This window comes from Notolepis coatsorum, assembly GCF_963971535.1.
Source record: "Notolepis coatsorum genome assembly, chromosome: 1".
Taxonomy (NCBI): Eukaryota; Metazoa; Chordata; class Actinopteri; order Aulopiformes; family Paralepididae; genus Notolepis; species Notolepis coatsorum.
The window spans coordinates 66,821,788-66,893,876 of NC_140165.1; positions in this window are offsets into that span (position 1 = coordinate 66,821,788).

Sequence of the window (72,089 nt, forward strand, 5' to 3'; positions counted from 1 at the left end):
TTTTAGGAATATTCTATTATCCTCTGCACAAAACTATGGCACATGTATCCTTGGAGGTGACTATAATTTAACACTGAGCACATCAGATAGATCTAATAGCATCCCCCAGCCATTAAGTGCCGCAGCCAAAGTAGTAAGGGATGGTATGTCTGAAATGGGTTTGGTCGATGTTTGGAGAATACTTAACCCACTGGAGAGGGAATACTCATTTCATTCTGCGGTACATGACACTTATTCCAGATTAGACTTGTTTTTAACAACTAAATCACTACTTCACAATGTAATTGAATGTAAATATCTAGCCTCTACAATATCGGATCACTGTCCTTTGAAATTGAAGGTGAAACAATATTTGGACAAACCTAAAACTAAGCGTTGGAGATTCAAGCCATATCTCCTTAACGACCCAGATTTTGTTAACTTCCTAGAAAATCAAATAGATGACTTTTTAATAATTAATGTAAACTCTGCCTCCCCAAGCATAATCTGGGAGACACTGAAAGCTTACCTAAGAGGTCAGATAACGTCTTTTGGAGCTTCTAAACAAAGAAAAAGTAGACTGTATCTAAACACACTAGACAAAGAAATTCATGAACTAGAGAAAAAACACGCAGAATCCAATAGAGCAGAAACTCTGCACATACTAGTAAAAAAGCGGCTTGAATATAGCAACTTAACTACTAGCCAAGTAGAAGCAGACATGGCCAGAACTAAATACCACTACTATGAAAAGGGGGACAAAACCGGCAAGCTACTCAGCTGGCAAATAAGAAAAGAAGAGATGGCAAAAACAATAGACTCAATCAAATCTAAGGATGGTGATGTATTACATAAACCTGAAGAGATAAACCAGCGTTTTGAAATGTTCTACCACAATCTATATACGTCTGAAAACCAAGACTCAACTGCTACAAAATGCGAGGAATTCTTGGGAAACTTACAGATTACTAAGCTTCCTGTAGAAGTGAGAACTACTCTTGAAACAGAAATATCAAAGGAAGAAATCACCAAAGCTATTAACTCATTGCAAACGGGCAAAGCACCCGGTCCCGACGGCCTACCTGCTGAATTTTACAAACTGTTCATAAATAAATTAATCCGCCCTTATATGGACATGCTCAAAGACAGCCTCAATAATGGTAAATTACCACCAAGTCTAGAATTAGCAACAATCAATGTACTTCCTAAGCCCTCTAAGGATAAACAACTTTGTGACTCCTATAGGCCCCTGTCAATGTTAAATGTGGATTATAAAATATTTTCTAAAGCACTCGCACTAAGAATGGACCCTGTGATGTCTCTCTTAATCCACGAGGATCAGACGGGTTTTATTCAGCAGCGACAGGGATCTGACAATATCAGAAAACTTTTTCATATCATTGAGCTCTCTAAACAAACGAATGACTCAAGACTTGTAATCTCGATGGATGCTCGAAAAGCTTTTGATACAATAGAATTTGAATATCTTTTTTATACTCTGAAACAGATGCATTTTGGTGATGTTTTCATTAATTATATTAAGATGCTTTATTGCTCTCCGAAGGCACAAGTGTTGACAAATGGTATACTTTCCAAACCCTTCCAATTGGGACGTGGAGTACGACAGGGCTGCCCACTCTCCGTATATCTGTTCGCCGCAGCCATTGAACCGTTGGCGGTGGCAATACGGAACAACAACAATATATGTGGCATAAAGACTGGAGCAAACGAATCCAAACTCTCACTATATTGTGATGATTTACTAATTTATATTACCCAACCAGATATATCCTTGCCGCAATTACTCAGCATACTAGAGGCATACAGTGCCATATCTGGTTACACGATAAATTATGACAAGAGTGAAATAATGCCACTAAATAGTGTTACCACCCAGAATACCCACCCAATGATTTCCCATTTTAAATGGGCACCAAAAAGCTTCAAATACCTGGGAATCCAAATATCTAACGACCTGAACCAAACATACCAAAATAACTATCTACCTATTATGGAAAAAATCAAAACAGACCTATACAAATGGAAAGATCTACCAATTTCTTTAATTGGACGTGTTAATGTGGTCAAGATGAATGTTCTGCCTAAATTAATTTATTTGTTCCAGTCAATTCCACTCAGCTGTCCACCAAGCTTGTTTACATCACTGAATAAAATCATTTCAATGTTTTTGTGGTCCCAGAAACGGGCTAGGATCAGATTAAAAGCACTACAGGCTCCCCTGAATAAAGGGGGCTTAAACCTCCCCAACTTCAGACTGTACTACCTAGCCTGTCAATCACGTGTTATTTGGTGTTGGCTCAACAGTGAGAGGCTGCCCACACCAGCATGGGTTAAACTGGAAGAGAACATAATCCATCCTACTCCACTACAGGTAATCCCCTATATAGACACGCAAAAAACCCTTAACTCTATCACTAAAAACCAGATTATACATCATACCTTTGCATGTTGGAAAGAAACTATTAAACTAATGGGAAATCAAAATACCTTGTTAATGAGCATGCCCCTGTGGAACAACCCTTGTGTCCCCAAAATTATTAGTGATGGAATATCTGAAAATTGGAGAACCAAGGGAATCAGCGAAATAAGAGACTTGTATAACCAAAGCATCTTTTCTGATTTTAATTCCCTGAGAGCGAAATATAATTTACCTTCATCCATTTTTTTTTTAAATACCTACAGATACGGAACTGGGTCAAAAATAACAGTTATAGCTATCCCCATATGTCTGAAACACCAATAGAGAAACTGTTTAACACTACAAAAACATCAAAGGGCCTGATATCTAAAATCTACACACTGATGAACACTGAACAGAAAGATGATAGGATGCTACAACAAAAAGATAAATGGGAAAAAGATATTAAACACAAATATACCATGAAAGAATGGCAGTCATTGCTCCAGAACTCCCAAACAACTTTAACAAATACCAACCATAGGTTAACACAATTTAATATACTACACAGAATTTATTATACACCTCACAGATTATATCAATTTAGCCACGAGACATCACCCAATTGTCTTCGATGTCAACATGCTAAAGGGGACCTAATCCACACGTTCTGGAATTGCCGGAAGTTAAATTATTACTGGAAATTTATATTTGAACAACTTTCAAAAATTATTGGAAAGACGATGACTCCTGACGCACGAATAGCTATTTTGGGTGATATCTCTATGCTGAGTAACTTTGACAACTTTGAAAAGAAATGTATCCTGTTAGGAATGTCTGCTGCAAATTTTTTTATTCTTTGTCATTGGAAATCTGAACCCCCTCCCCCGACTAAACAATGGTGGGCAGAACTCCTATCCTATTGCACACCTGAAAAAATCATGTATAATGTGAAAGGAAAAATAATACACTTTCAGAAGATCTGGGGTCGGGCAATGGATTACATACCATTATGGGTATAGAAATGGAGAGAGCCAATTGAAGCATAGAGATTGTGGATATTGTCTTTTTATATTCTATATTTGTCTGCCTGTTTTTTTCTTTTTTCTTTTTGTTGTCTATTATTTTATTCAGGTAGTAGCACAGACAATCATGGTCTTAAAGTAAATCATGCATTCGATAGTTTTTTCTTTTTCTTTTTTTTGTACTAGGAAGGGTCGGGGAAGGGTTAGTAATTGTTTAGTTAGGAAATGTAATTTATATATTTATAACTTGCATTTTACAACTGTATGTAAATGAAATGTTAAAAGCAAATAAAAGATAATAATTGAAAAGAAACAAACATAGTATCAATGAGAGCATCAATAATACACCTGAGTGATGTCTAGTAAAAAAAAAAAAATTTTTTTTTTTTGGGCCCCCCCCCCAGTGCTGGGCCCTTGGAATCATCCTAAGCTACCCCCCCCCAGCTACGCCCCTGGGAGTGGGGGTCACTTGATTGGAGGTGTGTGTAAAATTTTATGGCTCGCTTTTGAATTTGAATGATTAGGGGGTATTGGCCGAGTTCTGCCCTGCATGCATTATTGGCAGTGTGTCTGTGGACCTTAAGTAGGTTTTTGCACAATTCTGCATGCAGTACTTCTAATGGGTGTTTTTCCCATTTTGGGAAATCTTGGTTAGTTAATGGACCCCACACTTCACTGCCATATAATATTATTGGATTTATTACGGAATTTAGAATTTTGAGCCAGGTCAATTGGAATTTTCCTTTTGATGGCATAAAAAGCCCTTCTTCCCTTCTCCTTCAATTCATTCACAGCCATATTGAAGTTTCCATTATGATTTATTTTCAATCCCAAATATGGGTAGCTTTTTGTGTTTTCTAATATGTGTGTGCCTAATTTAAATGTATTATGTGAACTCTGAGACTCGTGTCTCCTTTGAAAGATCATGACTTTAGTCTTCTTCATGTTTACGTTCAGAGACCATGTCTGACAGAACTGGTGGAGGATGTCTAGGTTCTGTTGTAGACCCTCTTTAGTGGCTGACAGCAGAACCAGATCATCTGCGTACATCAGTAATTTTACATTGGTATCGTGCAGAGTCAGACCGGGTGCAGTAGAAAGTTCTAATAACTTTGCTAATTCATTTATATATATATTGAACAATGTTGGGCTTAAATTGCACCCCTGGCGGACTCCGCGACTCTGGGTGAAGAAATTTGTTCTTTTATTTCCAATTCTAACAGCACATCTGTTTTTTGTGTACATGGATTTGATCAAGTCATATGTATTTCCTCCAACACCACTTTCTAGAATTTTGAAGAAAAGACCTTTGTGCCAAATTGAGTCAAAGGCTTTTTCAAAATCGACAAAGCAGGAATATATTTTGTTTTTGTTCTGTTTTACGTGAATGTCAATTAGGGTTTTAAGAGTGTATATATGGTCAGAGGTACGATAATTTGGTAAGAATCCGATTTGGCTTTTACTTAGAACGCTGTGTTCTGTAAGGAATTCTATGAGGCTGGTGTTGATGATACTACATAGAAGTTTGCCCAAATTACTCGTCACACAGATACCCCTATAGTTTTTTGGGTCATGTTTATCTCCACTCTTGAAAATTGGGGTTATGAGTCCTTCATTCCAGACATCAGGAAAATAGCCTAGATTTAGTGTCAAATTGAATAATTTTAAAATAGCCAATTGGAATTTTTCAGAGCTGTGTTTAATCATTTCATTTAATATGCCATCTGTACCACAGGCCTTTCTAGCTTTAAGGCACTGGAGTTTTGATTTCAGCTCTTGTTCTGTGATTGGGAAGTCTAAAGGGTTTTGATTATCCTTTATGATATTTTCCCATTTTTGTAATTTTTCACATATCTGGCTGGTTTCCGTTTTTGTATTTAGGGGTACAGTTGTAAAGAGTGATGTGAAGTGGTTTGTCCAAACATCCCCATCTTGGATAGCCATTTCTTCCGGCTTATCTTTATTCAATGAGTTCCAGTGGTCCCAGAAGGAGTTAGAGCTTAGAGAGTCCTCTATTTTGCACAATTGTTTATTTACGTGATTGTTCCTTTTAATTCTGATGGTCTTTTTGTAGTGTTTCAATGATTCACAGTATTGGAGGCGTAGGGTGTCATTTTGTGGGTTTATGTGTTTCTGGTTTGATATTTTTCTTAGCTGTGTTCTAAGAGCTTTACATTCTTTGTCAAACCATTGGTTCTTTTTAGTTTTTCTCTGTTTGTTACCTGATAGTTTTAATTTGGACTTTGTTGCAGTTCTTTCAAATATATAATTGATGTGTTCTACAGCTAGGTTTACTCCTTCAACACTGTTAGAGTATGGCATGGCTAGGAACGTATCTAACAGTGATTGTGTCTCATCACTGGCGATGGCTCTCTGGTAGTCCTGCATGCTGTTCTGGGACCATCTGTAGTATTTGGGGATGTTGTATAGTTTACTGGGCTGTGTTGGGGGATTTTTGAGAGACTCAGTTCTTTTCATGTATGCAGTGATCTGACTGTGGTCGGAGAGTGGGGTCAGGGGTTTGACTGTGAATGAACTGAAGGATACTGGATCTGCTGTGCTGCTGCCAAGGGGTGAGCAGTAAGTGTACCTTCCTTGTGAGTCCCCTCTCACACGCCCATTGACAAGGTAGAGACTCAGTCCTCTACACAGCTGTAATAAATCCTTTCCATTTTTGTTTATGGAAGTGTCATGGTTATTTCTAGGGGACTGGTTTACATGGTTGCATATGGTGTGGTCAGATATGAAATTTTCTCCATGTGTACTGGTGAAATCAGGGTGGGTTCCCGTTCGGGCGTTGAAGTCACCGCAAACAAGCACATGACCTTGACTTTGATAAAGACATATTTCTGATTCAAGGTTGGAGAATATGTCGTCTGAGTAATATGGAGACCCAGTGGGTGGTACGTAAATTCCACAGATAAATAGGTCTCTCTGAGAGGGGATTACTTCTTTATTTAGTTTTAACCAAATATGATTGTTCCCGGTTTTTAGAATCTGTATTGACTGGTGGAGTTGTGATTTGTACCAAATTATCAATCCCCCTGAGTCTCTGCCCTGACTAATATGTTTCGTTTTATTTGATGGCAAAATGACTTCTCTATAGTGAGGAGGGCAGTGTGTGTCTACATCTTCTCTGCACCATGTCTCAGTTAGGATTAAGAGGTCATTGTTTGTTATAGCCTGTAAAAAATCTGAGTCTCTACTCTTAAGGCCGTATGTTGAAGAGCAAAGACCCTGTATGTTCCAGTAACTAATGGCGAATGATTGCATTTTGTACAAAAATTATATAAAGGTATAAAAGGTTATAAGGTATAAGGGTATTCAGTCAATGAAAAATATATATAAAGGTGTTCAAAGGTATAAAGGTTATAGGGTATAAAGGTATTCAGTCAATGGACGAACATCACAGAATAAATTCAACAACAACAAAGGCGACAGCAGGCAGTTGGCCTGCTTTTCTTTTGGTCGATTGCTAGCTTGTAGTGAGAAGTTTACTGCATAGCGTGTATAACATTTGTTTGATCTCATTCAGCTCTGATGTGGGTGGGGGGGGGGGGCCTGGTCAGGGCGGATGCATAGGTCATCTCCTGCGGCGGACGGTGAGGGGGTCGGCTGGGGGGACGTCTCCTCTCACTGGGTGGGTTGGAAGGGTGGGGTGTGGGCTGGGGGCGGTTGAGGGGTCGGCTGGGGGGATGTCTCCTCTCACTGGGTGGGGTGGAAAGGTGGGGTATAGGTGGGGCATAGGTTTGTGGGGTGACTCCTCGTGGGTATCTCATGGGCCTGTGCTTTCTCGGAGAGGCCGGTGTGTGACTGGGTCTGTTGGGGTTGCGTCCGAGGGCAGCATCCTTTAATGTTTTTGCAAATGTCCTCACTCCCGCATTGTTTAGGTGTAGCCCATCATTATTAAAGTCCCATCTGCCGATGTTTGTGTGGTGGGCCAGGTGGACATTTTTGAGGGCAGCACAGTTTCTTGAGGTCTCCATGTTGATTTCGTGAATGATGTATGGAGGGGTGTCCATCCTGGGGAGGAGGGTGGAGATGATTACTCTGGTGTGTGGGAACTCCCTGGAGGCCCTCTCAGCCACCCTGGTCATTGCTTCAGCAGTTCTATTCTGTAGGTAGTGGAGGTCATTTGTGCCCGTGTGCACCACCATGTACTGGGGGCTCCCTAGAGTGTCCTGTCTGAGCAGCTCCATGGCGTGGCCTGTGTTCCGACAGCGCTTGGCTGTCACCTTGAGGCCCGGGAAGAGGCGTGCTGTGTCCAGGTATTTGCCATTGGAGTCCATGAGGAGGACTACCTGGGCTTCGGGCTGGGCTGGTCTGGTGGACTAGGGCCGTGGCCAAAGGGGTCTGAGTCCAAAGGTATGTCATTGGGTGTCAGGCTGGGAGGGGTAAGTGGGGTCAGGGGGGGGGGGTATATTCTGGTTTGGCAGTAGGGGGGGGTGGGGTGGTGAGTGTTGGAGCAGAGGACCGCTTTTGATCGGGGGGGAATGTATGTATTCTTTCTTCTTGTCGTTGTAGCTTTACTTCCTCTATCTCACTGCGTAGAGACTCCTCCCGGCTGTTTGTATCTTCCTTCATGGCTTTCATCCGGGCCTGTAGGGTGTTGTTGTCCTGCTCTAGCTCCCGCATGGTTTCTGTGAGCTCCATGACCGTCCTCTGGGTCTCCCTCAGCTCTGAAGTGGTCTCCTCCCCGTTCCTCTTCAGATGACGGAGCTCTTCTCCCAGCTGCTGAATGGTGCAGGGCTCAGTCAGCCTGGCCAGAGTCCTCTCTTTAAATTCAGTAAACTCCAGCTCCAGGAGAGATACGCTTTCTCTCAGCTGCTGGACCAGTTTGGAGGGTGTTGAAGGAGTGTGAATGGATGGGCTGACTGGTGCTCTTTGTGCTGGCAGTGGCATCACTGGGTTCACTGTGTGGTTGGAGGGAGTTGGAGTGGCACAGTCAGAAGGGCTAGTTGCTGGTTTTGACTCTGATATTTCTGTGTCTGTGTTCACCTTGTCCTCTTCTGTCTGTGTGTCCGCAGCCTTGTTGGTATTGGGCACAACTCTCTCCACTTCCGTTTTTATTTTTGGGAAAAGCTCTTGAAATATGTTGAGGTTTGCTTCATTTCCCTGTACTAAAACAGTCCCTTTAACATAGTAAGAGATTGTTAGAACTGGGTTATCAGTGTCCAGGGTCTCATCATGGCATATCGTGTGACGTCCTCCTCGACCGATGCCTTCTTTCACAACATGGTCATAGTGGTTACAGATCACCTGTTTCCAGGAGTTAACATGTTCTGTGTGGAAGATGAGGTCATTCATCACCATCTTGTCCTTATAGACAGTATAGTCAGCATACAGCTCCTCTGGGTAGGCCAAAAGTGTCTCCTCCTTGTGTTTTTTCTTGTTTTTATTACTTTTGCAACTAGGAGGGTACTCAACTTCTCTGCTGCACAGCCTGTTTTGGTTATTTTCCATGGCAACACACCAGGTAATACACAAACTTAACTGACTGAGACTGTTGTTATTAGCTTTTTGTACAAGATATTATTTAGGATTTAGCTGGCTGGCTAGCTGTCGTTATCCAACGTTGTCTAGCTACGCAGCTAACTGGCGTTATATGCAGCCAGGCAGGTCGGCAGCTAACGCAGCTAACTATCGTTATATACAACCAAGCGGTCCCGCTAGCTAACGCAGCTAACTATCGTTATATACAGCCAAACTGTCCCGCTAGCTAACGCAGCTAACTATCGTTATTTACAGCCAAACGGTCCCGCTAGCTCTCGTAGTGACGTTATAAGGAGCCAAACGGTCCCGTTAGCTAACGCAGCTAACTATCGTTATAATGAGCCAAACGGTCCCGTTAGCTCTTGTAGCAATGTTATATTGAACCAGTAACGTTATGAGCCAAACGGTCCCGTTAGCTCTTGTAGCAACGTTTTATTGAACCACACGGTCCCGTTAGCTCTTGTAGCAATGTTTTATTGAACCCAACGGTCCCGCTAGCTCTCGTAGCTAACGGTGTCAGTATACCTGACTACGCTGTTAGCCTCCTTAGCTGCTGTAGGCCGTTGTCTCCTTGTCTCCTTGCTACTTGCTCTTCTCTTTGGATTTAAATGTTGGTCTTTGTCCTATTGGATCTATATATATTCATGTTGCCTTTGTGAAGTTATCTCTTCCTTCTGTTTAGTTATTCCATTAACAGTTGAATATTCTTTAGGGGTTCATCTTAGCTGAACCTCTTAGCTGAACCTCTCTCTCTGTCTATCTATCTATCTATCTATCTATCTATCTATCTATCTATCTATCTATCTATCTATCTATCTATCTATCTATCTATCTATCTATCTATCTATCTATCTATCTATCTATCTATCTATCTATCTCTCTCTCTCTCTCTCTCTCTCTCTCTCTCTCTCTCTCTCTCTCTCTCTCTCTCTCTCTCTCTCTCTCTCTCTCTCTCTCTCTCTCTCTCTCTCTCTCTCTCTCTCTCTCTATCTATCTATCTATCTATGTGTTCAGTGTGTGTGGGAGGCTGTTGTTTATCCTTGAATACTAATAGGTTTTACTCGACTGTACAACATGTACCATAGACTGGAACAGAGAGAGCATGCAAGGTGTACAGGGTGTCCAGTGTGTGTGTGTCTTTGTGTGTGTGTGTGTGTGGGTGTTGTTTTGGTGATAATGACTGCATGTAATATATCCCTTATTGCTTGCCTGAACTTAACTCAGAAGTTCAAAATTGCACGCACGTACACACACAGACACAGACACACACACACACACACACAGACACACAGACGCACGCACGCACGCACGCACACACACACACACACAGTTGTGATTGTACAATATGGGCTCAGTACTATTACTTTCTTTGCCAGGCGCAGTGTCCACATCGAACCGACCACAGATGGCGATGTGCTCGTCCGGGAGCGATGTGGTTGGCTGTATGTCTCCTATGTAGTCCATGATGCAGCGTAGTCCACGCCGCACACGTCCAGGGTCAGAGAGCTGTAGTAGTCCGACTCCACTTTGTCCCCATAGTTCATCTTGTCTTCCTTGATGGACTTCCGGAGGTCATCTGGCTGCCTTGTGGGCATCAGGGTCACCTGAGTTGAAGGCGATGGTCTGCAATCTGAGTTTATAACAGATGTCCCGGCTGAGCCATGGTTTCTGGTTGGTGCAGACGGTCGCTGAGCCATGGTTTCTGGTTGGTGCAGACGGTCGCTGAGCCATGGTTTCTGGTTGGTGCAGACGATGGCTGAGCCATGGTTTCTGGTTGGTGCAGACGGTCGCTGAGCCATGGTCTATGGTTGGTGCAGACGGTCGCTGAGCCATGGTCTCTGTTTGGTGCAGACGGTCGCTGAGCCATGGTTTCTGGTTGGTGCAGACAGTGGCTGAGCCATGGTATCTGGTTGGTGCAGACGGTCGCTGAGCCATGGTTTCTGGTTGGTGCAGACGGTCGCTGAGCCATGGTCTCTGGTTGGTGCAGACGGTCGCTGAGCCATTTACATTTACATTTACATTTAGTCATTTAGCTGACGCTTTTATCCAAAGCGACTTACAAGTTCTGTACGACAAGCCATCAGGAAGGGCACAACTCTATCAGCTGAGTAACAATGTTCGTCAAAGTGTTGAGTGCTACAGTGTAGGTTAGTTTATTAGGACAAGTGCATGACAGTATGGTTAGTTAGGGTTAGATAATTTTTTTTTTTTTTTTAGATAATGGTTGAAGAAGTGCGTCTTTAGTCGACGGCGAAAGATTGGACGTGTTTCGGCTGTCCTAACTGGGGTGGGTAGTTCATTCCACCATTGTGGGGCAAGGACTGAGAATAGGCGACTTCTCTTTGATGACCCTCCCGGAGCTTGGATAGGAGTAGGTCTGAGGCGGCCAGAAGAAGCAGAGCGTAGGGGTCTTGAGGGTGTGTAGTTAGAGACCATTGACCGGAGGTAGGCGGGAGCAGTTCCCTTTGCCGCACGGTATGCTAGGTCGAGGGCCTTGAAGCGGATTCGTGCAGCAATGGGGAGCGAGTGCAGGTCCCTAAGAAGTGGGGTGACATGGGCCGACTTCGGTAGGTTTGAGATCAGGCGGGCCGCTGCGTTCTGAATGAGTTGAAGAGGCTTAGTGGCAGTGGCCGGGAGGCCAGCGAGCAGTGCGTTGCAGTAGTCGAGGCGGGAGATGACTGTTGATTGGACGAGGAGTTGGGTGGATTCTTTTGTCAGGAAGGGGCGGATCCTTCTGACGTTGCTCAGGAGGAATCGGCAGGTTCTGGTTGTCGCTGCGATGTGAGCAGAGAAGTTCAACTGGTCGTCGAGGACAACACCAAGGTTCTTGGCGGTAGGGGACGCGGTCACAGCTGCATTCTCGACTGTGATGGAAAGGTCGGTCAGGGGGGAGGATTTGGCCGGCAGGTGGAGCAATTCTGTTTTGCTTAGGTTCAGTTTGAGGTGGTTGGTCGTCATCCAGGCGGAGATGTCGGACAGACAGGCCGAGATCCGCTCAGAGACGTGGATATCTGAGGGAGGGAAGGAGAGGAAGAGTTGAGTATCGTCGGCATAACAGTGGTAGGAGAAGCCATGAGACGTGATAATGTTACCCAGTGATTTAGTGTAGAGGGAGAAGAGAAGGGGTCCTAAAACAGAGCCCTGGGGGACACCCGTCCGCAGGGGGCGGGTGGCCGACAGGGTCCCTCTCCATGACACTTGGTAGGAGCGGTCATTGAGGTATGATGACAACCATGTCAGCGCAGAGCCAGCCACTCCCATTCCTGCGAGGGCCGCGAGGAGGATCTGGTGGTTGACTGTGTCGAAGGCTGCAGATAGATCTAGGAGAATCAGGACAGAGGAGAGGCCTTTCGCTTTTGCTAAGTGAAGTGCCTCTGTGACCGCAATGAGGGCTGTCTCTGTGGAGTGACCAGTTCTGAAGCCTGACTGATTAGGGTCTAGGAGGTCATTCTGTAAGAGATAAGCAGTAAGTTGGTTGGATACAGCACGTTCAAGTGTTTTAGAAAGGAAGGAGAGAAGAGAGACAGGACGGTAGTTGCCTATGACGGTAGGGTTCAGGGATGGTTTTTTTATGAGGGGCGTGACTCTGGCTTGTTTTAGGGAGGTGGGGACCACCCCCGAGTTGAGTGAGGAGTTGATGGTTGCAGTTAGGAATGGGAGGATGTCTGGTGCTATGGTCTGGAGGAGTGGGGAAGGTAGCCAGTCCAGCTGGCATGTAGTTGGACGGTTCTACGTTACCAGTGTTAGGGTCTCGGCTTCTGTAATGGGAGAGAAAGATGACAGAGTGAAGGATGAGGTTCTCGATTCAGCATTTGGAATGGGTGGGGGTTGGGAGAAGGAGCTGCGGATGTTCTCCACTTTTTCCTCAAAGAAGATCGCAAAGTCTTCGGCAGAGAAAGATGATGGAGGGGGGGGTGGGGGGGGAGTGAGGAGGGAGGACATGGTAGCATGCAGTTTACGAAGATTCTTGGCAGAGGCCTCGATCCTATGGTGAAAGAAAGAAGCTTTGGCATTAGTAATGGTTTTGGAGAATGTTAACAAGAGGTTGTGATATGTGTCGATGTCAGCAGTGAGGCGTGACTTTCTATACTTCCTTTCAGCTGCTCTCAGGACCTGTCTTTGTTCTCTCACTGGATCTGTCAGCCATGGACTGGGTGGGGAACGGCGGGCAGGTTTCTCAACGAGGGGACAGAGCTTGTCGAAGGAGGTTGCAAGGGCTGAGAGGAGGGTGGAGGTTGCCATCTCTGTGGAGAGAGCAGAGAAGGTGTCACTCAAAGGTAGAGCGGACAGTATGTCAGAGGAGAGGGTGGAGGGGGATAGGGAGGCCAGGTTGCGTCTGAGTGAGACGGTTTGAGTTGGGGTGAAGACCTTTCGGTTAAGCATGAGAGTTAGTGAGAAGGATATGAAGGAATGGTCAGATACATGTAGGGGAGTTACCGTGGTGTTGTGGGAGGCATGGCAGTGGGAGTCAGGTCAAATGATTGTAGGAGGGAGACTACTATGACTGACTGAGATGAGTCAGGCAGGTTGAAGTCGCCCAATAGAAGGAGAGGGGTACCATCTTCCGGTAAGGAGCTTAGAAGCATGTCCAGCTCATCTGTGAAGTGATCGAGCGGACCTGGAGGGCGGTAGAGTGTAACAATGGTGAGATTGAAAGGATTAGAGACAGATACTGCATGATATTCAAAAGAGGAGAGTGACAGTGCTGGGAGGGGTGTTAAGTTTGTAGTCCATGAAGGAGATGTCATGAGGCCAGTGCCTCCACCCCGTCTGGAAGGTCGAGGTGTGTGAGTGAAGTTATAGTTTGTAGATAATGCTGCAGGTGTTGATGAGTTATTGGGGGTTATCCAGGTCTCAGTTAGAGCCAGGAGCTGCAGATTTTGACTATGGGTGTAGGCAGTAATGAAGTCAGCTTTCTTGACTGCTGATTGACAATTCCATAAGCCTCCCCGTACTGTGACAGGTGTATTAGTGGCTGTAGGAGGGTAGGAGAGATTAGCCGGGTTGCTAGCAAACTGCCGTGGGTGGGTTGAATCTGTTCTGGAAGAGCAGATTGTGGATATGAGACACATTGTGGTGTCAAGAGTGGCAGGGAGGAAGTAGAGGAATAGCAGAGTGGAGTGAAAGATAGGACTAGATTGTACTTAGCGCTAGGTGGATCGGTGGATCCCTCGGCAAATAACTCCAGGAAAACTCCTCTTTGTCCCTCTTCGTTTCTCGACGCTTCGCTGACGCTACGCCTGCAGGCCTTTAAATCCCTATCACTAATTAGTGCTGTCTAACACCTGGCCCTTAATGGGTCACTTAAGAAAACAAAATGGCCGCTTTAAACACACCCCTTAATCAAGTCAGCTGGTCAGGTCAGCAATCAAGTCTCAGTTTAAAGATATTACTAAATTACTTAAAATCTCTTACCCTGATGCAGTGTAAGTCTCTCAGTGAATGAGCTGTCCTTCCACAACAGAATGTAGTACAGAGTGATTCCAGGAGAGGCTGAGGTTCTGCTTTTAAGCAGTGACAGGGCTCTGAGATCACACTCAGTACACAAGTGCTGTCTTTAAGCAGGAAGCAGCTTTTAATGGAGCACTTAAGAAACAAAATGGTCTCTGGTTGGTGCAGACGGTCGCTGAGCCATGGTTTCTGGTTGGTGCAGACGGTCGCTGAGCCATGGTCTCTGGTTGGTGCAGACGGTCGCTGAGCCATGGTTTCTGGTTGGTGCAGATGGTCGCTGAGCCATGGTCTCTGGTTGGTGCAGACGGTCGCTGAGCCATGGTTTCTGGTTGGTGCAGACGGTCGCTGAGCCATGGTCTCTGGTTGGTGCAGACAGTGGCTGAGCCATGGTTTCTGGTTGGTGCAGACAGTGGTTGAGCCATGGTCTCTGGTTGGTGCAGACGGTCGCTGAGCAATGGTTTCTGGTTGGTAATAATCCTTAACGTTTAATTTTATTGCCTTGGTTTTATTTCATTGCTTTCGTTTTATTTTATTGCACTTTTGGGAGCTAAGTCTTTTATTTTGAAATCGGCACCTCCCTTCCGGAGCACGCATATTGTCTGGTTCCTGTTTAATGCGCCAGTCTCTCCGTGGATTGAGACAGGTGAGGACTTGCTTATGTTCAATGATAGACTTCGGTCTAAAAGTTGTTAAATATTGTATATTATATTCCTAAACTGTGAAACGAGTTTGTAATGTAACTCATGTTGATAATATGTATCTGTGCAGTTGTTTTGTGGGAGGTTTGACTGGGTTAGGGAACTTGATAAATGCACTTTAGTAGCTAGCATGAGTAGGGGGTTTGCACACAGCACGTGCGCTGGTAACATGCTAATGGACGTTGCGTCTTTTCTCAATCGTAGCTCGTGCTGCAGATGCCATGACTCTGTGTCCCTAATGCTGCTGCATTTTGTTGCTTTTGTAACAACAGGTATGTGTGTACAGTAGCTCCCATGTTTTTGGTCCGTTTTGTATTGAATTGTTTATTTTTCCAATGTATTTTTCGAATGTGTAATTCTTATGAGTGAGTCCCTCCGTGGATTGAGACAGCTTGTGCTGCAGATGCCATGACTGTGTCCCTAATGCTGCTGCATTTAGTTGCCTTTGTAACAACAGGGTGAAAATAAATACAACCAACAGTCTCCCTGTCTGTCATCTTTAAACACAACGCCGTCTAAGTACACCGGTCACACATACAGACATTCGCTCTTGGCTGAATCTTGTTTTGGATGGTGATGTAAAAACACCTGCATCATAGCAGGCTCAGGATGGGCAAAGTAGTCTATAGCCTGTTCATCCATGTCTCTCTCCCTCACAACCTGGCTTGACTAGACATAAGGAGAGAGAGATGATTACAATTAACTGGTACAGAATTGTTGGAATTCCCTGACAAAGATGTGCAAAAAGCTGTACAATTTAAACAATACCATACTGGTAATGAGCAAATAGTTGTTTATTCAATTAATGCATGGAGCTGTTCCATCTTATTTCATTTGATACTAACTACTCAGTTCATACAGATTTCAAGTATCCAAATATCAATGATGAATATTGCATAAGGTTTACACAGTTTTAGAACAGCCATGGAGAAAATGTCACTGATTCTCGCCGGAACGGGTCAGATGACCCGACAGCTTATATGATAAATATGAGAAAGATAAACAGTGTAAACTATATAATTACCTCTTAATATAAAAATATGAGGTTTACCACCGGTTTGAGTGACAAAAAACGGGTACTTTTAGGAAAAGTCATTGAGTGACAGAGCTGGAGCTCGACCGAGTGACGAGGATACATTTATTGAAAATGCCTAGGGGTCATTTGACCCCTTGTCGGCTGTGCTAGTGTTTTTGTTTTATATTCATGTTCAGAGAGGAGTAATAGTTAGATCTTTGTATGTGTGATTTATATGGCAATTAAATCAATGGTGTGCTTGTTTGTTTGGGGAGTCTGACCCAAAAGAAATTACCGCCGGCCACTAGGGGGCAGCGTCTCGTTAGTAGTGCTGGACCTAGATCACTCAGAGTCACAGTAATGTGGGCTTAGCTTAGCCAACGCGATTCTGACCAAATAACGTTATCATTCATATTATTATCGACATCACCATGGCAGTGATGGCACACACAAACTTCCCCCTGCTGCCTGTGTCTCTGCCTGGCTGGCTACCTGAGGCTGTTGCTGCACAGCCTGAACTATTATTGTGGGTGACGACGTTGAAGCTGCAGCAAACATGTCTGTGATTTTATTATATTTTGCAGCATCCACCTCTAGATTTTAGAATTGTTTTGCCCGCAATTTCTCCGCACCCCCTTTACGCTTCTCCTGTTTGTCAATTTTTTTCCATCCTAAGCCGCATCTGTTCTTCTCACACGAGAAACAGGTGAGAGAGGAGGGGGGGGGGGGTGGGGCTTATTAAGAGATGTGATTGAGCGGCGGGCCAGGATAATGGGCCGCTGTTCCCAGCCTAGTGTCTAAGAGATGTGATTATTGGGCTAGCCCAGTGTCAGTCAGTACCAAATGGGCCAGCTTAGTGAGCCAGTCATTGACCAAACAGCCCACGGCGCAGGCTTGTCAGTCACTGCTGTTCTGTCACAAGTAACGTTAGTTCAAAGCAAAGCCACCTGCATGTCCCCTGCCTGGGCAGAAGCAACCAAGTAGTGTTGTAGCGATGCAGGGGGGAGTACCTTTGCCAAACATCAGACATTACCGGACATGTTCAACTCCTGAGTGTACATTTATATTGTGATATTTCTATTATTTTTTTGTATTTTTTTTTTGTATTATTATTTATAGTTACAAATAGTTACTGAGGTCCAGACCTCGGTGACCTCATAGCTGGCTACGGCCATGCATACAGATGGTGGCTGACCCATGGTTTCTGTTTGGTACATACAGATGGTGGCTGAGCCAGGGCTTCTTGTGTTGTCTGACCAGTCCAGTTTATTGTTCAAGTAACTTGTAGGTACAGTAGGTAACTACCTCCACCTGGTCCCCTCAGGTGGTGGTGGGAGTTGGCGGGGGCTCTTCTTGCTCCACCGATACTCCTTGTTCTTGCTGATGTTGAGCTGGAGGTAACAGTTGTGGCACCACCACCCTATGAAGCTCTCCACCAGGGCTCTGGTCACCAGGCCAACGGTCCCCATGCATCACCAAGAGCTTCTCAAATCAAATGTATTTGTAAGGCCCGACAACACATGTCCCCATGGGGCCGGACACGTCTTCTTTAAACAAGTCGAGAAGAAACATCACAATAAATCAAGAACAAAGACAAAAACAGCAGGAAATCCAAAATAAAATACAATAAAATAAAATAAAATGTAAAATAAATGAATTAAATAAATGCAACCCTCCCAGATATACCCCACGCGTAGGTAAGGAAAAACCCACTAAAAACCTAGCAATAGGAAAACAGGCAATGTGGAGGGGAAAAACATTAGAAGGGCCGTTCAAGGGGGGATCTCCCTTCTTAGATGTCGGTGATAGTAGTGTTGCAATAAAACAAAAAAATACTCCACCACAGTCCACATGCATCACCAAGAGCTTCTCCACCAAGAGCTTCTCCACCAAGAGCTTCTCAACCAAGAGCTTCATCACCAAGAGCTTCTCCACCAAGAGCTTCATCACCAAGAGCTTCTCCACCAAGAGCTTCTCAACCAAGAGCTTCATCACCAAGAGCTTCATCACCAAGAGCTTCATCACCAAGAGCTTCATCACCAAGAGCTTCTCCACCAAGAGCTTCATCACCAAGAGCTTCTCCACCAAGAGCTTCTCAACCAAGAGCTTCATCACCAAGAGCTTCTCCACCAAGAGCTTCTCAACCAAGAGCTTCATCACCAAGAGCTTCTCCACCAAGAGCTTCATCACCAAGAGCTACTCCACCAAGAGCTTCATCACCAATAGCTACTCCACCAAGAGCTTCATCACCAAGAGCTTCTCCACCATGAGCTTCATCACCAAGAGCTTCTCCACCAAGAGCTTCTCAACCAAGAGCTTCTCCACCAAGAGCTTCTCCACCAAGAGCTTCATCACCAAGAGCTTCTCCACCAAGAGCTTCTCAACCAAGAGCTTCTCCACCAAGAGCTTCATCACCAAGAGCTTTTCCACCAAGAGCTTCATCACCAAGAGCTTCATCACCAAGAGCTTCATCACTAAGAGCTTCATCACCAAGAGCTTCATCACCAAGAGCTTCTCCACCAAGAGCTTCTCCACCAAGAGCTTCATCACCAAGAGCTTCATCACTAAGAGCTTCATCACCAAGAGCTTCATCACCAAGAGCTTCTCCACAAAGAGCTTCTCCACCAAGAGCTTCATCACTAAGAGCTTCTCCACCAAGAGCTTCATCACCAAGAGCTTCATCACCAAGAGCTTCTCCACCAAGAGCTTCTCCACCAAGAGCTTCATCACCAAGAGCTTCTCCACCAAGAGCTTCATCACCAAGAGCTTCTCCACCAAGAGCTTCATCACCAAGAGCTTCATCACCAAGAGCTTCATCACCAAGAGCTTCATCACTAAGAGCTTCATCACCAAGAGCTTCTCCACCAAGAGCTTCATCACCAAGAGCTTCTACACCAAGAGCTTCATCACCAAGAGCTTCATCACCAAGAGCTTCATCACCAAGAGCTTCATCACCAAGAGCTTCTCCACCAAGAGCTTCATCACCAAGAGCTTCTACACCAAGAGCTTCATCACAAAGAGCTTCATCACCAAGAGCTTCTCCACCAAGAGCTTCATCACCAAGAGCTTCATCACCAAGAGCTTCATCACCAAGAGCTTCTCCACCAAGAGCTTCTCCACCAAGAGCTTCATCACCAAGAGCTTCTCCACCAAGAGCTTCATCACCAAGAGCTTCATCGCCAAGAGCTTCTCCACCAAGAGCTTCACCACCAAGAGCTTCATCACCAAGAGCTTCATCACTAAGAGCTTCATCACCAAGAGCTTCATCACCAAGAGCTTCTCCACCAAGAGCTTCATCACCAAGAGCTTCATCACCAAGAGCTTCTCCATCAAGAGCGTCTCCACCAAGAGCTTCATCACCAAGAGCTTCTCCACCAAGAAAGAACTTCATCACCAAGAGCTTCTCCACCAAGAGCTTCTCCACCAAGAAAGAGCTTCATCACCAAGAGCTTCATCACCAAGAGCTTCATCACCAAGAGCTTCTCCACCAAGAGCTTCATCACTAAGAGCTTCTCCACCAAGAGCTTCATCACTAAGAGCTTCTCCACCAAGAGCTTCTCAACCAAGAGCTTCTCCACCAAGAGCTTCATCACCAAGAGCTTCTCCACCAATAGCTTCTCCACCAAGAGCTTCATCACCAACAGCTTCTCCACCAAGAGCTTCATCACCAATAGCTTCTCCACCAAGAGATTCTCCACCAAGAGCTGCATCACCAAGAGCTTCATCACCAAGAGCTTCTCCACCAAGAGATTCTCCACCAAGAGCTTCATCAACAAGAGCTTCTCCACCAAGAGCTTCATCACTAAGAGCTTCTCCACCAAGAGCTTCTCCACCAAGAGCTTCTCCACCAAGAAAGAGCTTCATCACTAAGAGCTTCTCCACCAAGAGCTTCTCCACCAAGAGCTTCTCCACCAAGAAAGAGCTTCATCACTAAGAGCTTCTCCACCAAGAGCTTCTCCACCAAGAAAGAGCTTCATCACTAAGAGCTTCTCCACCAAGAGCTTCATCACCAACAGCTTCATCACCAAGAGCTTCTACACCAAGAGCTTCATCACCAAGAGCTTCATCACCAAGAGCTTCTCCACCAAGAGCTTCATCACCAATAGCTTCTACACCAAGAGCTTCATCACAAAGAGCTTCATCACCAAGAGCTTCTCCACCAAGAGCTTCATCACCAAGAGCTTCATCACCAAGAGCTTCATCACCAAGAGCTTCTCCACCAAGAGCTTCTCCACCAAGAGCTTCATCACCAAGAGCTTCTCCACCAAGAGCTTCATCACTAAGAGCTTCATCACCAAGAGCTTCATCGCCAAGAGCTTCTCCACCAAGAGCTTCATCACCAAGAGCTTCATCACCAAGAGCTTCATCACTAAGAGCTTCATCACCAAGAGCTTCATCACCAAGAGCTTCTCCACCAAGAGCTTCATCACCAAGAGCTTCATCACCAAGAGCTTCTCCATCAAGAGCTTCTCCACCAAGAGCTTCATCACCAAGAGCTTCTCCACCAAGAGCTTCTCCACCAAGAGCTTCATCACCAATAGCTTCTCCACCAAGAGCTTCTCCACCAAGAGCTTCTCCACCAAGAAAGAGCTTCATCACCAAGAGCTTCATCACCAAGAGCTTCATCACCAAGAGCTTCTCCACCAAGAGCTTCATCACCAAGAGCTTCTCCACCAAGAGCTTCATCACTAAGAGCTTCTCCACCAAGAGCTTCATCACCAGGAGCTTCTCCACCAAGAGCTTCATCACCAAGAGCTTCTCCACCAAGAGCTTCATCACCAAGAGCTTCTCCACCAATAGCTTCATCACTAAGAGCTTCTCCACCAAGAGCTTCTCAACTAAGAGCTTCTCCACCAAGAGCTTCATCAGCAAGAGCTTCTCCACCAAGAGCTTCTCCACCAAGTGCTTCATCACCAACAGCTTCTCCACCAAGAGCTTCATCACCAAGAGCTTCTCCACCAAGAGATTCTCCACCAAGAGCTTCATCACCAAGAGCTTCATCACCAAGAGCTTCTCCACCAAGAAATTCTCCACCAAGAGCTTCTCCACCAAGAGCTTCATCACCAAGAGCTTCTCCACCAAGAGCTTCATCACTAAGAGCTTCTCCACCAAGAGCTTCTCCACCAATAGCTTCTCCACCAAGAGCTTCTCCACCAAGAGCTTCTCCACCAAGAGCTTCTCCACCAAGAAAGAGCTTCATCACTAAGAGCTTCTCCACCAAGAGCTTCATCACCAAGAGCTTCATCACCAAGAGCTTCTCCACCAAGAGCTTCTCAACCAAGAGCTTCTCCACCAAGAGCTTCATCACCAAGAGCTTCTCCACCAAGAGCTTCTCCACCAAGAGATTCTCCACCAAGAGCTTCTCCACCATGAGCTTCTCCACCAAGAGCTTCATCACCAAGAGCTTCATCACCAAGAGCTTCTCCACCAAGAAAGAGCTTCATCACCAAGAGCTTCATCACCAAGAGCTTCTCCACCAAGAGCTTCTCCACCAAGAAAGAGCTTCATCACCAAGAGCTTCTCCACCAAGAGCTTCTCCACCAAGAGCTTCATCACCAAGAGCTTCTCCACCAAGAGCTTCTCCACCAAGAGCTTCTCCACCAAGAGCTTCTCCACCAAGAAAGAGCTTCATCACCAATAGCTTCATCACCAAGAGCTTCATCACCAAGAGCTTCTCCACCAAGAGCTTCATCACCAACAGCTTCTCCACCAAGAGCTTCATCACCAAGAGCTTCTCCACCAAGAGCTTCATCACTAAGAGCTTCTCCACCAAGAGCTTCATCACCAAGAGCTTCTCCACCAAGAGCTTCTTCACCACGAGCTTCTCCACCAAGAGCTTCATCACCAAGAGCTTCTCCACCAATAGCTTCATCACTAAGAGCTTCTCCACCAAGAGCTTCTCAACTAAGAGCTTCTCCACCAAGAGCTTCATCACCAAGAGCTTCTCCACCAAGAGCTTCTCCACCAAGAGCTTCATCACCAACAGCTTCTCCACCAAGAGCTTCATCACCAAGAGCTTCTCCACCAAGAGCTTCATCACTAAGAGCTTCTCCACCAAGAGCTTCATCACCAAGAGCTTCTCCACCAAGAGCTTCATCACCACGAGCTTCTCCACCAAGAGCTTCATCACCAAGAGCTTCTCCACCAATAGCTTCATCACTAAGAGCTTCTCCACCAAGAGCTTCTCAACCAAGAGCTTCTCCACCAAGAGCTTCATCACCAAGAGCTTCTCCACCAAGAGCTTCTCCACCAAGAGCTTCATCACCAACAGCTTCTCCACCAAGAGCTTCATCACCAAGAGCTTCTCCACCAAGAGATTCTCCACCAAGAGCTTCATCACCAAGAGCTTCATCACCAAGAGCTTCTCCACCAAGAGATTCTCCACCAAGAGCTTCTCCACCAAGAGCTTCATCACCAAGAGCTTCTCCACCAAGAGCTTCATCACTAAGAGCTTCTCCACCAAGAGCTTCTCCACCAAGAGCTTCTCCACCAAGAGCTTCTCCACCAAGAGCTTCTCCACCAAGAGCTTCTCCACCAAGAAAGCTTCATCACCAAGAGCTTCTCCACCAAGAAAGAGCTTCATCACCAAGAGCTTCATCACCAAGAGCTTCTCCACCAAGAGCTTCTCCACCAAGAAAGAGCTTCATCACCAAGAGCTTCATCACCAAGAGCTTCTGCACCAAGAGCTTCATCACCAACAGCTTCTCCACCAACAGCTTCATCACCAAGAGCTTCTGCACCAATAATAATAATATAATAATAACTTTATTTGTATAGCACTTTTCATACAGAAATTGCAGTTCAAAGTGCTTCACAACAGTAAAGAATACAGGCATAAGAGAGCATACAAAATTTAATACAAAAAGATAGAGAGGTAGCAAAGTAAGGTAAATCACAGTTTTTCAGTAATACATAATAATAAAATAGAATAGATTAGATAGAGTAGAAAAGTGCGGTTTGATTCAGTTTAAAATAGGCAAAAATTAATCAAATAGAACGGACAGTAAAAAGTGTGATAAAATTGTTTGATAAAAAATATATAACAACAGAGCAGTGTATCACTCTTACTACTTTGAGTTTCTTTACAAAGTTCTAACATACAACCAAGAGCTTCCCCATCAGCTGTAATGGTTGGATGGTGTTGAAGGCCTTGGAGAAATAATAACATGATTCTTCTCACTGATGTAGATGATGATCACGTCCTCCAGGGAGTCGCTCTCCGGGGGGCCTGTAACTGTTCCGCAACAGTAAGTGACTTCCGGGGTAGGCCTGATTGGCCCCGACAGGCACGTGACGCGGCAAACTCAGGACGCGCAACGAGGCTGCTGAGAGCTGTCGCGCGGAAATAGGCTGTCTATTGCCATTCTCTAACACAAACTCTAACCTTAACCAGCTCCTTAACAGCGCCTAAACTTAACCGTTCTAACCTTAACCAACTCCGAAACAATGCCTAACCTTAACCTTAACCTTAACCATGCCTAACCTTAACCATAGAAAGAATATTGCCATTCTCTAAGACAAACTCTAACCTTAACCAGCTCCTTAACAGCGCCTAAACTTAACCGTTCTAACCTTAACCAACTCCGAAACAATGCCTAACCTTAACCTTAACCTTAACCATGCCTAACCTTAACCGGCGAAAGAATACACGCTAAAAAAAAAATCACGTTAAAAAAAAAAGATTTGATGGGATTCGAACTCACCAACAACGGACCGCAGGATCGCAGGACCGCTGCTCTGCCAGGTGAGCTGAAGCGCCGAATGAAAGTCATGGCGTATTTGGACGGTTACGTAATTCCGCAAGCTCTGCCGCTCGGCAGAGAAAGTTGCGCGTCACGTGCCTGTCGGGGCCAATCAGGCCTACCCCGGAAGTAACTTACTGTTGCGGATAAGCTATAAGCCTCCGGGGGCTCGAGGTGCTGCAGGACTTCCTGACGTCAGAGCAACTGGCCTGTAGTGTGTGTGTGTGTGTGTGTGTGTGTGTGTGTGTGTGTGTGTGTGTGTGTGTGTGTGTGTGTGTGTGTGTGTGTGTGTGTGTGTGTGTGTGTGTGTGTGTGTGTGTGTGTGTGTGTGTAGGTGGTCCTCAGTGTATAAAGCAACAGCCTGGAGATGCTGAGAGTTGCTGACACAGCTTCGATGCTGCACACACACACACACACACACACACACACACACTTTCTAATGTTATTTATAATATAACGTGTCATTTATAATATGTAATTTATAATATAACATGTCATTTATAATATGGCGCTTAGTAGTAGGTAAATACTACCATTATGTACAGGACGTATAGAGGGTAGAAATGTGTTTCTCTCAGACCTCTGGTGTACACAAAATATTTAATTTATTCAACAAAAACAACATCAATTAAGAGAAACACAGAAAGAGCCTGAAGCGTAACATAATGTTATCCACAGGATAAAACATTTAGCTGCATATTATGTTAATTGTCCACAAGTGCTTAGTTTGGAGTGTGATTCAACAGCATGCAAGGTTTTTATTATTATTATTATTATTATTATTATTATTATTATTATTATTATTATTATTATTATTATTATTATTATTATTATTATTATTATTATTATTATTATTATTATTATTATTATTATTATTATTATTATTATTATTATTATTATTATTATTATTATTATTATTATTATTATTATTATTATTATTATTATTATTATTATTATTATTTATTTATTTATTTATTTATTACAGAGTGCTTGTGTTTGTTTGTTTATTTCTAAAGTTTGCATTATTATCCAAAGTTTGCATAATTTCGTAGGTTATTAGCCAAACACTGTACATTTCTATGGTATTTAGAACTGATGAATCCAAATTAAATACTGTTGAACTAATTGATCAAACGTGGTCCTTGTGAACAAACCAGAAGGATGTGTATTATTTCAATGAAAATAATCAATAGATTAAATATTATGAATAGGCCCTTTTGTTTTTTTAATGGGAATAGTCATCTACCAGTTCAGTAGCTACCGTTTCAAATTGAAATAATCATTTATCACAGTGGTTCTCAAAACGTTTTCATGTCCAGGACCCTGACAGTGAGACACATTAGGCCTGTGGTTTCAGGTTTACTCAGTTTATTTGACCAGGGACAGTGCATATCAATCAACAGTTATACATTTATAAATTAATACAAATTAAAAACTGTAAATATGCCAACATTAGCAGGGTTGCTAGTTTTCAGTTGTAGTCCCATGGGCTAGATGTTTAAGCCAGAAAGAAACTGAAAAATAGAAGGACATTAAAGCTAATATAAAAACTGTTTATATTCGCTCACTAGGCATTCATGCATCTAATAAAAAAAAAACACAGGGACAGGGACTAATCAAAGCCCATACATGTATAAGCACCGTATAGGCATGCACACATATGGCAGGCACATAGGCACACAGGTCCTCCTATAGGAGAAGGTTCTGGTTGTTAGATTTGATTAAATCCAGAGTTCCTATTGGTTATCTGGTCTGGCGTTCTGGCCCTCCTACCGGAACATGGACTTTTGGCCCCTGCTCTTCCTCTCCCCTTGTCATTATTTATTCTCCTTCTCTAGTCTTCTTGTATTATGTTCTGTTTAGTATTAGTCTTTGTAGTCTTGTTTTGCCTCAGTGTTTTGTATTTTGACCAGGTTTCCTGTAATTATTTGTCAGTCTATTTGCCCTTCCAAGTGTCTCTAGTTTTAATTATCCAGGTGTCTCTAGTTTTAATTATCCAGGTGTCTCTAGTTTTAATTATCCAGGTGTCTCTAGTTTTAATTATCTAGGTGTCTCTATTTTTTTTATTATCCAGGTGTTTCTAGTTTTAATTATCCAGGTGTCTCTAGTTTTAATTATCCAAGTGTCTCTATTTTTAATTATCCAAGTGTCTCTAGTTTTAATTATCCAAGTGTCTCTAGTTGTAATTATCCAGGTGTTTCTAGTTTTAATTATCCAGGTGTCTCTAGTTGTAATTATCCAGGTGTCTCTAGTTTTAATTATCCAGGTGTCTCTAGTTTTAATTATCCAAGTGTCTCTAGTTTTAATTATCCAGGTGTCTCTAGTTTTAATTATATAGATGTCTCTAGTTTTAATTATCCAGGTGTCTCTTGTTTAAATTATCCATGTGTCTCTAGTTTTAATTATCCATGTGTCTCTAGTTTTAATTATCCAGGTGTCTCTAGTTTTAATTATCCAGGTGTCTCTAGTTTTAATTATCCAGGTGTCTCTAATTGTATTTATCCAGGTGTCTCTAGTTTTAATTATCCAGGTGTCTCTAGTTGTAATTAATCAAGGTAATTAAACTGTGTATTCTAGTTCCTCTATTCCTGTTCCATGTCTCCTGTTAGATGTCTCCTGTTAAATGTTGTCTGTCTCCTGTTAGATGTCTCCTGTTAGACTTGTACTGTTTGCTTTTCCATGTTGCAGGTTTTATATCGTCGGTCTAAGTAAGTACATTCTTGATCCTCTGTTTATGTTTCCGCCCACCAGAGTGTTATCTGAGGTACCTTGTGTTTCTGCCTCTGCACTCTCCTGCCGTTACCATCCTCCACACAGCAGTGAGATAACCGGAGATAACAGTAGAGAGAGTGAAACTACCATCCTCCACACAGCAGTGAGATAACTGGAGATAACAGTGGAGAGAGTGAAATCATCATCCACAGAACAGTGAGATAACAGAAACAAAATTAGAATAATAAAAATGTATGCCTTTTATTTTACCCAGTGTAGGTTCTCTGAGCACGGATGCTCTTTTTCAGCTACGCCCTGCTTCACATTTACACAGTTCCATTCACACCTGGGAGCTGCCCAGTATACAACCACAGTCTGACACCGTTGGCCACTTAAGTGCCTTGCTCAAGGGCACTTCAGCGGTATGGGAGAGAGTTATTAATTAACTTCACCCAGCCCAGATTTTTCCTGCCGGTCCGGGGGATCGAACCTGTGACAAACCCGCTTCTCTAACCTTTAGGCCACCGCCGCTGCCCCCGACATAACAGTGGAGAGAGTGAAACTACCATCCCCCACACAAGATAACAGGTGTGGAGGAAATATGGAGCTCGTCCCCTGTCTCAGCTCCTCAGAGAACATGTATTTAACCCCTCCCTTCCCCTCCATTTGACCCAGTTTATGGGGTTCCCCCTCCCCCTCCTGAAACGTCCCCCCCTTCATTTTATCTTCTTCTTCCTGGTGACAAAGCTGGCCATGAGGGGGAGAGCCATTCAGCCATATCTCTAACTATTTTGTATGTATTGATCTCTCTCTCTGGCTAAATCGTATTAACCGGATCCATTTGACTGAGTAAGTTATTCATTATCTACGACACAGGAGATAACAGGGGATATAACAGGAGATAACAGGAGAGAACAGTGTAGAGTGAAACTTAGGCCATGTCCAGACAAAACCGATTTCGGTCGTATCAGTCAAAGTATTTGATCGTATGCACCTTTCGGAACTGCGTTCTGGCAGCCTGAAGACGCTATTTTCTGAAACCGGCATTCAGAGTGCACAATTCTGAAGACGCTCCCCTTGTGTCACCGTCTTTACAAGCGATACGAGGCCTTACCAGAACCGATGACGCCAGTGGCGGCCGGTGGGTACTTCGCCACTAGGGGCGCTATACCAAACATTTTGCAAACATGTACAAGGCACGCATTGGCGAATATTATCACCATTGCCATCGATCAATATATGATCTGTAACTGAGGGGTACAATTCCCTGACTGTATTGATAAGTATGGTATCATTAAACCACTACCGCTTTATGTACTTTAATTACTGGCCATACAGTACATGATATCTAAATATAATGAACACCTCCCACAATGAACCGGTTCTACACAAAGTTGTCTTTAAGTATTTATTGCAGCAAAAGGTACATAATACTTCTCTATTATACTTTGAATGCACTTGTAAGGCAAAGGAATGTGCGTAGGCAAATCAACAATGAATGTCCATTCTCTGGTTACGCAGGAGGTAATTATACAACCTGAATCTTAGGGAATTATATCTATGGTACACTAGTAATATATAGCGGGAGATACTGGAAGGGTCCCCCTGGTTGTAAGCCAGCAGGGGTAGAGGATCTGTCGGTAGTAGAGAGTCTGGTCAACGATGACTAAGGAGACTCCAAGTACAGGAGACGGTGCAATAGCCTCTTGATCCACAGACGAATACAGCTGTTCTCCGTAGACTGTAGCTCCACAGTGAAGAAAGCTAGCCGGCCTCAGGCTCTCTGAGGCGCCGACTCGACTTGGCTCCTCGCGGGGTAAATCCAACACGTGTAAGCGTCGGCGATTCTCCGCTCCATAAATCACAGGACCAAAGCAAATATAATCCAGTGTACATGTCCACACGGTTCTCGTCTAGGTCTCCTCGGGTGAAAGCGCCATGAAAGCAGCCCAGCCTGGATAAGAACTCTAGCTAATACGAGGAAGCGTTGGCGATGCTGGTCACTGTAGAACTTTAGCCGCACGATACACTATACACAAATAGACTATTACTGACTTAATAGAAATATGTCGCACTCGACGGTATAGCGCCAAACTCTGACAATTCAGTTATTAATTCGCACGCGGTCTCAATGCTCTATTCTAGGGCCAAACAGGCCATACTTCACCGCACGTTGTATCGTGGGTGAGGCTTCAACTTATTGGGTAACTCTTGACTTCTGACTAAGTGCGACTAAGTGCTTCTGTATTCACCTGCGCCATATTTATATGCACGGTGAACAAACTAGTGCCAGCCTCATTTCTGTCTCGTAGCCCTGGGCAAGGCCGGGCATGTTCAGACATGTCTTGTCGGTGGCCTTGAACCTGACTCTGGAGGCACGGCTCTGGCGCCTGTGGACCGCTGTCCAATAGGAGAATGAAATATTATGGTCTGGGCTAAAGGGATATTCCGTGTATATGTACAAGGAATATACAAGGGATATCAAACGATATACAAATACTATGCAATATATATCAATAAATAAATATATATATTCGGTTTAATCTGATCCTTTGTAACAGCCGCCCCCTAATTAGTCCCACCTAATTAGCTAAGCAGAGACAGATTAACCGCACTGTCCACTACTCAATGTCTGTTGTGAGGGGTCGGTCAGTTCACAAAGTCATGGGGTCATGGTCGTCATCGATAGTATCGGGGAGCCTTGGCAGTTCTATTAGCCTCGCCACGGGTCGGGTGTAGATCCGCCCTTGGACGAGCACTTCGGCTGCTCGGACCTTTCCGTCGGCACCGGTGATCACTTTGCTTACGCGGCCAGCCGGCCACATAGCTCGGGGTAGTGACTGGTTGATAATCATGACGACTGTTCCTTCTGTCAAATTGTCTCTCTCTTTCACCCATTTCTGGCGGGTCTGTAGAGACGGTAGATAGTGGAGTAGGAAGCTGTTCCAAAACTTGTCAGCCAATACTTGACTGTACCTCCACATTCTTCGGCCGTTCGCTTCTTCAGGCCTGTACATTGTCTGTGGTAGCGCGGGGTCCAGCCGCACCATCAAGAGTGTGTTGGGGGTGACTGGGTCGACATCTGCTACATCACTTGAGACGTAACCGAGGGGCTTTGAGTTCAATACTCCCTCGATCTCCGTGAGGACTGTCATTAGGACTTCTTCCGCCACGGTCTGGGCCCCAAGCACGGCGTACAGAGCTGTCTTTATTGAACGTACTTCTCGTTCCCAAGTTCCACCGAAGTGAGGTGCGTTCGGGGGATTAAACTGGAATTCAATCTGGGATGGAGCGAGGTGGGTCTTAAGTTCTGGGCCCATAGCTTGGAAGCTCTCTCTCAGCTCTCTTTCTCCGCCTTTGAAGTTTGTCCCGTGATCAGACATAATATAGACGGTTTGCCTTTCCGCGATGTGAATCTTCGGAAGGCCATAAGGAATGAGTCTGTGCTCATGGTTGGAAGGAGTTCTATATGCATCGCTCGGGTGGTCATGCATTTGAATACAATACCCCACCGCTTCTCGGTTCCTCTTCCTTTCTTTATATACAGTGGGCCGAAACAGTCCATACCGGTGGAGTGAAAAGGCTTGTCGCCGAGTCGGAGGCGACAGGGAGGTAGGTCAGCCATCCGGGGTATACTGGGCTGCGCTCGCCACTTACGACAGTCTAGACAGGTTCGCTGGAAGCGCCGCACTGCTTCTCTCCCTTGCAGTATCCAATAACGACGTCTGATCTCCGCGAAGACTCTCTCTGCCCCGGCGTGATGCACATCCTCGTCGTATTTCTTTATGATCAGCTCTGTGACCTTGTGTCGGCTGTTTAAGACTATCGGGTACTTGACGTCATCCGGTAAGTCTGGAGCTCTCCGCAGACGACCACCCACTCTGATGAGACCATGGGCGTCGCTCTCGGGGGCTAGGTGGAGCAGTCTGCTGTCTGATGGGACGGGCTTTGCTCCCTGTAGACAGTCTAGCTCATCGGGGAACGAGTCTCTCTGGGCTCGTTGTAGTAGAAGAAGTTCTGCTTCTTCGTAGTCAGCTGCAGTAATGTCAGTAGTGAGCTGAACCTCTGGGTGGTGCCACAGGAATGTCTTTAGCTGCGCACTCTCTAGGGTGAGGCAATCGTCTATGTCGGGGTCTGTGGAGACGAGTGTGTTCAATCCACAGAACATAGATTTCTTGTTTTCGGCCTCCTCTTTACTCGCTTCCCGTGGGGTGGGTGTAGGCCACTCTTCTTCCGGGAGCTTGAGGAACTCTGGCCCGTCACTGTATAGGTTGTGACGGGTGAGGTCATCCAGGGACATTCCCCGGGTGATGACGTCAGCTGGGTTGTGTTTTGTGTCCACATACCTCCAGCTTGCTACTTCTGTTAAATCTTGAATCTCTGTGACTCTGACTCCCACGAAGACCTTGTATCTGCACGAATCAGACCGGATCCATGTGAGTACTGTCGTGGAGTCTGACCACAAGATTGTTCTTTGCACCGGAATGGTGAGTTCACGTTGGATTAACGTGGCGAGTTGCGCTCCTGCTAGGGCTGCGCAGAGCTCTAGACGCGGGATAGATTGTTGCTTTCGTGGGGCTATTCTTGAGCGAGCCAGGATGAAAGCAGTATGTATTTCTCCTCCCTCCTCTCGGGCACGCAAGTAGGCCACCGAACCGTAGGCTACTTCGGAGGCGTCGCTGAAGACGTGCAGGTCCATCTGGCACGTCTCCGGCCTCACTGTGGGTGGGAAGTAGCTGCGGCGTATGTTGACACCTGGGAGTGAGCTGAGTTCCGTCTCCCACTCTCTCCATGTGGATGCAAGGTGTTCGGGTATGGGGTCGTCCCAGCCCTGGTCCTTGTCCCATAACGCTCTTACAATCATCTTTGCCCTGGTGGTGTAAGGTAGAATACATCCCAACGGGTCATATTGTCTGGCGAGTGTTCTGTATACACTCCGTCTGGTGGTCGGTAGTGCAGTCGACCTTCCCTGCTCCTTGGTCAGGGGTGTGTGTTTATAATGGAGCGAGTCTGTTTTGAAGCGCCAGACTAGTCCTAATGTCATTTCTTGGGCTTCTCCTGGGATGGTCGCCATCCAGGTCTCGCTGCTTGCTGCCTTGTCCTCGGGGGAGAGGCTGCGCAATACTTGCGGGTCGCTGCTGGCCCACTGCCTGAGATCAAAGCCGCCTTTGATCAGGGAGGCGCGGAGCTTGAGTAGAAGGGCCTCGGCTTCTTCTGGCGTCGAGACGCTTTGCAGACAGTTGTCCACGTAGAAACTATTTCCTACACTTTGTCGGACCTCTTCATCAGCTGCTGGGTCCTCTGCGACGTGTTTTTGCAGTGCAAACGTAGCACAGCATGGGCTGCATGTGGTTCCGAAAGGGAGGACTTCCCATTGATAGATGGCTGGTTGCTCATCCCCGATCCTCTCTCTCCATAGGAACCGCAGCAGGGGCTTGTCCTCTGGGGAGAGGCTGCGCAATACTGGGGGGTCGCTGCTGGCCCGCTGCCGGAGATCAAAGCCGCCTTTGATCAGGGAGGCGCGAAGCAGCGCACGACGTCGCCAGTCAGTTTTCTTTATGTGTCCCGTTGTGATTCGCTTGTTAATCTCAGCGCGGTACACAGTCTCTTGAGCGGGGTCTCTGGCTAGGCGCCGCTCTGTGTTCAATAGATACCGCTCCGTCGCTTCTTTTGGGGCGTGGAAGGTAGGCATACCCTCTCGCCTCAGGAGTGGAGTTGCGTATCTCATCACTCCGTTGACTTTGACTCTCTTTGTCCCTTGCTCGAGGAGGGCTATAGCGTAAATGTCTTCCTTGGAACGAATGTCTTTCTTTTCGTTCTTAAAGGGCATTGTCTCTAGTGTCCATAGCCTCTCGACATGCTGTAGGAGGGTGGTGTCTTCTTCTGTCACTCTGGAGTGGAGGCAGTTAGTGGCTGCTGTTCGGTTAAGAGACTTAGCGAGGGGGCCTTGTAATGTCCATCCTAGGCGGGTCTCGACTGCTGCAGGACAGCCTCTGGGCCCTGTGTGGACCCGGTCAATCAGGACTATGAGGTCTGCATGGTCGGAGCCTATCAGCAGGGTCGGGGTGGCACCGTCTATGAGCGGTATAGGTAGTTGACGCAGGTGCACATATTTATCCATCAGCTTGGCGATGGGGTAGGTGTACTGCGACAGGCCTATTTCTTGGCTGGTGAAAGCATTAGTAATCCTATACCGTCTCTCTGGCTGCCCGCTTGCTGCGATAGTGAAGGAGACATTCTCGCCCTTTATCGTCTTTAGATCTCTTCTTATTGTCCGAATCGTCATCTGGTTTTCGCTCCCCCGCAGCCCCAGCTGGGCCGCAGCGGACGCGAGGAGAAGGGTCTTCTCTGACCCGTCGTCAAGGACGGCGTAAGTGTCCATGACCTTGTCTTGGTAACTCAGTGTTACGCGGACCACCTTTAAGAGCACCCGGGCGCCCCCGCTGCTGGCGGGGTCAATGTACATAACACTTGCCTTTGTGCTGCTTGAGGGTGCAGGCTTTCTTCTGTTACTGTCGTGTAGGACATCTAGGTGGGCTCCGTCACACCGACTACACCTCTTCTTTAAGCGGCAATCGGCTGCCATGTGACTGCGCGCACATCGGTAACAGCGTCGGTTGGACTTTATCCATTGACTCACCTCGTCGGCGGTCATCTTCTTGAACGTGTCACATTGTGACAACCAGTGTTCCTTTTCGCAGTACGGGCACACCATCTTCCACTTCTCTTTCATCGAGGGGGTACTGTGGTTCTTGCTGCTCGGTACTGATTCTGATTGGTGCATGACGGTCACCAATCTTCGGCCATCGTTTGCTCTCCTAGGTCCCTCTCTGGAGCTTGGGGTGCTCCGCATGAACGTATCCAACCGTAGGCTGTTGACTTCTCTCGCCAGGAAGTCGGCTAGGTCTAGGAGGGATGGCTCGGGACCGTTAGGATCACGGTGGTCTCTTTGCCGCCTGAAGCGCTCTTGTCGGGCGGGCGGAAGCTTCTCTAAAATCCTCTCGACATTAGAGTTCGCGTACAGTTCGTGCATACCCTTTTCTCTTTGCGCCCCCAGCATCCCTACCAGGGATTGTACCTTGATAGACAGGTCATCTAGTGAGCGATTGTCTGTGGCTGGGGGTAGGCGGTCAATATGCCTTATCTCTTGTATTACGTAGTCCCATATGCGTCCATATCTTTGGTCGAGTGCTGCTAGAGCCGCTGTGTATGGGGTAGTAGAGGTGGCATAGGCCAGCGCTATATTGTGCGCTCGGGGCACCTTGAGGTGCTTCAGTAGGATAGCATACTTGTACGGTTCATCAGCTACATCGGACATCATTGTCTCTAAGCACATTCGTAGCTCCGTGTACTGTGCTCTGTTCTCGTGGGTGAAGTCCGGAAACGTCGGTGTGCCAATGTATGATGCCATGGATGGCTGGCACATCGGTGAGCGTTGGAAGAGAGGCCTCCTAGGCGAGTCTCCTCTTACGCCTCTTGGTGGGCTGGTACCTGCTGGGTACCATGGCCCGCGTATCCAGGTGCTATTCCTCGGGGCTGGTCGTGCGTCAAGCTCACCCGTGAATTGAGTCGGGAGTCTGTAGCGCAGAGCCGCGGGGGTAGAGCCTGGGCTGTACTGGACCTCCTGGTCCTGTGGAGTACTGTGCTGCTGTCGGGCTTGACTCTCCTCCTCTCCCTCTTCTTCTTCCTCTGGCAGGTCCTCTAGATCCTGTAGTCGTCTATTTAGCCTCTCCGCGGTGTAGACCGTTTCTTCCTTGTAGCTGGGTCTCACTTGGACCGGTCGGGGAAGGAGTTCGGAGGGGGGTATAGGCTCTCTCTGGTGGTCGGGCTCAGGGTCGCTTGATCGGGTAGGGGAGGGTGCCCTTGACCCTTGTCTTGACGAGGCCCTGGAACCCCGTGCGGAGGGAGGGGGTGTCGCCCTGGTGATCAGCTGCTCCATTATCCGCGCTTGTAATCGGTCGCGCTCGGCTTCGCGCTTGGTGAGAGCGAGGTCGCGCTCTGCTTCTCTTTGGGCACCGGCAGCGGCGCGCTGGGCTTCGGCGGCGGCGCGCTGGGCTTCGGCGGCGGCGCGCTGGGCTTCGGCCCGGTCCCTTACCATATTCTCTTCCGTCTGAAGGCGTCTAATCTTTAGACGTATACGATCTTCGTCGCTCCGTTGCTGCGCTTGAAGGCGTTCTCTTTCCATGGAAGAATGTTCGCGCTCACTAAGCGTCTGTGCTTGGAGTCGATCGCGCTCTGTTGAGGCTGCTAGGCTGGCGAGGAATGCCTGTGCCAACATCTTGTCCGCCTCGCTGGGGGAAGACGCTGGTTGAGGTGATCCGCTCCTGGCAGTACTCGTTGGAGATCTGTTCTCCTGTGGCGAGTCCTGGAGATCCATCTCCGGGGTGCTCTCCTCTTCTTGTAGCGGGTAGAGTTCCATCCCTGGAGGGCTGTCTTTATCCTGGAGCTCTCCGGGGACTACTTCTTCGGTCTTGGCGGGGGGTAAAGTCGTGTCAGGGCCCTCCTGGTCCCTACCGTGAGCTTGGTCAGTTACGTTAGAACCCACTAGGGCCTCTATTGGCGGGGTAGCCTGGTCGATAGGGTCGGACATAATTTTACTATCTACTTTTTCCGCGTTTACCGTCTGTAGAAGGCTAGGTAGTATATTGGCAACGTAATCCTCTAAGTACTGAGGTGTCTGCCGTCTACGCTGCGGGCGATCTACTTTAGGAGAACCGTTTTGTGGAGTGTTCATCATAGGCCATGTCAATATTAATACCACTATATTAATATTACACTAGTTACCCTCCGGCTCGAAGGACCAATTGTAACTGAGGGGTACAATTCCCTGACTGTATTGATAAGTATGGTATCATTAAACCACTACCGCTTTATGTACTTTAATTACTGGCCATACAGTACATGATATCTAAATATAATGAACACTTCCCACAATGAACCGGTTCTACACAAAGTTGTCTTTAAGTATTTATTGCAGCAAAAGGTACATAATACTTCTCTATTATACTTTGAATGCACTTGTAAGGCAAAGGAATGTGCGTAGGCAAATCAACAATGAATGTCCATTCTCTGGTTACGCAGGAGGTAATTATACAACCTGAATCTTAGGGAATTATATCTATGGTACACTAGTAATATATAGCGGGAGATACTGGAAGGGTCCCCCTGGTTGTAAGCCAGCAGGGGTAGAGGATCTGTCGGTAGTAGAGAGTCTGGTCAACGATGACTAAGGAGACTCCAAGTACAGGAGACGGTGCAATAGCCTCTTGATCCACAGACGAATACAGCTGTTCTCCGTAGACTGTAGCTCCACAGTGAAGAAAGCTAGCCGGCCTCAGGCTCTCTGAGGCGCCGACTCGACTTGGCTCCTCGCGGGGTAAATCCAACACGTGTAAGCGTCAGCGATTCTCCGCTCCATAAATCACAGGACCAAAGCAAATATAATCCAGTGTACATGTCCACACGGTTCTCGTCTAGGTCTCCTCGGGTGAAAGCGCCATGAAAGCAGCCCAGCCTGGATAAGAACTCTAGCTAATACGAGGAAGCGTTGGCGATGCTGGTCACTGTAGAACTTTAGCCGCACGATACACTATACACAAATAGACTATTACTGACTTAATAGAAATATGTCGCACTCGACGGTATAGCGCCAAACTCTGACAATTCAGTTATTAATTCGCACGCGGTCTCAATGCTCTATTCTGGGGCCAAACAGGCCATACTTCACTGCACGTTGTATCGTGGGTGAGGCTTCAACTTATTGGGTAACTCTTGACTTCTGACTAAGTGCGACTAAGTGCTTCTGTATTCACCTGCGCCATATTTATATGCACGGTGAACAAACTAGTGCCAGCCTCATTTCTGTCTCGTAGCCCTGGGCAAGGCCGGGCATGTTCAGACATGTCTTGTCGGTGGCCTTGAACCTGACTCTGGAGGCACGGCTCTGGCGCCTGTGGACCGCTGTCCAATAGGAGAATGAAATATTATGGTCTGGGCTAAAGGGATATTCCGTGTATATGTACAAGGAATATACAAGGACTTCCGGTTTAGCTGCAATATGTAGCGCACGCAATTGGTTACAGCTCCGCTCCCGTTATCGTTAATTTCGTTTAAAAACCTTATTTGGACAATACCTAAAGAGATTAGACCACATCGTATGTATTGATAAGACCCTCTACTAACTATATCAAAAAGACAACATGGATAAGGATAAGAGAAAGGGTGGAAGGAAACAAGACACAGCAATTCTAACGGCGCCGATTGAAACACGCTCAAGGAAAATAACAGGCGACGCTGTGGCAGATCCGTTGGGGACAAGCCCCGACGCGGGGAATATAGAGGAGAATACACAGGGACCAAGGACAACTGGCCCCGAGATGGAGACAATAGATGACAACATAACAGGAACATCAGAAAAAAGTACCGTGAAGGAAAAAGCAGGCGATTTTGAGAAGATAATAGCAAAAACATCCATCGGATCCCTCACTGCTCCAATAACATCAACTGACACAAGCAGTTCAGTTGCACAGCCCGACTTCAACTCTCTGACTATCCTGATCAAAGAACAGATGGTCGCTTTCAAAGCACACGTAGAAGAACAGATGGTCGCTTTCAAAGCACACGTAGAAGAACACTTGGTCGCACACGCTAAACACATCGATACTAAATTCGAAGAGGTTATGAGAGCGGTCGTTTTGCAGTCCGTGCGAATCACGACAGTGGAGATTTCGGTGACAGAAAACACAAAAGCAGTCAAAGCGAACAAAGGTGGCTTGACAGAGATGGGAGAAGAGATGGAAAGAGCTAAAGAGGAATATCGGAGGGAAATAAAATTGCTTAAAAACGAAGTGATGGAGAGGCAACTAGAAACCCATCGTTACCACAGGCGGAATAACATCCGCATTGTGGGGCTTGATGAAGCAGTGAACTGCGAAGACATCAACTTTCCAAAAGAGTTATCAACGATTTTGGAAAACTCCGATCCAAACAAAGTGCCAGAAGTGGAACAAGTTTACAGAATTGGTTCCCAGGGGCAAAGTATCAACGGGCCGAGAGTCATCATTGTCACTCTGCGGAAAACTACAACAAGGGATGACATCATCAAATATGCTCGCAACCAACGTGGGAAGCTGAAGTATGGTGATAAACCAATATTTATCTACGAAGATTTGAGCAGAGAGGCCATCATCCGACGTCAACCATACAAAGATGTGATGCAAAAGCTGTACAAAGCCGGCTACAAGCCAAGGCTAGCATATCCGGCGCTGTTATCATTCTTGGGCAATAACGGCCGCAGGTCAGGTCCATTTACACCCTTTGAAGCTGAGGATTTCCTGAATCAAAATGCAGCAAATAACCCAAAGCATGACGAAAATGCCGGAATCAGTTAAGCCTCTCTCTAAATATATACCAGTGTTGGAATGACTTTATTGTGTTCATCAATGAGGTCATTCCACCAGTGTTGGAATGACATTGTTGTGTTCATCAAAGTAGCAAACGATATGCAAGTCGTCTATAACAAAGTGTACTGTGTATAATACGATTCATAATACATTATAATTTCAGTCTCTGGTCTCTGAGGGGACAAATAAATATCAATGCAAAAAGATCTATCTGGAATATTCTGGGTTTATCGCTCAAATGCCCTGGGTCTCTTAGATCATTCTGGAATGTAAAATAGTCTAGGCACTAGTATATTCTACAACCTTCTAGAATATAAGGCACCATGACAACGAAGCATACAACTATAACAATAACATTCGGTGTGCATACACATAGCAGATAATAAATTAAATGAAGTGCAATCAGTCCTTAATAATACATTAAAATTAACCACACATAAACGTATGAGCACAGCAAGGTTATTCTAACAATTTAAGTAATCACTCCATTAAAGGCACATTGAAGCGCTAAAAGGCGCTGCTTTTCTATCTTATCTAATCAGTTAAATCGGTTCTAGTGGCTTCTCCACGTTGATAATTATTTATCTCTTATTCCTTATCTATATCTTTCCATTGATTTTTATTTTATTTAATTTTTTCTTCTCATTACTCTATATTCTTTAAATATATTTTAACTTACATTGTTCTTTTCCAATGTTCTTCACATTAAGGTGTCAATATTACTCTATATTTTTTAAATATATTTTAACTTACATTATTCTTTTCCAATGTTCTTCACATTAAGGTGTCAATATTGCTCTACAATCTTTTCCTTTTTTTTCCCCCCACACGTTGGTGGAGGGTTCAAAGTTCAAAGGAATATGTCGATAAAGGTTTATTCTCTTTTTTTTATTTTATTTTTTATTTTTATCTTTAGGTTATTTATCACAATACTTCATTACAGTAAGGGAAGGTGCAAGACCAAAAGCGACATTCTATTGCAATAGAATGGAAATGTTAGATCCTATGGCAATGAGCATAGGAAAATTAGGATTACAATGCTCAGTTTGGGCAATCCGGTGGACCATGGGAGAAAGTCAATCGCGGAGGATGTGTTCTTGGAACACAGGCATGTTCGACTTTCTGGGTGAGGGGAAAATAGGGGATTTTTATTTGTATATATATATGTTTTTAAGCTCAGCTCTCAACGGGACCTCATTAATTGGATGTGCATCTATTGTAGCTTCATACTCCAGAAACATTACCAAAAACTACACGAAAACATGCATAGACTATGGCTAGTTTGAATATAATGGTATGGAACACCGGTGGGATAAACAAACAACACAAGCGCAAAAGCGTGCTTACACTGATGAAAAAAGAACATGTGGACGTGGCTCTATTAAGCGAAACGCACATTTTAGAGGGAGACATAAATACGTTAGCGGATAACATATACCATAATATTAGTCACTCTTCTTTTGCTACGAGAACTAGAGGGGTAGCCATAGTCGTCAGACGCAAATTAAATATCGAATTGAAAGGGGTATGGTCGGATGCTGAGGGGCGCATAACTATAGCTAGGATTATACACAATAACAGGAAAATTGCATTGGCAGCGGTATATGCCCCGAATTTGTACGAAGTGGGTTTCTTCACTTCACTAACAGGAGAAATGTTAAACCATCCCGAGTACTCATATATAATAGGTGCGGATTTTAATGCCATTTGGAACCCAAGGATGGACAAAACTTACCTTTCCTTCTCCAGCGAACAAAAGAATTCATCTAAAGCATTAAAAGATTGGTCGAAATCAACAGGAGTAACTGATTTATGGCGTTCACTTAACCCCATGACCCGCAAGTACTCCTGTCGTTCGGCGAGACACAACACACTATCCAGAATTGATTACGTCTTTGCATCCCCGAGAATATTTGATAAATATGAAGTGGAAATGACACCCAATGCGCTATCAGATCACTGCTACTTAATCCTGAAAGCAACATTTGGTACACTATCTACCCGGGCCCCAAGATGGCGTTTTAATTCGATGCTGCTTAACAACAAGGAATTCATTACACAAATTAAAGAAGCTCTCACAGTATTCCTACAAGATAATGCTAACTCGGTGCAAGATCCCAGAATATTATGGATGTCGGTAAAGAATATGATCAAGGATTTCTCGGATAGATTTACCTCCATATTGCGCAAAAATCAAAACACAAAACTGTCTGAAATGGAAACGCTTTACTCAACGCTTTTTAATTCTTTAAAATACAACAACTCTACTAGACTAGATAACCAAGTTAACATTCTAAAGACAGAGATCAAAGCAATGTACAGACAAAAATCGGAATTGCAAATACGCAGCACTAGACAACAGCAGTACTTCCAAGGTTCTAAACCTAGTCACCTATTAGCCATGCGACTAAGAATTAATGCAAAATTTGCAGATATAACTGCCATTAGGAAACAACAAGCTCTAGTAACAGAACCCAAAATAATAAACGATACATTCAAAGAATTCTACTCCGATTTATATAACTCAGAAACGACCTTTGATCAAGACAAATTAGACACATATCTTAATCAAATTACTCTCCCTAAACTTACGGATGAAGACGCTAAACAGTTAGAAGTACCGATCACATTAGAAGAACTCAAGAAGGCCATATCCGGAATGAAAAACGGCAAAGCTCCGGGAATTGACGGTATCCCATCAGAAATGTACATTTCTTGCTGGGACATATTTGGACCCTTATTACTAAATATGATCTTATACTCAGTCAAAGAGGGAAGCTTCATTGAACACCAAAATACCGCACTCATTTCAGTTCTTCACAAAAAAGACAAAGACCCCACTGAATGCGGTAGTTACCGTCCTTTAAGCCTCCTCGGAACCGATGTCAAACTGTACTCTAAGATATTAGCCATCAGATTGCAAAAGCATATGACGTCTTTAGTTCATCCGGACCAAACAGGCTTCATAAAAGGTCGCCTGATCAATGATAACATAAGGCGAATACTGCACGTACTAGATACAGACAAAGAGGACATCACACCTAAGGCGATACTATCCCTGGATGCTATGAAAGCATTTGACAGGTTGGAATGGCCGTTTCTATGGGCAGTATTGGAAAGGATGGGGTTAGGAAAAGGTTTCATTGATATGATTAAAGTACTATACAAGGACCCATCGGCCAGGATTACAACAGGCACATTCATCTCCGATATCTTTCCGGTATCACGCTCAGCCAGACAAGGTTGCCCTCTTAGTCCCGGACTATTCGATCTATCATTAGAACCTTTAGCACAATTTATAAGACAATCCCAACACATAGAACCAATAGTAATCAAGGGCACACATCATAAAATTAGTTTATATGCGGACGACGTAATATTGTTCATGCAAAACCCCAACAACACATTGCCGCTTATACTCAAGTTGATAGAGAACTTTGGTGATTTATCGGGATTTAAAATAAATTGGCCTAAGTCGGCTTTTCTTCCTCTTAACACCAGTGCAAAAAAAGAGACAACCCTCCCAGGTGCGATACCCATGGTCAAACATTTCAGATGCTTGGGTGTGGAAATATTTCCCACCATAAGACAAACGGTGAAGCACAATTACACAAAAATACAGAACAAAATCAAGGACGACCTGGACAGGTGGGCAAAACTTAAAAACTCAGTACAGGCAAGGGTATCAATAGTTAAGATGGATGTATTACCAAGAATCAATTTCTTCAGCTCAATGCTTCCGTTACCTCCTCCAGAGGGCTACTGGAAAAGATTACAAACCTCCACATACAAATTTATTTGGAATAACAAACCACCTCGCATAAAAAGATCCACCGCACAGAGAAATAAAGCAGACGGTGGCATGGCAGTCCCAGATTTTTTACAATATTTTAATGCCTTCACATTAAGACCATTGAAGAAGATATGGTTTGACCCCGAGGCTTTGGTATCTTGGAGAAAATTAGAAGAAAACATAGTAGCCCCACAGAGATTGAAAGACATAGCATACACTAAACTTTCAATCAAGCATTGTGAGCGAGAATTTGGCCCAATAATAACCCATGCAATCAGGACATGGCGGGAAACACAAAGGAAATTTCCTAACCCTCAAGTATGGCATAATCACACTCCCATATTCAATAACAATGCTCTCTTAATGGGAAAACGACCTATAAGATTCCCTGTATGGGAAGAAAGAGGCATACACTCATTAGGGGATATTTTTAATAACAAGGGCCTCTGTAGTTATGTCGAAATATGCATAAAGTTTAACCTCACCGAGTCCACATGGCTTTTTTACATACAGTTACGACTTTGTATGAGATCTCACGGTGTTCCATTACACATACCAATTGAACACCACAGATACCACAAATTTTTCTATGAAAGAGATACATTGGGAGGTTTTGTATCAGGTTTTTATTATCAATTACTAACGTCCTCGTATGAAACCCTTCAACTAGACAATGTCTGGAGGAGGGATATACCAGACCTGGAAAATGACTTTGATTGGCAAGGAGCCTGGGCAAATGTCCGACTTACATCAAGGAACCCGGATCATCAACAAATCAATCTGAACTATATTCACAGGACATACTTGACTCCTATAAGGCTGTGCAAAATGGGGCTTATACAAGACTCCAAATGCTCCCAATGTACAAATGGGGACGAAGGAACATTTATGCACATGTATTGGGACTGCCCACCAGTTAAGGCATTCTGGAAAGATGTGTCCCAACAATTATCAATACTCGTATTTTGGAATATACCTGTACACCCCGTGGTATTGCTATTGAATGATGTTTTTGAGTTTGCAGTGAATCCACAACTAAAAAGATTGGTTTTATCGGGTATCACAGTAGCTAAAAAACTGATCGCATCACGTTGGTTTCAACCGGAAAAAATGTGCCGGAAAGTGTGGTTTCTTACATATCTCGATGTGATATATCAAGAAATATCTACAGCAAGAATTCTGGGGCTCAATGAATCCAAAATGTCAATGTGGTTAGAAGTGGTGGAGAGAATAAAAGCTAGCCTATAATGGTGATGTTTGGTTAGGAGTGAGGGATAATGGAGGCACTATCCAAGAGGGGGTCCGGGAGGGGGGGGTTTGAGCTGGAGCATATGTGTGTAGGGTTTTAGAAAATAGGTATTAGGGGTATATTATATACTAACATTTATATAATTGTAACTTCGCTGGATATACACTGTATACGGTTAAAATGTTATTATTGACTATTTTTGTTTTATCCTGTTTCTGTACTTGCATATATTTTAACCACCTTTACTGAAAGTTTCATTATACATTGTGTGTTGAGTACTGACTTTTAATAAGTTTTGTTTTGCAATAATAAAAAAAATTAAAAAAAAAAGGAATATACAAGGGATATCAAACGATATACAAATACTATGCAATATATATCAATAAATAAATATATATATTCGGTTTAATCTGATCCTTTGTAACATGATCAGTCAGTCAAATGCAACAACGTTTCCAATAGCCCAACACAAACACGCACAGCTCTCTCTCTCTCTCTCTCTCTCTCTCTCGCTCTCTCTCTCTCTCTCGCTCTCTCTCTCTCTCTCTCTCTCAGATGATGTCAGATCCATTCAATAATAAACACATTTGTAAAGCTCGTTATTTTAAACAAGTTACCATTCATTGTCTGAGTGGTTATGCCCCACATGCGGCGAAATTAGAGAGAGAGAGATAGAGAGAGAGCGAGAGAGAGAGAGAGAGAGAGAGAGAGAGAGAGCGAGAGAGAGAGAGCATTTTAGTAAAGTTACATTTTCAACAAGATTGCTGCTATTTAAACACTTCATGGAAACGGGGTAACGTTAACCTTATGTCGACTGTAGTATTGTATGACCTCGACATAACGTTTAAACGTTAACGTTACTCCGTTTCCATGAAGTAATTATAAAAGTGGCCAGCTAAGATAACGGAGCTAACAGCTAGCAGTAGCTAACGTTAGCTGAAAGCTGTAATGTTACAACGTTATGCGGCATCAGTAGACAACGTATCATGTATTAAACTAGAGTTAATATCGCTAATCTACTTTGTTGTTGGCTTGTTGATAAAGTATATCCACTCCATGGCATTGTCCATCCAGCCTGTGTTGATGTCCATCCATTGTTGTCCCTCCGCATCCATAGCTTGTTGTTAGCCAACAAGCTGTGTGAGTGAAGAGCTGTGTCTTTGTCCATTTCCGCCTCGAACAGCCTGCAAACTACCTGGCGTTCTATCGCCATGCTCTAAGACAAACTCTAACCTTAACCAACTTTGAAAGAGTGCCTAAGCTTAACAGTCTAAAGAACTTGCAGTCACGGCACGCTCTGCTGCCTGCATCTCGCAACAACATCACAACAACACAACTATCTCTCACGGACCAACCTAGGAACCAACCTAGGAATAAGCTCGAAATTTGTAACATTAGAAATTGGATTCGGCCAATCAGAGATCGTCTCTGTGAAATTCTGCTACGGAAAAAAATACTGGCGTCGGCCAATCAGAGAGCGTCTCCGCGAAATGCGGCTACAGAAATTCTTGACGCTACTGGCTAGACCGCTTCAAATCGCGCCCGGATTCCAACATAATAGTCATATTTCAACGCACAACGCGTTATGCACTGATTGGCTGTGACGGATACAGCGATCAAACTGTGACGCGCACTCAGAGCGCTATCGCGTCTAGCCCGGGCGAGAAATACGAAAAAATTTAAAAAATTTAAAAAAACGTCACTTCCTGCCCAGGAAAACAAGTGTTTTTTTATTTGAGATAATAACGTTATATTGTGCATTGGAAATACAAACATACTTAAAATGAGTAAATATTATTCATTTTAAACATGTTTATATTATTTATAGGGCTATAAAACTAAAAACGAAAACGTTTTATTTTCTTCTTCTCTGATTTAACAGCAGCTGGCAGCAGGTGGGTCGGCGCCCTTGCGCCCCTAGTGGCAGAGCCGCCACTGGATGACGCGATAGCCCACCTCTCCCTCAACCCGCATGTGCAAATCCCACATCACAACAACAATGGCATTGTACAGAGTAGTTGCGTTCGTGTTACAGAAGCTATTGAGCTTGATCAGGCTTTTACAGCTAAATGTACTGCGCCTGCACTACCACCGTCGTATCTTATATGTCCAGATATGTCCTGGCTAGAAGTGTTTATTAAACACGGTAATGGAACACCTCCATGAAATGTGGAAAAATGGACTAAACCGAGGGAAGCGTGTTATGAGACAGGCTGACAGACGTGTACATGTACGGTGATGTCGGATATGATATCTATTAACCATTGCTGCCTGGGCAGCGCAAACACTAATAAAGGCTGTGCTGGAATATGACTGCCTTTTTCCGTTTTGTTTGATTAATACCCAGGGATTAAAGTTCTCCTCAATTTTATTCCAAATCGCGACGGATTTTCCGTCAATTTTCTACCTGCTGCATATGATTTCTAGAGGCATACAATCTATTTTGATGTCAGTATTGGGTAGCCTATATAAACAATAATACGAGAGCATATACAAGAACAATTAATCTCACTGCCATGTATGATGTAGCCTGCCTATGTGATCAATACAAACTGAATTCCATCATGTTTGTGTGCGGGAGCTCACAAGGCTGTTGTCACAATGGGTGGTACAGTAATAACAGTCTACACAATATCACGATGGACCATGCCATGTAGCCTATGTTCTATTATGACATGATCTGTGACGACAAATGTTCTAGAATGTTTGATTATGACACCATACTCTGACAGCATGCCTATGATCAATAAAAACGCGAACTTGAATCCCATCATCATATTTACATAGTCTGTCCACTATCTTTATTACTTTGTTATTCCTTTACTTTGTAAAGTGACCTTGCATGGGTCTCTTGAAAGGCGCTATGTAAAATGAAGCTATTATTATTATTGTAGTTGTTATTATTATCATGTCTGTGTGCTGAGCTCAGTGAAGTTTCAACGGAGCGAGGTAATCTATTCTAACAAACAAATTGAAGTAAAAAGCATTCCGTTGTGGCCAATCTTATTTGGAAACATGACACAAAATAATAGTACAGTATGTCGCTTTTTATTTGAAACAATATTTAATGGCGTTTGGAGGTGGGTGTTCTGCTTCTGCCCCCCGTGCCAAACAAGCAAGCCAACCTCTTGTTCCCGCATGAGCCCGCTATAATTACACTACTGTCGCTATTTTACAATGAACTATAATGAATTACGGGTCATACAGAAGTTGAACACGCCAGTGTTGGAATTAATGCACGGAAGCTTATTTGTTATGGTTTGTAACCGACCCCAATCGCACAACACAAGACAGGTATGAGAGTAAGCCAAGAACTGGGCATTTATTGAAATACAAACAAAAAAGCGGCACTGTCCCTTTAAGGGAGAACACAAAATATACAGGAACAAGGAAAAAGGGCAATGTGCCTTTAAGAGGCGAGCAAGCTAAGGGGCTAAGGCTAAAGGACAGGGCCAGGGCAAGGGAACTGGAGAGGGGAACAGGAACAGAGGCCCGCGGGGGCGGGCTGGAGACAGGGACAGAGAAAACAGGGTCAAGGCCTTGGACAGGGCGAGGGACAGGGGCACTGGAGAGAGGAACCGGGAACAGAGGCCCGCGGGGGCGGGCTGGAGACAGGGACAGAGAAAACAGGGTTAAGGCCTTGGACAGGGCGAGGGACAGGGGCACTGGAGGGGGGAACCGGGAACAGAGGCCCGCGGGGGCGGGCTGGAGACAGGGACAGAGAAAACAGGGTTAAGGCCTTGGACAGGGCGAGGGACAGGGGCACTGGAGAGGGGAACCGGGAAGGGGCTAGCAGAGGGAAAGGGTAGCTGCCAGGGCACTGATAGCTACAGGGCCTATGCTAGCTGTACTGCCATGGCCGCCTAGTTATAGTTGAAAGTGGGGGTGCAAGATTTTTTTTTTTTTTCTTTAATCTTTTTTTTTTAATCTTTTTTTTTATTTATTTTTTGACAGGCAAGGTGTGGTTTGGAGGGGGTCCGGCACGACCCCCTCCATGGCAGATTTTTTTTTAAATTTAATGAACCTGTACGTGCAATTTCCTGCAATATAGAGCCACCACTAGACCCCTGGCCCTTCTATCCTCTTTGTTTTACTGTGTCCTACCAGTTTTTATTACTTTCATTGCTTTATTATGTTTTTAATCCTATATCTTGCACCATACTGTTTGTTTTTGTTGCTTTCATTGCTTTGCTATGTTTTTTTTCTTTCTTTTAATCTTATACCTTGCCTCACACTAATTTGTTTTTATCAACTTGCTTGTGAAGCACTTTGGTGTCAGCTGCCGCTGCCTGGAAATGTGCTATACAAATAAAACTGACTTGACTTGACTTGACTTCAATCTTGACCAATAAAGCTGCTCTTTTCACTATAAAACTCAGTTTATATTGCAGTATGATAGCCAATTACTATAATAATAATATATTAATATATATATACTGTATATACACTGTATATAGATTTTTCGCTCATTCATTTTTATTAAATCAATCTCCTTTCAAATAGGCCAAGTTTTAATAAGAAAGAGAAAAAAGATATATTTCCATTACCTGTAAATCTTGTGTCTCTTTCTCTCCTTCTCTGCCTCCTCCCTGAGTCTGCAGTGCACAATCATGACATCGATCAAAAAAAAAAAAAAAAAAAAAAAGTAAAAGTAAAAAAAAAATGGAGGCCCCTCGTCACTATAGGCCCACAGGCCGCGGCCGTCGTTAATCCGGCCCTGCTCGTCTGCCATATAGATAGCGTTAACGTTTGCAAATAAAGTCAACGTCATCCAGCTCACACCACATATCTAGATCAAATCAAATTTATTTATAGGGCCCGACAACACACGTTAATGTCCCCATGGGCCGTACAGGTCTTCTTTAAACAAGTCAAGAAGACAACATAACAATAAGTCAAGAACAGAACAAGAACACCATAGGGTCCAAACATTTTTTAGATGAATGCAAATAAATGAAAGAATGCAAGCACTCCCAGACATACCCCACGCGAAGGTAAGGAAAAACTCACTAAAACCTAACAATAGGGAAAAAAAGCTCCACAGGCAATGTGGAGGAGAGAAACCTTAGAAGGGCCGTTCAAGGGGGGATCTCCCTTCTTAGATGTCGGTGATAGTAGTGTTGCAGACGGACAGTTGGTAAGCATGCACTCATGTGTGTGGTGAAACACAGATGAGTGCATGCAATAGCAACTGTACATTTTGAAAAATTAAAGATAGAGCTAATAGCGATAGCAACTGAACATTTTGAAAGATTAAAGATAGAGTTGATAGCGGATCTATTTGAGGCACAGGGGCGGCGCAAGAGGGTCACGTCCTCCCCGTCTTAGTCAGGGGACATTCAACACTCCGGTCGTTGCTCAGGGACAGCCGGAGACAGGGGGAAGGGGGGTGGCGCAGAGAGGGTCGCGAACTCCCCGACATCATCGCGGGACATCCGGCACTCCGGTCACCACTACGAGACCTCCGAAGACAGGGGGGCACGCAGAGGGGGTCGCAATCTCCCGGCCTTCGTCACGGGACGTCCAACACTCCGGTCAACACTCCAGGACAGCAAGTCATAGGAAGACAGGGAGACGGGACAGGCGTTAGACAGCTCATGAGATTGTAGTAGGCGGACATAGCAATAGATACAAGTGGTAGGCATATATGTGAATGGAGTAGATATATGAAGTAAGCGTATTATGTGAATAGAATAGAAGTACTTAACCCAGCAATGAAACCGCATTGACTGTTAATCTGTTAACAGTCTGTTAATCAGTTGACAGGACCACGGACAGACGGCGGTGAATAACTGATCCAATGCCTCGGAGGTGCATGTAGAGCAGTCACTACAAGCTTGGCCAAGACCCCGAGGCATCCATCACCTTGGTCAGCGCCAGGAGACGGGTACTCAGAGAGAAGGGGGAGGGAGGGGGGGGGGGGGGGGGGGAGAGGGGGGGGGGGGGGGAGAGTTAGAGAGTTCCCATGTTTGTGGTGCTGCAAAGGAGCAGACATGTAGTACCCTGTAGTGCCATGTAGTACCCCGTAGTGCCATGTAGTACCCTATAGTACCCCATAGTGCCATGTAGTACCCCGTAGTATCCTGTAGTACCCTGTAGTGCCATGTAGTACCCTGTGGTGCCATGTAGAGCTATGTAAGCCATGTAGTACCCTGTAATGCCATGCAGTACCAAGTAGTACTCTGTGGTACCATGTAGTACCCTGTAGATAACGTTAGCTAGCGGCTAGCACTAAAGCTAACGCCAACCAGAGAGGGAAACGTTATTATTATTTATTCGAGGAAACCGTATGACCAGATCGCAATTCGGGACCGTGAAACACTTTTATTGTATTGCGTGGTAGAACCGTAGAAGTTCTACTACCACTCAATAGTAACTTATGTCTAACATAATCCTTTTATTTGAACAACTTACTGGAAAATCCTGCCTGCCTGCCTGCCACCAATATTATGACACACTCTGTGCGCTTTGATATTTACACTCAGCCTACCTGCAGCCAGACTGCAGCGCTGTGAGCCAAGGTCTACGCGCTGGAGATGGGAGGCACTGGATCAAACCATAATGGGGCAGGGGGGGGGGGTTCGCAATCTTTGGAAACTTAAAAACTTGTTATTAAGTGTCATTGCGTATTATTAATTTGATTGAAATTACGTAGTTATGGTTAGATAATATTTATATATTGGGGGGGGGATATATCAATGATCAAAAAGTGAGGGAGCAAAGAGACAAGCTTGCTCCCCCAAGTTCAATACTGGTAGAGCACCCGCTTCGCCTGCTCAATTACGTAGGCGCCTATGTGTACTGCTACATTAACATAGAGGCTGCGCTAGCTGCCGGAGCTAGGCTAGCAGACAGGGCTGGAACAGGGGAACAGGGAAGGGGCTAGCAGAGGGAAAGGGTAGCTGCCAGGGCACTGATAGCTACAGGGCCTATGCTAGCTGTACTGCTACATTAACATAGAGGCTGCGCTAGCTGCCGGAGCTAGGCTAGCAGACAGGGCTGGAACAGGGGAACAGGGAAGGGGCTAGCAGAGGGAAAGGGTAGCTGCCAGGGCACTGATAGCTACAGGGCCTATGCTAGCTGTACTGCTACATTAACATAGAGGCTGCGCTAGCTGCCGGAGCTAGGCTGGCAGACAGGGCTGGACCAGCATGAGAGAACAAGCTAGCTGGAAGGACAGTCCTAGCTGTGGGGAACTGACCTTGCTAGCTGAAGGGGCAGTCCTAGCAGTGGGAGAAAACTGACCTTGCTAGCTGAAGGGGCAGTCCTAGCAGTGGGGAAACTGACCTTGCTAGCTGAAGGGCCAGTCCTAGCAGTGGGGAAAACTGACCTTGCTAGCTGAAGGGGCAGTCCTAGCAGTGGGAGAAAAACTGACCTTGCTAGCTGAAGGGGCAGTCCTAGCAGTGGGGAAAACTGACCTTGCTAGCTGAAGGGGCAGTCCTAGCAGTGGGAGAAAACTGACCTTGCTAGCTGAAGGGGCAGTCCTAGCAGTGGGGAAACTGACCTTGCTAGCTGAAGGGGCAGTCCTAGCAGTGGGAGAAAACTACACAAAAAGTGGAGGCCATGCTGAGGGACCGGGTTAGCTGCCTGGGCATGGCTAGCTACAGGGCCTATGCTAGCTGCAAGGGCTGCATCAACATAGAGGCTGTGCTAGCAGCCGGGGCTAAGCTAGCAGACTGGGGCCATGCTGGTAGTAGAGGCCTAGCAAGCTGCAGGGGAGCTAACGAGGCTAACAGGGAAGCTAACAGGGGAGTCAAACAGGTTAACAGGGGAGCTAACAGGGAAGCTAAACAGGGGAGTCAACAGGGGAACTAACAAAGGCTAACAGGGGAGCTAACAAAGAAGCCAACAGGGGAGACTAGGGCCAGAGCTGCTTACAGAGATGGAGTAGGAGGGCGCAGGCTAGACGTCTGGAGTGGGGCGCGTCTGCTGAAGGAGCGCGTCTGCTGTAGGAGCGCATCAGCGCGGAGTCTGGAGTGGTGCGCGTCTGCTTGGAGAACGCGCCGGTTCGGAGAGCGCATCTGGCGCGGGGTCTGGAGTGGTGCGCGTCTGCTTGGAGAATGCGCCGGTTCGGAGAGCGCATCTGGCGCGGGGTCTGGAGTGGTGCGCGTCTGCTTGGAGAACGCGCCGGTTCGGAGAGCGCATCTGGCGCGGGGTCTGGAGTGGTGCGCGTCTGCTTGGAGAACGCGCCGGTTCGGAGAGCGCATCTGGCGCGGGGTCTGGAGTGGTGCGCGTCTGCTTGGAGAACGCGCCGGTTCGGAGAGCGCATCTGGCGCGGGGTCTGGAGTGGTGCGCGTCTGCTTGGAGAACGCGCCGGTTCGGAGAGCGCATCTGGCGCGGGGTCTGGAGTGGTGCGCGTCTGCTTGGAGAATGCGCCGGTTCGGAGAGCGCATCTGGCGCGGGGTCTTGAGTGGTGCGCGTCTGCTTGGAGAACGCGCCGGTTCGGAGAGCGCATCTGGCGCGGGGTCTGGAGTGGTGCGCGTCTGCTTGGAGAACGCGCCGGTTCGGAGAGCGCATCTGGCGCGGGGTCTGGAGTGGTGCGCGTCTGCTTGGAGAACGCGCCGGTTCGGAGAGCGCATCTGGCGCGGGGTCTGGAGTGGTGCGCGTCTGCTTGGAGAACGCGCCGGTTCGGAGAGCGCATCTGGCGCAGGGTCTGGAGTGGAACACTGGAATACCTCCCGTAGAGAATTAGAGAGCGCAGTACTGTGTCCCACTCCAGGCAAACGGCGACAGGTGGCGAAGGCTTGCACCTCGTCTCACGCCGGAGATGAAACAGCATACAGACAGATAGGGAATCTCCCGTAGGAGTTTACAGATAGAGAATCTCCCGTAGGAGTTTGCAGAACGACCCGACGAGGACTGGGGGGGAGATCGAGCTATTTAAAGCCCACTGGGGCGCTAATTAGAACACACATCAGGTGCGTGATGGTAATTGATACTTGAACTAGAAGTGTGTGTTCGGCACGGACCAATCAAACAGATAATGAAAGATAGTCCAAGGGTGTGGGCTGCTGAAGAGCAGACGAGACTAAACGAACGCGAGGGTGGGGGCTGGAGAGGTGAGGAGACAGGGAATTAAAGGTCCAGGGAAAAGGCGAACCTCACATTATTTCCGCGTTGAAACTAATGCATGAACTGAGGAGGCGCATATGCCGTAGTAACGATATTCTACCACTGGGCGTCAGCTAAGCATGCTCAGAGCTGTGCGTAGACATAAGCACAAAGTCAAGCACAAGTTCAAATTGATAAATCCCACACTTTGCTTAGAAATGGTCATACGCACGGGTTAAGCACAATTCTGTGCGTACGTCAGGTTGATACATGAGGGCCCTGGAGGCTACTGTGATGAAATACACGTTATTAGCTAGAGATTAGCGTCACATAACTGGCCTTTTTCTGAAAAGTAGTAGCCAAGCACATATTGTTCCATAGCATACCCCTTCAGTTGATCGTGACAAATCCTCTCTTACCTTGACGATTAAAAAGCCTCCATAATTTAGTAAATAGTATTCCCATGGCTGGTGTTGAGCTGTAGCCAGCCAGTTAGCATTTAACTATCCAATGCTATCAACATTAGCTAAATAGCTAACCAACTAAATACAATAGACAGTGGTATCCTGAGGTAACGTTAAATACAGACAACGTTTGCTAGTCGAAAGGACTGGACACAGGGACAAGTTAAACATCAATCAATTACTTTAATACAACACAGGTAGTTTGAGCCGCTGTCTCTCTCTCTCCACTCCTTTGGAAACTAACGTTACGTTACCTCAAAGGCACAGCACAGAACAACGATAACACTTCTGGCCGGGGTTTTCAAAATAAAAGAGCAACGTCTAAACAGGAAAGACATTTATTTTGTAAATTTGTGGCACGCACTTATTTTCTCGAGACTATATCGTTTTTACGGAAACCTTTTTTTAAATGAAAACGAAAAAGATCAAAATAGTAGAGTTGATGACGACATCAACTCGAGACATTCGCAGCAGCAAAACAAGTGAGCCAATAAATATCCCGTCCGTCGGCGCCGGGCATAAGAAGTTAATTAAACTTGACAGAAATTATATCGACGATAATTATCGATATGGAGTGATATGAAAATAATTTTATAATTGTATCACGATAACGTGTTTGGCCATATCGCCCAGCCCTAGTTTTAAATTATACACAAATTTTTTGAGTAGTGGAGAAGGGGTAGGATTAAATAAGTCTATACTTCTTCCTACTCCTTTTCGAACATGTAAATTGAGTTATGTTTTGCTTTTGTTTTATTTTTTACATTTCTTTTTCATTTAATTTCTTGAGATCAATGATTTGTTTTGATTTTATATTGTTTGTATTTATTTACATGTTTGAAAAAAATCTCTCTCTCTCTCTCTCTCTCTCTCTCTCTCTCTCTCTCTCTCTCTCTCTCTCTCTCTCTCTCTCTCTCTCTCTCTCTCTCTCTCTCTCCCTCTCTCTCTCGACATGAGAGGAGGTTGGGAGATGTAACAGCACATTTAGAGCTCTTTGAGAGAGTGGGGGGGGATTCATTTCCAGAAGAAAGGCAACAGCTAACATTGTTTCCCATTTGCACTTGATCAACCATATTCCTTTATTGATCCCCTTGGGGAAATGTGGGCGTCATAGCAGCATGAAGGAGGGAGAGGGTATGGGCAGGGTAATAGTAGAAAGACATACATTTTGGCAATAAAGATAAAAAAGATAAAAATAAACAGTGTAAACAATATAATTCAATCTGAATAAAAGAATACGAGAAAGTAAACAGTGCAATCAAAGGTGCAGATTAAGGTCTGTATGCCCTATCGGTTATAATATACATTACAATAAATAAATCTGAATATATGTAACGGTTGTGACATCGTCACCTTAAACGTCGATGCCCCAAGGGAGTTTCGAACCCGGGTCTCCCACGCCGGGGGCAACAGCACAGACCGCTATACCAAGAGGTGAATTGATTGCTTTGTAACGTGTCTATGTGTCTTTTGAGGATGAGAGTGAGTTTAACCCATAGCAGCGCTACTCACCCCAGTCACTTCACAACATCGGAGGTCCTTCGTGACTGCGCTTTGCGGTACCATCCGTTACATATATACTATGAGGAAGTAAAGTAAACAGTATTCACAGGTGCAGTATACACAAGGTACCCTAACTGGCATGATATATGTCATGTTACACTTTGTAGTCCATGCAGGTTAGGTGGTAAGAGTCAGACACACTTAGTGGTCAGTGGTTCTCCAGTTCTGCCACCGTTAGTCCTCCGGCTGCTGGCAGCGGTCCCTGCCCACTGTTGTGGAGCCTGATGGCCACTGGTACATAATAATGCAGGACCTGCTCAGAGGTCTTTAATTGGCATTGGCAATTATCCTCAACACACACACACACACCGGAACACACACGCATGCATTGTCTGTAGGATCGCTGATGCGATTCGTCTCTGCGATTAACCCATCCCGTCGTCCTTCCCCCACAAGGGCAGCCGGGAGCAGACAGGCGTCAACGTGAGCCGCGCCAGGGGACCAATCCAAGTGCTCCTGTCCGTCTTCGTCAAGGATGCCACAGCGTTAGCGATCTGTTGTTGTGCATGTTTTTCCATTGGGTTTATCTTATCGGGGGGGAAACCCTTGCGAGCACGGGGAGAACATGCAAACTCCACACAGAAAGGCCTGGGAGATACCCCACCTGGGTACCTGGCATCATGGAAACCTGGTCCCCAAGCGGGAATCGAACCCTGGACCTTCTTGCTGTGAGGCGACAGTGTTAACCACTACACCACCGTGCCGCTACGAAGGACTGGCAGAGGCGGTTAGTGGGGTGTCGGGGGGGGGAGGGGGGCGGGGGATTGAGTCTATGGCTGAATGTAGGGGGTGGGCATCCCTAGGGCATACCTTCTTGGGCGCCGGGACAATGCAGGAGGTTTTCCAGAGCTGGGAAGAGGCTGAAGAGGTGTTAAAACAGTGCTGCCAACTGCCCCGGCGCATTGCCTTGAGCACCCTGGGGTTGGTGTTGTCTGGTCCTCTGGCCTTGTTTACACTGATCTTGGAGAGCCTGGCTGTTAGTGATGGTCAAGGGGTGGGGGAGTGGGGCATGCTGCTGCTGTCTCTAGGGGTAGTGTGCAGGTGGCTGGGGTGGTGGTGGGGGGGTTGTGTTTGTGAGCGGTGGGGGGCAGACTGATGCTCTTGGGGGGCTCCTCTGGTAAAATCAGTTGAAAAACATGTTCAACTCGTTCCCCCAGTGGGCTCTACACAGCCCTGCTGTTTAAACCCTGTAATCCGTCTAACACCCGCCCACACCTCTCTGGTGTTATTGGCTTGTAGTCCTCCCTCCACCCGGTCTCTGTAGCTGTCCTAGGCTGCCCTTAGCTCCCTTTTGAGCTCCTCCTTTGCCATGAAGCCCCTCTTTTTCCTGTTCAGCAGGTGTTTAATGTCCTTATTAATCCAGAATCTTCCATTGCAGAATCTGAATCTGTAATGCAGTGGGAGAGTCCATCATCAGATGTCCTCTCCATGGATGCTCTCAAACAGGTCCCAGTCTGTTGTGCTGAAGCACTCTCTTAGCTCCTCCTCGACATCTTCAGACTGTTGTGGAATTGACCTGGTCGTCGATGGCTGTCTTTGGATAATAGGCCTGGTTGTGGTCTGATTTGGCTGGTGGGCCTGTATTTCTCCTTGACCTGGGCCGACAGCAGCTCCAGTGTCTTGTTTCCCCTGGTTCTGCAGGTCACACACCGGGTGAAGTTTGTCAAGGTCTCGTTGAGTTCAACCCTTTCAATACCACACTACCAAAGGGTTAACCCTTTCACTGCGACGATACAGAAAGGTTAACCCTTTCCACTGCCGCACGACAAAGGGTTAACCCTTTCACATCCGCACTACAGAAGGTTAACCATCGTGGCAAAATCGTGGTTTTATGTTCTTGTGTATTCATACTGTTCTCCGTTTACCTGTGGTTCTATGTTTTCTTTGTTGTTCTTTTGCCTATTGTCAGCGACTTTGGGTCATTGAAAAGCGCTATACAAAATAAATGAATTATTATTATTATTTAACCCTTTTACTACCACACTACAGACGGTTAAAAGGGGGCAGTGGTGGCCTAAAGGTTAGAGAAGCGGGTTTGTGTGACCGGAAGGTCGCCGGTTCGATCCCCTGGACCGGCAGGGCTGGGAAAGTGAATTAATAACTCTCTCCCATACGCTTAACACCAACCGCTGAAGTGCCCTTGAGCAAGGCACTTAACCCCCAACTGCTCCAGTGGAGTTGCGCAGTGGCCTACGGTGTCAGACTGTGGTTGTAGTGGGCAGCTCCCAGGTGTGAATGGAACTGTGTGAATGTGAAGCAGGGCATAGCTGAAAAAGAGCATCCGTGCTCAGCGAACCTACCCTGGGTAAATAATTTTTTTTTAATAAAAAACGTCTGTAGTGTGGTAGTGAAAGGGTTAACATGGTTGAAGTCCCCATTGATTCGGATGAAAGCATCCAGGTGTTTTGTCTGAAGTTCCGCGACCGTGGAGTGGATGACGTCACTCGCTGTGCTCGTGGGATGTCAACATAATGCCAACATAAGATATGATATTCTTTTATTGATCCCCTTGGGGAAATTCAGGCATCATAGCAGCATGGGGGGGAGGGGGGGGGGGTACAGGTAGTAGAAGACATGATACAGGTCATATAATTATAGTACAGTGAAGAAGTAAAAATAAAAATTTAATAAAAATAGTCAGTGTAAACAATATAATTAACTCTGGACATGCGCATATGGGCAAGATAGGCAGTGAAAAGAGGTCAAGGTGCAAGATGAGGGTATGTATGCCCTCTCAGTTATATTTGCCCTACAATAAATATAGTTACAATATATAATCTAATAACTAATATCTAATCTAATATATATAATCTAAAAATGCTAAATGCTAAAAATGCTAAATATATGCTCTGATGAAGTAAGTATACACGTGTGTTAGCTCTCACCATAGATACAGATGTAGCCGTTAGGACCGGCGTCCCTTGCTGAGTGGTTTCCGGGTAGTTGCCGTATTAACGGTCATCAACCAGTAGGGGCGCTCGGGTTACACCAGGTTACTTTCCGTCTCTATAAGGTGGGGGTGATGAGGGGGAAACAGCCCAGTGTGAGGGTTGTTACATTGCTCCGTTCCAAATTAGGTTTTTCATTTATTTTCTAGCTGAAAAATAAGTATTTAGTTTTGGTAAAAAATGCTTTTTCTCCGTTCTCCCTGCTTGATATAATTAATCAAATGTCCAATCTAATGAATTTCGTTTGGCAAACAGAGTGGGCTTTTAGAATATTTAGATTTTATCATCAAATTCAGATGATTCAGATGAACGCTTGTAGATTCATGATGACAAGCGGAATAGCCGCTCAATATATGGAGCTTCACAGACCCTGTATTTGCATTTAAATTAAAAACGGCATCCCAGAGGGGGAGGGGGAGATCAAACCTATAGTCTCAGTCTCAGACCTTGGACTTGGACTTGAGCATTGACTGCTTTCGGACTCCGAAGTTGCAGACAAGGACTCAGATTTAATAAGATAAGATAAGATAAGATAAGATCTTCCTTTATTAATCCCCTTGGGGAAATTCCAGCGACACACACATACAGCTCATCGTCTCATTAATATTAATAATAATATGGATACAGTTATTTTAATAAAATAAAAAAAATGTAATAGGCCCTAATCATTTGGCATAAGATATTGATGGCTATATTAATACCGTTGAAAAAAGTAGTAGAACGCGCTCACCTCACTAGACTTGATACTGGGTGCTGTAACCTCTGATATCATACATAAAAAATAGGGAAACAATGTCCAGGCACGCACTCCAGGTTTTTCCAAATTTATTGGCAGCCTGTAATCATATGACGTTTCGGTGTGAACACACCTTCTTCAGAATGGCTTGCATGAAGCATGAAGGGTAAGTGACCCTAGTAAATACAAGTCAAACAGGAAGTGACAACATAGGAAGTGACAACACATTCCCACAAGAGATCTGCAAAAAAGTACAAAATACCACTTACAAGCACAACCTTTTCAGAATTATGTAAATCAAAAAGAAGCATGTAAATAAAAATAAAAAATAAACAGTAAATCACAAAGAGATATATCTATATATAGTTATATATATTTTATACAGAGTAGGCCTACACCCTTAGGAGTCAACGGGGCGTATTGCTCCCGTGGGCGGAGAACAAAATAATTAGAATGTCTTCTAAATGCTCTAAATGTACATATTTTCAGAAATCGATAAAAATAGAAAAATGACAATTTCGAGTGCTTTGAGATGTATTAAATATGTCTCATTACTTGCTAAACATAATACGACTTGTAAATACGTTTAATTCTTGCTAGATGGTATGCTTGTAATTATTTCCGTTTGCGAGAGAACTACAGCGCGTCACGAAACACACATACACGCACGCGCGCACACACACAGGAGAAGCGTGTGCGCTGTGAATAGGTGTTAGACCCCCGCGCAGAGGTGAGAGGTATCAGAGACTCGCTACCCCCCATCCAAATTCTAAACAACAGATCGGCATCGGCTTTTCATAATATGTATGAATTATCTCTTGCAATAATATCCACGGGACACTGAGCTGCTTCGCAGAATAATGTGGTGTGCGTGTATGTGTGTGTGTGCGCTGAGACGCAGCGTCGAGACGAAACTTGTGTCGAGTCTGCTTCTATGTATGCTTCTTCAGCGCGTCCTGCATTATTATTATTATTATTATTATTATTATTATTATTATTATTATTATTATTATTATTATTATTATTATTATTATTATTATTATTATTATTATTATTATTATTATTATTATTATTATTATTATTATCATTCTCTAGAATACACGGGACCCGACGGAACGTTAATGTCGAGTCTGCTCCTATGTATGCTTCTTCAGCGCGTCCTGCATTATTATTATTATTATTATTATTATTATTATTATTATTATTATTATTATTATTATTATTATTATTATTATTATTATTATTATTATTATTATTATTATTATCATTCTCTAGAATACACGGGACCCGACGGAACGTTAATGTCGAGTCTGCTTCTATGTATGCTTCTTCAGCGCGTCCTGCATTATTATTATTATTATTATTATTATTATTATTATTATTATTATTATTATTATTATTATTATTATTATTATTATTATTATTATTATTATTATTATTATTATTATTATTATTATTATTATTATTATTATTATTATTATTATTATTATTATTATTATTATTATCATTCTCTAGAATACACGGGACCCGACGGAACGTTAATTTATGTATTAAAAGTAGTCTAACATGCTTTTCATCAACATAACTGGCAGAGACAGAGTGCGTGTGTGTACGAGTTATGAGTTATCTCGCAGTTCATTCAAGCGCGCATCACGGTGATGACAGCTCTCTAGAGAAAGGTGCGCTCACAGGGGCGTAGCTGGAGATTCTGGGCCCCATGAAAAGAATCAATTTGTGGGCCCCCAATCTATTAAAAAAATGTGGGGCCCCCAATCTATAAAATAATTTGGGGCATTTGCTGGGCCCTTGGAATCATCCTAACCCCCCCCCCCCCCCAGCTACTCCCCTGCACACACACACACACACACACACACACACACACACACTCTCTCTCTCTCTCTCAAACAGAGAAATCAAAAGAAATCAGTACATTACCTTGTATTACTATTGTAATCCAAAAGCGATATATAGGGTTGTTCATTGTACAATACAATTGATACAGTTGATGTTTCTTGTTGATTATTATTCTCTATGTGTATATGAGCATTTTTTCAATACCCAACTATGTAGTGGCCGCTTGTCGCTAGGCTAGGCCTCCTGCTGGGTCCATTCACTGGAATAACAAAGGAATGACTGGGCCTTTGCTCCAGGTGTGAAATGGTTCTAGTGACAATGATCACATTGAATTCTGGGAGTGTAGTTCTCTCATCAGATAGCTGAATGAACTTGGATCTAGTTCAAGTCCTATACTGAAAAGTTGTTAGGATTTTACCAGAATGTTTGATAGGACATTGATTGAAAACTATCGTCTCAAATTTGACAATTGATGGCTTATTTTGAAGGTATGAATCTGTAATTTTACATTATGTAACAAAAAAAAAGAGAATATTCTGAGAAGGTGGAGCTAGAAACTTTAGACTTCAGGGGGTTAACTCTAAACATAAACACTCATGACCCATTTAAGCCATCTTTCAATTATAAAGAATGATAATGAAAATAGTAAACAATCGAATGAAATGAAATAATCAAATGAAACAGGTCAAAACATTTTCCTCATTGAGGCCTCTAGGCTCTAGACAATCCAGAAAATGAATATAGAAACATTCCCTTTGTAGCAAGAGCCTGTCTCTGTCGCCGCCTCTTGGTGGTCTCAAGACCTGCTCTATACCCATGTATTTTAAGCCAGAAATATCATGTCCTAACTTATTAAAGTGCCTTGCAACTGAAGACTTCTCGTCATTTCTTCTTATAAAACATTTGTGCTCCGAAATTCGATTTTTAAAACATCTCCCTGTTTTTCCAACATAGTAAAGGTTGCAAGGACATTTAAGCAAGTAAACAACAAAATCAGAATTACAGGTAATCCGGCCTCTAACAGCGATACTCCTACCTGTACTTGGTTGTAAATAAAATGTCTCTTTAATCATGCCATGACATTGGGTACAAGACAAACATGGAAAATTGCCATTTGGAATATTAGCCATAAAATGGGTCAATTTTTTGGGAAAATCTGTTTTAACTAACTGGTCCCTTAAGTTAGGTTGCCGTTTGTAGAAGTATTTGGGTGGTTCCTGGAACACACCTCCGATCTTAGGATCTGACTTTAAAATGTACCAGTATTTGTTCACAATATCACGCATATCTCTAGAAATAGGGCTGAAGGTGGACACCAATGCTACTGAGTTGCTTTTTACTTTGTCTTTATGTGTAAAAAGGGATTGTCTGTTTATCTGTTTAGTTTTATTAAGAGAATTCTCAATAAGGGCCTCACTATATCCTCTAGATCTAAAGTTCTGACAAAGCTCCTTGGCTTGTGTATCAAAAATGTCATCTGTATTACAGATACGTTTATATCTCAAAATCTGACTAAATGGAAGGCTCCTCTTGAGCTCTGGTGGGTGATAACTGCTATAATGGAGAAACGAATTTCGATCAGTCTCTTTTTTGAAAACTTCGGTATGGACAATATTGTCTCTCTTTTTCACCAATACATCGAGGAATGCTATGGAATGTGAATCATAATTCATAGTAATCTTAATAGTCTCTCTCTGAGAGTTGAGAAACAAGTGGAACTCTTCCAGAGCCTCTTTAGTGCCTGACCATACAAAAAATAAATCATCAATATACCTCCAATAGGCTTTAATGTGTCCAACATATGGATTATTATTGAAAATACATTCAGACTCAAACTTCGACATAAAACAGTTGGCCATATTAACCGCTACCGGGCTGCCCATAGCTAGGCCTCTTTTCTGTAAAAAATATTGATCCTGAAAACGAAAATAATTTTTATTAAGGACTTCCTGAGTCAATGATATTAATGCCTCCGTAGAGGGATGTAGCTCTATTCTCTGATCCAAAGAATATCTACATGCACTTAACCCATCAATATGTGGGATGCTAGGATATAAACTAGAAACATCCATAGTACACAAAATATCAATAGCTTCTATACTGCACTCATACAGCTTACTTAGAAAGTCGGTAGTGTCCTTTAAATAACCAGGTTGTGCTGCAGCCAATTCTTTAAAGGATAACTCCACTATTTTGGGAAATTAGCTTATTTAACATCTTCCCTGGAGTTAGACAAGAAGATGCATACCTTTTTTGTCTCTGTGCGTGCATTTTAGCTTTGGGAATAGATGCTCCGTTAGCATAGCTTAGCTTCATCACTGGAAGTGAGGCAGGACAGTAGCCTTACAGTGCCTTACAGTGTATTGCAAGGTCTGACATTGACCAAACTTGATATGCATGACCTTGGTGGGCTCTAGGTCAACTCCTGAAAAGGGGGTCAATGTCAGACCTTGCAATCAAAAGTTAGGGGCGCACTGAAATTATGGCAAGGGTTATTAGCCCCCTAACTTTTGATTGCAAAGTCTGACATTGACCCCCTTTTCAGGAGTTGACCTAGAGCCCACCAAGGTCATGCATATCAAGTTTGGTCAATGTCAGACCTTGCAATACACTGTAAGGCACTGTAAGGCTACTGTCCTGCCTCACTTCCAGTGATGAAGCTAAGCTATGCTAACAGAGCATCTATTCCCAAAGCTAAAATGCACGCACAGAGACAAAAAAGGTATGTATCTTCTTGTCTAACTCCAGGGAAGATGTTAAATAAGCAAATTTCCCAAAATAGTGGAGTTATCCTTTAAGGTGTGAGTCAACAAATTTCGAGATAGGTTCTGTAAGTGACCCGATACCAGCCACAATAGGTCGAACTGGTGGGTTATGAAGATCCTTGTGAATTTTGGGCAAAGTGTAAATAATAGGTCTTACTGGGTTATCATTCACCATGAACTTAAATTCCTTCTCAGAAATCTCACCCTCCTTAAGAAGGCGCTTTAGAACCTCTTTGATCTCAAAAGAGAACCCAACAGTTGGATCTGTGCTTAAAGGAATATACACATCTGTGTCTGCTAATTGTCTATTTATTTCAGCAACATAGGAACTCTTATTCTGTACCACTAAGGCCGAGCCTTTATCGGCCTTCCTGTACACCAGATTATCTAACTGCATCAATTCCTTAAGTGCTAGTCTCTCTGACTCAAGCAGATTAGGGAATAATCTAGTTTCATTACTTTTCCAACATAGAAGCATAACTTCATCCTCCACTAGTCTACAAAATGTGTCAACTGATGCATGATTAATCTGTGGAGTGAACGTGCTACGAGGCTTGAACAGTGTTTTAAATGGTCTATCAGCCGTGTCCAATGAACTGACTTCTGGCAGCACTGTGCTTCCAGGAGTAGAATAAACAATATTTTTGTCGACATCTCTAGAATAAAAAGCTTTAAGCTTAATGTTCCTAAAAAACTTAAACAATTCAACCTTTGTAGTGAAACCGTCCACCTTACGAGATGGTACAAAAGAAAGTCCTTTGGACAGTAGTTTACATTGGGAGTCACTGAGGTCTACCTCTGAAATGTTGACTATGTTTGCCACCTCCCCCTGCGTCTTCGGGTTGGAAGCTCTCTTGCCTCGTCGGGTCTTCCTGTGCCTCCTCTCCCTGGTAGGGGAGGAGAGGAGCCTGGCTGAAAAACCTTCCGGCTCCTCGTGTAAGGGCCGATCCTTTCAGGTCCTGGTTGTGTCTCATCTGAGCTCAGAGCAGAGGAGGAAGAGCCAGGATAGGGCCGAGCCCCAGCCTGGTGTGCTTGCCTGCGCATACGTGTGTGTATGAAAGTCTGTGAAAGCCAAGGGTAAACCCTATTGGATTCATAGTCCTGCGTGTCTCTTCGGCGTTTAGCCTGTTTATGTTGCTCAATGTCACGTTTATATTGTTCAATTTTTGCTGCACAAGCCTCCTTAATGGCCTGCAGTTCCTCTGTGGGGATTGACTCACACATGTCAACCTCCAGTGCAGTGATCTCCTTGCGTAAACTGTCAAGCTTTGTGCTTTCATTTTCGATAATTAAAAGCATCAGATCTAAGGAACACTTATTCCGAATAGTACACCAAGTATCACAAAAAGCAGGGTTCTCTCGACCCAATGTGGGTTCCTTAATGATACGCAAACCTCTAGGAATGATGCTGTCCTTCCAGTACTGTGACAGTGTGGTGCCGTGCAATAAGGAACGAGTCTCTCTCTGTCTCAGGCGCAACAGAGAACTGGACATGGCGACGCTCCCTCTTGTAGTATGGGAGCCAGTCTCTGAAGGGGGAAACAGACCGCAAATCCGTGTAGAGTCCTCATTGGAAAATGCGAAGGTCTTGCCGGCAGCCATTTTGTAGAGGCCGAAAAGGACCAAACAATTCACCCTTGTGGGCAGAAAAAAGTATATATAATAGAGGGAGCTGCGTATCTCAAGTGTAACAAGTGAAAAAAGTAGTAGAACGCGCTCACCTCACTAGACTTGATACTGGGTGCTGTAACCTCTGATATCATACATAAAAAATAGGGAAACAATGTCCAGGCACGCACTCCAGGTTTTTCCAAATTTATTGGCAGCCTGTAATCATATGACGTTTCGGTGTGAACACACCTCTTCAGAATGGCTTGCATGAAGCATGAAGGGTAAGTGACCCTAGTAAATACAAGTCAAACAGGAAGTGACAACATAGGAAGTGACAACACATTCCCACAAGAGATCTGCAAAAAAGTACAAAATACCACTTACAAGCACAACCTTTTCAGAATTATGTAAATCAAAAAGAAGCATGTAAATAAAAATAAAAAAGAAACAGTAAATCACAAAGAGATATATATATAGTTATATATATTTTATACAGAGTAGGCCTACATCTTAAACTCTAAACATAAACACTCATGACCCATATAAGCCATCTTTCAATTATAAAGAATGATAATGAAAATAGTAAACAATCGAATGAAATGAAATAATCAAATGGAACAGGTCAAAACATTTTCCTCATTGAGGCCTCTAGGCTCTAGACAATCCAGAAAATGAATATAGAAACATTCCCTTTGTAGCAAGAGCCTGTCTCTGTCGCCGCCTCTTGGTGGTCTCAAGACCTGCTCTATACCATGTATTTTAAGCCAGAAATATCATGTCCTAACTTATTAAAGTGCCTTGCAACTGAAGACTTCTCGTCATTTCTTCTTATAGAACATTTGTGCTCCGAAATTCGATTTTTAAAACATCTCCTTGTTTTTCCAACATAGTAAAGGTTGCAAGGACATTTAAGCAAGTAAACAACAAAATCAGAATTACAGGTAATCCGGCCTCTAACAGCGATACTCCTACCTGTACTTGGTTGTAAATAAAATGTCTCTTTAATCATGCCATGACATTGGGTACAAGACAAACATGGAAAATTGCCATTTGGAATATTAGCCATAAAATGGGAATTTTTTTTGGGAAAATCTGTTTTAACTAACTGGTCCCTTAAGTTAGGTTGCCGTTTGTAGAAGTATTTGGGTGGTTCCTGGAACACACCTCCGATCTTAGGATCTGACTTTAAAATGTACCAGTATTTGTTCACAATATCACGCATATCTCTAGAAATAGGGCTGAAGGTGGACACCAATGCTACTGAGTTGCTTTTTACTTTGTCTTTATGTGTAAAAAGGGATTGTCTGTTTATCTGTTTAGTTTTATTAAGAGAATTCTCAATAAGGTCCTCACTATATCCTCTAGATCTAAAGTTCTGACAAAGCTCCTTGGCTTGTGTATCAAAAATGTCATCTGTATTACAGATACATTTATATCTCAAAATCTGACTAAATGGAAGGCTCCTCTTGAGCTCTGGTGGGTGATAACTGCTATAATGGAGAAACAAATTTCGATCAGTCTCTTTTTTGAAAACTTCGGTATGGACAATATTGTCTCTCTTTTTCACCAATACATCGAGGAATGCTATGGAATGTGAATGATAATTCATAGTAAACTTAATAGTCTCTCTCTGAGAGTTGAGAAACAAGTGGAACTCTTCCAGAGCCTCTTTAGTGCCTGACCATACAAAAAAGAAATCATCAATATACCTCCAATAGGCTTTAATGTGTCCAACATATGGATTATTATTGAAAATACATTCAGACTCAAACTTCGACATAAAACAGTTGGCCATATTAACCGCTACCGGGCTGCCCATAGCTAGGCCTCTTTTCTGTAAAAAATATTGATCCTGAAAACGAAAATAATTCTTATTAAGGACTTCCTGAGTCAATGATATTAATGCCTCCGTAGAGGGATGTAGCTATATTCTCTGATCCAAAGAATATCTACATGCACTTAACCCATCAATATGTGGGATGCTAGGATATAAATTAGAAACATCCATAGTACACAAAATATCAATAGCTTCTATACTGCACTCATACAGCTTACTTAGAAAGTCGGCCTACTCTGTATAAAATATATATATATAACTATATATAGATATATCTCTTTGTGATTTACTGTTTATTTTTTTATTTTTATTTACATGCTTCTTTTTGATTTACATAATTCTGAAAAGGTTGTGCTTGTAAGTGGTATTTTGTACTTTTTTGCAGATCTCTTGTGGGAATGTGTTGTCACTTCCTATGTTGTCACTTCCTGTTTGACTTGTATTTACTAGGGTCACTTACCCTTCATGCTTCATGCAAGCCATTCTGAAGAAGGTGTGTTCACACCGAAACATCATATGATTACAGGCTGCCAATAAATTTGGAAAAACCTGGAGTGCGTGCCTGGACATTGTTTCCCTATTTTTTATATATTAATACCGTAACATTATTTAACTTTGTGCAAGGGCAGTCACGTGTGTTCCACCTACATGTGGATTCACGTCGATAGGCCTACCCTCATGTCCAGTACTTAAGATGCCTAAAGAGACGCCCCGAACCGTGCGCTTTGCGTACACAGATTTTACATAACATTACAGCAAGAGCACTGCTAGATGTTCAATATGTAAACGTACAATTGAAGAGAAGACCGGGACAACCTCAAACTTCAACAGACATCTGTGGAGTGGACTCAACCTTGATGACTTGGACTCGAACACTGGGGACTCAGGACTCGACTCGGACTCGAGATTTAGTGACTCGACTACAACACTGCTTGAAAGTCAGGTACTAGGTGTGAACAATAGCTCGTATGTCCACCCCTAACCACTCCCCTAACCACTCCCCTAACCACTCCCCTAACCTCTCTATTTTTTGCCGAACCACTGCTGCCCGGTGTCGTATTTATGCTTAATATAAATAATCATTCAGGACAGGACGAGTACGTTGACATCTTTATTCCAGTGTCAGCATAACGAGTGTGGATCTAACGTATGCTAGTAGCCAACTGACCATCAGGACCCGATGTGTGGGTAACCAAACAGAAAGGTGCGCCTAACGTGCCTGTCATAAAATTACATATTCAAGGCATGAATATTACATCTCCCTTCTTTTAAAGAAAACTTTAAAGCTACTAACAGCAGACTCCAAGTAAAAAAAATATATTATGCATTACTCTGTAAGCCATATTCTTTGTAAACATTAACCAGGTGTGTTAACAATATATCAGGCAATATAATCAGGTAAATATGAATATGTATCAAACTTAAAAATATACTCTTTTACTGTTCTTACCGTGTGCAACTCTTATTCACAGAACAACCTGCTTGAATATTGGAACATTTCAACAAGGTGAACAAGGTAAGTAAGTCAGCTTATTTCAATAAACATTATATTCAAGTTACATTTATCTTTTTTAATATTTTTTTCATAATAGGGCAGCGATCCGCCTACCCTGTACATTCACAGGTCCAGTATATCCCGAGGCTTTACTGCTCGGCCTGACCTGGTGTGGTATGAAGCTGAGTTTGCTTCTGAGTCATCTGACAACAGTTCAGGGGTGTTGGTATCAGGTGAGTGATCTATCATATTGATGGAAACGTTTGAATCCCTATAGGACTGCGTACATCTCCTTCTCGAACGTAGTTGACCTCGCTGTCTGTGAGTGATCTGGATGCGTAGCTAATATTACACCCGGGCACAGTGATTACATCACCTCAAAAGCCCTGTTGTTTTTTTTGAAAAATGGGGCTTTTAAAGTGATGAAATCACTGCGCCCAGGCAGCAATGGTTCAGCAAAACTTTTTTTTTATTTTTATTTCTCCACGTGGTAAATACACAGGTCACAACATGTTTACAGGAAAGTATTGGAGTTGTATTTGGAGTGTATTTTGTGACTGTTGGGAACTAGGCTACACTGGCACACCTACTTCCAGTGAATGACGCTAAGCTAGGCAAACGATGCGGCTGTTCCCTAAGCCTAATGCATGCACAGAGAAGAAAGGGCTGTGTATCTGCTTGTCTAACTCCAGGGTAGATGGCCAACAAGCGAATTTCGACAAAAATCGGCGTGTTCCTTTAATGAAGTGTTTATCAAAGAGTGTGTGATTGGTGACGGGCGTGAGCAACTCGGGGAACCAACGTGCTGAACTACTGGTTTGACGTCGGTGTGTTTCTGGCGACTAGGGCTGCAACGATGAGTCGACCATGACATGTCGTCGTGTTTCCCATGACGACAGAGAGCAGGACGCGAGGCCTCACAATCACCTCTTGTTCCCCGTCTGTGTATCTTAATCTCCGCTGGCAGGTCCCTCGGTCTCGAAAGCAGAGGAGCGTCTCCCACGAGTACACAATTCTGCCGGGCTAGAGAAAGTAACGAAAGAAAATAATAAAGAATAGGAGCCCAATCACTGCTGCCTGGGCGCAGTGATTTCATCACTTTAATAAAAGCCCCATTTTTTCAAAAAACAACAGGGCCTTTGAGGTGATGTAATCACTGTGCCCGGGTGTAATATTAGCTACGCGACCAGATCACTCACAGACAGCGAGGTCAACAACGCACAAATCGAGAAGGAGATGTACGCAGTCTTATTCTCGAAGTCAACTTCCTGCACACTAAAAACAGATGGGTCAATTCTATAACCCAATTTCTTGGTTAATCGTGTTGGGTTAAAATGATGGGTTAATTCTCTGAGCTTAACCATTATTTGGGTTATTGAGATTGAATTTTGACCCAATTTTGACCCAATTTGTGAGTTATAATAATTATGGGTCAATTTTCTGAGACATAACCCATGTGTTTGGTCAGAGAGCTGGGTGTTTCCGCCGGGATCTGCAAAGCTACACCCCTCCCCCACTGGGAACTATATGTTCCAGTCAGTCAGACGGTCATGTTCACAGTCAACACGGTCCCACGTTCACAGTCAACACGGTCCAACAAACCCTCTTCACGATCACGGAAAAGACTTCACTGACTCAAGGTAAGATCTCGTTTCGCACAGTATTTATATCTCAACCCATCCATTGTACCCATTGCGTCGTGGTAACCATGCACTGTGAACGTTGTGGAACTAAATTAGCTAGCTCTTCACAGCTATCTGTCGCGTCATCAGCTAGCTAGCTAGCTATCCACCGCAAGTTGCAACTTAGCTACTCATTTCTATAATCGGTTCATCTCTAACCTTGTAAAAATATGTGGTAACCTCTATTAATAAATAAGCCACACGACACGACACAACACATAAATCATTACCGTTCAAGCATGCTACCGAAAGTGACCAAGTCTATGATTATTACAAAGGTTCTGGCTAGTAGCTAGGCCTAGTTAACCAGTACTAGTAACGTTACTGTTATTGCTAATTTTACCGTGTTTTGGGTTGTAATGATACCAGATTAACTGGAGACTATCTATAGCTGTGTAACGTTATATGATTGATATCTTTATTAACCATATGTGTGTAATAAAGCTGTTGTCCTCTCAATGCGGTGACATAGCTGGTTCGCTAGCTAGCTACATACTGAGATTTAGCGCCATTTTGCGCCATTTTGAGGTCTACATTTCCATCATCTCTCTAATGTCCCGCGATTCGGGCATCAATTTACAACATCCTATACTAAATTAAGCAGTAGACTGCGGAAGCCAGACATGTGGTGAGGCTTTTTACACCTGAAATCAGTGCTAAATATTCTAGGCTGCTATGTCAGCAAGTATATCGTTCACACGTGGCTGAGTACTTGGGCATGAGGCATTAATTAATTGCAGATGTGTTCATTTCCACATTGCTTTCTCTTTTGTTTCAGGCCAGTCTTGATGGACAGCTTTGTCGCAGAAAAGCTTATTGAGTGGCAATTGCCAGAGCTCACAGACAGTTTTAAAGGTGAGAATTTTTACTTTCTTGACCATGAAAATGTTTCCATGACAAAGCAGTATTGTATAGGGTTTCAACACACATGCAGGCACACACACATTATTCTGTTCTTCATCTTGGTTCTCTGGTCCTGCCAGCCTGGTCCTGTGTTGGAGTTAGCTGCCACTGGATGGCACTGAAATTACTGTAAAAGTATTTTTGTTTTCTGTCTTTGTCTTTCAGATCAAGATATCGATGAGGAGGCGTTTCACCTTTTAGATGGCGAAACAATCCGGAACCTCATCCCCAAAATAGGCCCCAGGCTCAAGTTTTCAAAACTTTACAGAGAATTTGTAAGTGATCACTAAGTGTTCTAACATCAAGGCAGATGGCGTATACATGCTTTAAATGCAAAAGACTAATTCCTGGTGATGCCAAGTCTCTCTTTTCACATTTACGAGTAGCACACAATATAATACAAGACTGATGCAGAGGGCTTCCAAGGTTCTTTAAATCATTCTTACTTATTACAGAGGGCTTGTTTCCCACATCACAAAAGCCATAATCAAAGCTGGTGATACGATAGTTTAGCTTATCTAGTGAGATACGCTTTTGTTCTAGGAGTGCATTTAACACAAGTTTAAATTCGTATGGCCCTACCCCTTCGAGGATGTCATGCATTATGTCCAGTGCCATATTGTCCGTAACATGATAAAAAGACAGACTGTTGAGGACACTGTCTCTTTTAAGGCCTGTCTGAGAGGGGTTGTCTGTCCGTAAATCCTCTGCGTGAGTATTCACATCTCGGGACAGTGTATTGTCTACCTGTGTCTGTACTTTCAAGACATCTCTGTGTATTTTGCATAAACGGCACACATGGTTCCCCGAAAAACTCTCTATGTAACCAAGTATTGCGTTCAATCCTAAATTGTCTCCCACTACCTGAACAACAGCGAATTTGACAACGCCTTGGAAGCTAGGCGTGTTAACAGTTATGCCATCCCTCTCAAGACACTTTAGTTCTTCCACAATAGGGCGCAACACTGCATCAATGCCATAGGTTTTTGCATCATCTGATTTATAGACTGCCAACAAGAAGTGTGACTGCAAATTGGATAGGATGTCTGGTGGCAAACTCTTCAAGATAAAATATATAAATCCTAACTTGTGAACCCCAGTCTTTGACCCGAGGGGGTTCACAGTTTCACAATCATCATTGTATAACAGCAATGGGATTGGCACCTCTTTCAAAAAGAGTGGAGGATTTTTACAGAAATCTCCATCAAATATATGCTGAAGAGCATCACTCTCTCTCTGTTGCCATTCCATCATGGCCTGTAAAACACCAGGAAGCTCCAGTATCTTGACCAGAAGACGCTTTAGTGGAATACGCTGAAAGGTATCAGTCAGAGCAACTTGTCGAACGGTGCCAGTGGCAGAGTCTCTCCGCTGTACAAAGGTTTGGTTATCGGAGAAACACTCCTCAATTGGCTGGATGAAGTTCCCAGAGTTAGTAAAATACCTAATCTGTTTATAGTCTGTCTCCAGACCATCGAAAGGGTTAGCTGCATCTAAAAAGTCCTGCCTGAGCTCCTCTACCTGTGGGTTTTGTTCATGCCCAAACTGACTGAAAAGCGACATGGTCTTTGTTTGTAGTCTGCTCACTAAATCTCCAATTAAACTTGAGGTTTGCTGAACCACAACATTTATATTTGTAAAGGTCTGGGAAGATTTTGATCTAAGATGAGCTATAAAATGGGCTACTCTCTCTGTGATTCCCTCTTGCTCTAGTTCGTCCCATTCATCATCATTATCTTCATCTTCCTCCATGGCTTATCGACATCAGATAATGCAATGCTACAGTTTCATGTGTGGGTCTGTGTTAAGCCACAACACAGAAATTGGTCCAGGGTATGCTACCTTTCTGGCTCATTTTGAAGGCTATAATGAAATTCAAAGTGGTCTCACAGGAATCCCCCTTTTCGCTGAATTGTATGTACCGGCCAGGGTCACTGTTAAGGGTACAACATACAGACCAGGCATGACAGTGTTTATGTCCTATGACCAAGATGGAGAGCCTCAGTTTGGGCTTATTAAAGCCATTTTGGTTTTAGAGCCATCTGTAAAGCTAGTTGTTCAGAGGTGGGAGACAATGGGGTTTGAGAAGCATTTCTTTGCTTACAGTGTGATCCAAACCAAAGATTTGTTGGCTATCGATGTGAAAGAGCTGCTTGATCATCACCCACTACATGCAGTCCAGTCATACAGAGATGTTGACAC